The sequence below is a fragment of the Zootoca vivipara genome, chromosome 1, assembly GCF_965207765.1.
Source record: "Zootoca vivipara chromosome 1, rZooViv2.hap1.1, whole genome shotgun sequence".
Lineage (NCBI taxonomy): Eukaryota > Metazoa > Chordata > Lepidosauria > Squamata > Lacertidae > Zootoca > Zootoca vivipara.
The window spans coordinates 125837430-125903893 of record NC_142582.1 but is presented as its reverse complement, the minus strand read 5'-3'; the positions used below and the strand labels follow the sequence as shown (position 1 = coordinate 125903893).

At 45.5% G+C, this 66464-nt stretch overlaps 1 protein-coding gene across 1 annotated transcript; it reads left to right on the top strand.

The window, feature by feature from the left end:
• The first annotated feature begins 5747 nt into the window (after nucleotides 1–5747).
• RHOJ (ras homolog family member J) lies at nucleotides 5748–57193 on the top strand. Its single transcript, XM_035104390.3, has 5 exons — nucleotides 5748–6436; nucleotides 51196–51254; nucleotides 53553–53717; nucleotides 55000–55095; nucleotides 56278–57193. Exons 1-5 carry the CDS (start codon nucleotides 6265–6267, stop codon nucleotides 56422–56424), a joined length of 639 nt encoding a protein of 212 aa, XP_034960281.1. The 5' UTR covers nucleotides 5748–6264; the 3' UTR covers nucleotides 56425–57193.
• Nucleotides 57194–66464: the final 9271 nt, after the last annotated feature.

Genomic DNA, 66464 nt, shown 5'->3' with positions numbered 1-66464 from the left:
AGCTGCAGGTATTAAACATTCTGAATTAGTGATACCAGCCCCAGTTGCTGTTATCATCAACATCAAGTTATCCTTTTAAATTTATTTATTTAGTTTTTCAAACTAAAATTTTACAGAGATATATCAAACATAAATCATAAAAACAAGAATCCAAGGAATCTGGACTTTCATCCTCCCCTATTATTAACCATTTCCTCCTGCATCTTTTATGATGATCCAAATCTTTTACCTCTCCATTGTGTCCAAAATTCACCATTAAACTACACGTGTTATTCCAATCCTACTAACGATTTTAACTGTTTACAGTGGTCGTTAAGATAAGTTATACATTTTCCCCATTCCTTATTAAAATTTTAGTCTTCCTGATTTCTGATTCTTCCGGTCATTTTAGCCATTTCGGCATAGTCCATCAACTTCATCTGCCATTCTTCTCTGGTAGGGTCTTAATCTTCTTTCCATCTCTGGGCCAATAACATCTGTGCAGCCGTGGTCACATACATAAATAGTCTTTTCTGCTCCCTTGGGATTTCGCCCCCTAGAATTTCTAAAAGGAAGGCTTCAGGTTTTTTAACAAAGGTTATTTTAACAACATCCATTTAACAAGCACAGGAATCTTTTGCCCAATGTGGTGCTCGAACCCACAACCCTGAAATTAAGGGTCTCCTGCACTGCTGACTGATGAAGGTGTTTTAGGATGCACACCGTCCTCCACCATGCTTCAACAGGGATCATAGAATCATAGAATCACAGAGTTGGAAGGGACCACAAGGGCCATCCAGTCCAACCCCCTGCCAAGCAGGAATCACCATCAAAGCATTCCTGACAGATGGCTGTCAAGCCTCTGCTTAAAGACCTCCAAAGAAGGAGATTCCACCACACTCCTTGGCAGCAAATTCCACTGCCGAACGGCTCTTACTGTCAGGAAGTTCTTCCTAATGTTTAGGTGGAATCTTCTTTCTTGTAGTTTGAATCCATTGCTCTGTATCCGCTTCTCTGGAGTAGCAGAAAATAACCTTTCTCCCTCCTCTATATGGCATCCTTTAATCTATTTGAACATGGCTATCATATCCATAGCTGCCAAGTTATCCCTTTTTTTAAGGGATTTTCCCTTATGCTGAATAGGCTTCCTCGTGAGAAAAGGGAAAACTTGGCAGCTATGATCATATCACCCCTTAACCTTCTCTTCTCCAGGTTAAACATGCCCAGCTCCCTAAGCCATTCCTCATAAGGCATCGTTTCCAGGCCTTTGACCATTTTGGTTGCCCTCCTCTGGACACGTTCCAGCTTGTCAGTATCCTTCTTGAACTGTGGTGCCCAGAACTGGACACAGTACTCCAGGTGAGGTCTGACCGGAGCAGAATATAGTGGTAATATTACTTCCCTTGATCTAGATGCTATACTCCTATTGATGCAGCCCAGAATTGCATTGGCTTTTTTAGCTGCTGCATCACACTGCTGACTCATGTCAAGTTTGTGGTCTACCAAGACTCCTAGATCCTTTTCACATGTACTGCTCTCAAGCCAGGTGTCACCCATCCTGTATTTGTGCCTTTCATTTTTTTTGCCCAAGTGTAGTACTTTACATTTCTCCCTGTTAAAATTCATCTTGTTTGCTTTGGCCCAGTTGTCTAATCTGTTAAGGTCATTTTGAAGTGTGGTCCTGTCCTCTGGGGTATTTGCCACCCGTCCCAATTTGGTGTTGTCTGCAAACTTGCTCAGGATGCCCTCAAGCCCATCATCCAAGTCGTTTATAAAGATGTTGAAGAAGACTGGGCCCAAGACAGAACCCTGTGGCACCCCACTAGTCACTACTCTCCAGGATGAAGAGGAGCCATTGATGAGCACCCTTTGGGTTCGGTCAGCCAGCCAGTTACAAATCCACTGAATGGTAGCATTGTCTAGCCCACATTTTACTAGCTTCTTTACAAGAATATCATGGGGCACCTTGTCAAAGGCCTTGCTGAAATCAAGATATGCTACATCCATATCAAGATATGCTGAAATCAAGATATGCTACATCCATATCAAGATATGCTGAAATCAAGATACGCTGAAGGTCTACTTGCATATATGTCCCATGTACCACCTTTGCCAACCTGGCATCCTCCAGGTGTTTGGAACGACAACTCCCATCAGCCCCTAAACCAGCGCAGATCTTATCACTGCTAAGAGATCAGCTGCACATCAGGGGTGGAGCCTAGACTGGAAAAGGATCACCTTCAGTGAAAAGTCTAAAAGTGTTCAAGATTGGGGCACAGCTCAACTGCAAACGGTTTAATTGCCATGTGGCTACTCCCACCCCCAAACAAAGAATCCTGGGAACTATAGTTTTGGTGTGTGTGCGATACTGCTAAGAGAGCTGCAATTCCCAGGGCTGTCTTAAGCACCTCTGGTGCCCTGGCGCCGTGGTGCGACGGATCCCGTTTCCCAGCACAGCGGGCGGGCGCAGCGGAGCGGCAGAGCGGCCGGTGGGCAGGTGCAACTGCGCAGCGCCCCCCCTGGTGGACCGGCACCATGGCGCCTTGCGCCACCCAGCCTGATCGTAGGGCCGGCCCTGGCAATTCCCCTGCAAAAGAAAGGCTTTGGTGTAGCTGTGCCCTTTAAAAAAAAACAATATTCAGGACCTGCTTTGAAGTGTGGAAGGAGAAAAAGAGACTGATATTGGGGGTGGAGGTCTCACACACCGGGGGGGGGGGCTGGTGCTACAGCACATTCCGGTCACTTTTGACTTTAAGACTTGATGTAGGTCTGATGGGGGGGGCGGAATTTCAGATTCCAGCAGAAGAGGAAAGCACAGAGATTTCTTTGTGGGTGGGTGGACAGATTAGCAGCAAAGCTCAAAGGCTCAAGCCTGGATATAGCCAAGATTAAATTGCAGGAGAAAGCAGCGTATTTTAAGAACGTTCGTTGAGGCTATTTTCTTTCTGCCTCGATAGCAATAAGAATAGCAACACTGTTAGCGCAGGTCAAACATTCACACACACACACACACACACACACACACACACACACATTTTTATTAATGGGGCTTGTGTCTTTGGCATCCATCCCTTTTGGGCCCATTTCACTATTTATAACGGGTGTGGAACGGGCGAGGGAGGGGGGTGGTCCTCTAGATAAAGTTGGACTCCAATTCCTAACAGCCCCAGCCAGCTTGGCAAGAGCCGAGGATGATGGGAGTTGGAGTCTAGCAGCACACAGATGCCCTGCCCAGGTTCCCTACACACCTGGATTATAACAAGTGGGAACTGCAAAAGCAATGTGGCGGTATGTCCTCATTCTCTAGCAAGAGTGCTCCATCTGCTTGGCAGGGGGTTGGACTGCATGGCCCTTGTGGTCTCTTCCAACTCTATGATTCTATGACAGGCATCCCCAAACTTCGGCCCTCCAGATGTTTTGGACTACAATTCCCATTGTAGCACACCTCCTTTTTGTTCCTCAGCACCCATGTGTTGGCTCCAGTGCTGTCGGCCAGGGGCGACAGATTTGGAGATTAGAAGGAGCGGTAAATAGGCAGAACTGATAAGGTGGGGTGGAAGATCTCATTCCCTGTCCACGTTCCCTACTTAATGCTACGCTAAATTCCACCCGATACGCAAACCGAAAAAACAGCCGTCTCCCGAAACTTGCACTCCTCCGAATGTTGCGATGCAGTTCTCCAACCAGATGCTGGGGGGGGGAGGCATATACTAGGGGAAAGTTTGCATTGAAATATATATATATCAGTGAAAGCAGCGTGTAAAAATGCATTTGGGAAGACAGCCTTGCAAAAAAACTTTTCAGTGTGGCTAAACTGCTTTTTGGAAGTTGTATGTTTTAGAAAGGGGAGAGTTCTATTACCGGTAGGAGAACTGCAGACTAAAATGCTGGTGAATTTTCATGAGGAATTTTTCTTTTTCAAAAAAATCTCAAACTGATACGGAGAAACGAACTTTAAGACTGGAAGAAAATGAGAAACTGAGTGAAACCGAAATTGACAGATTCACCCATCCCACAGACAGACTCCATGTGCATTTTAAGTTCTGACTTTCTCTCTTAACAAATGATCACCCGAAATCCTCGCTTTCTACCCATGGTGAAACTAGAGTCAGGTAACTGGGGCACCAGCCACAGGGAAGCACAAGCCAGACCGTTTGCAAAATTAGCAATGGTCCCTTAACATAAAGGACAGCCAATAAAACAGAACCGTAGAATCATAGAGCTTGAAGGGACCACGGGGGTCATCTAGTCCAACCCCCTGTAATGCAGAAATCTTTTTGCCCGACGTGGAACCCACAACCCTGAGATTAAGAGTCTCATGCTCTACCGACTGAGCTATCCCAGATATTATTGACAGTGTTTTGTTTCCCTGCCTATGGAATTATTATTATTATTATTATTATTATTATTATTATTATTAGTATTATTATTATTATTATTATTCTCCCCATTTTATCCTCACCACATCCCTATGAGGTAGGTTAGGCCGAGAGAGAGTGACCAGGCCTAAAGTTATCCAATGGGCTTCATGGATGAGTGGGGATTTGAACCCTAATTTCCCAGGGCTTCAGCCCCCCCTCCAATGGTTTCAAGATGGTCAGCAACAAGCAAATGCCAGTCTCCGCACTTGCAGCCTAGCACAGCAGAGCACATTCGGCCAATAATAATGTCTGTTAGGGAGAAGGATAAAACCCAGTTGGGTCCTATCCAGGGCCAGTGCGTCCATTAAGGCGAACTAGGCAGTTGCCTAGGGCGCCAAAATGGAGGAGGCGCTGGCACGATGGGGAGCGCTGCTGGCTTCACAGGACTCGCTCTGCTGCACTGCCGCTGTGCCCCGACGCCACCTACCTGCGTCCAGGGCGGGCAGCAGCAGCGGCGCCAGTGCAGCCCAGGTGTGCCCGGAGCGCCGAGGGCAGCAGCGTGTGGAGGACACGTGGGGCGAGAGCAGCCCCTTCCCGCGTGCACTAGAGCCGGGCCTTCGGCTCCAGGCGCCGTCACCGCGCTCTACTTCTCGGGCAGGCGGGAGCAGCTGCTGTTGCGCCCAGGGGTCCGTGGCTGAAGCCCGAGGGCAGCCAGAGCAACCCAGCCGCCGACGTCACAGGTAAGCGGGAGGGGCGCTGGGAAGGGAAGGGGGTGAAGGCTGAGCCAGGCCCACAGGGAGGAAGCAGACACCCGGGGGGGCACCAGAAGGTGATCTTGCCTAGGGCGCAAAAAACCCTAGCACCGGCCCTGGTCCTATCTAGCCAGCAGATTCTGGCTGGGCAACAGATAGTTGCACTCCTGCGTCTAAACAGAAGCAGTCTATCTGATTTGAAATGCCAGAGGTAGTGCCCTTAAAGGACCACGACCTTTCTTAACTTGTCCCAGATGCTATCGGATGTGCCTCGCAGGGAGGGGTCAGCCCAAGGCTAACTCCTCTGGCACCATCTGTAGATCTCTATCCCAGATGATCCTTTTATATTTGCCCGCTGCTGCTGGCGGCTCCTTGCGAGGGGGCACAGAGCTGAAACCCACCCACCCCCCCAAGTTACAGAACTGCCTTTTTACAATGCCGCTCCCCAATGCCTCTGGAGTCGTCGTGGCAGCATTCAGGCCAGTCCCCCCCAGAGCAGGAGGCCTCTGAACTTCATCCTGCGCTGAGACCTCTAGTGCTTTTCTTCCTCCACATCCTGGCAGAGTTCCTGCAAAGTACAAACACGCACAGAGCTCCTATTGTTCGCAGCCCTTCACGAGCCCCATTCATCCTAATATGGAATTCGGCAGGAAACCCATGATTTCCTGACATACAGCAAGCTGGGGGAAATAAAGGGGTTGCGTAAAAATGAAAACCGTCCATTAAACCCCTCCAGCTTCCCTTCTCCGGTTGGGAATGCGATGGCCAGTGGGGTGGGCTTAGCACAAATCCCAGATTTTTCAGGCCGGAGCAACGAAGAGAAGGAGGCACTCGGTTCCTCAGACGGCGTCTATTTTTAAGCTGTGCGAAATACCAAAGTCTCTCTGCATCCAAGATGAAGGTTTCCTGACTCGGGCTCACAACACGCTCGTGCCCCTATTATTGTCTTATTTATTCTCCCCGCGTGGTTTTCTTCTCGGCTTGAGAAAGTTCGGGCTGGGACAAGCTTGGGATTCAGCGTTATGATTTCGTGAAGGCCCGCTACTTCAAAAAAGGGGGTGGGGGCAAAACGACTACAGAAACTAACTCAGGAAAAAAAGGCTTTTTGCTGCTTCCATGTATGCCTGAAATTCTGGGGGAAGCGGGCAGGTAGATAAAAACAAACAGCCAGGATGAGCAGCAAAGTTGATGAGCAACACAGCCACCCTGAGGGCAGCGTGAAGAAGATGCTCAAATGTGTGGTGGTCGGGGATGGAGCTGTGGGCAAGACCTGCCTGCTGATGAGCTACGCCAACGATGCTTTTCCGGAAGAATACGTTCCTACGGTGTTTGACCACTATGCAGGTAAGAGCACGCTTGTTTCTCCTGCCCTGAGCAGAGACTTACATCACAGTGGGGGGTTTTCTGGGGGTACTCAAGTACCGGCACCTTTCTCTCCCCGCCCCAATGTTAAAAATGCGGCCCTTACTGTAACAACTTCGTGGTGAGTTACCGGCACTTTTATTATTTCCTAAAAAGAAAAGCACCGCTTCTACGTTACATGGGATGAGAAGGTAAAGTTGGGTGGCAGAATTCAGGACAGTACCAATTCAGATTTTGGGTGGCTTCAGATTTTTTTGGGGGGTGGTGGGTACTTCGGCTACTTCGTCTGTTCATGGCTACTTCGTCTGTTCGCCTTCTGTGTGCTCATTTTGCTACCTGCACAGAGATTGGTTTTTTGTGGGTGGAGGGGAGATAAGACTCCACACCTGAAGTGGAACAGTTCAGAGTCTACTGCCTCTTTTCAATGTCTCATTCTCTTGATTGGCTCAAATATTCTACTTTCCTTTTGTTCTAATGGCATGTTGTGGTTATTGCAAATGTGCTCATTCTCTAGTCCCATCATTCCCACCCACACCCACCCCATAATTCACCTCTGGAGTTTCCATCTCTTGCAAAAAAAAGAGGGGGGGTCTCTGTATTCAATGAGAACACCCCAGTAGAGTCTTGGTGTCTAAAGTGTGAGGTCACAGGGCTAAGCTGTGGAGGATGGTTGCCAGGGAGATAGAAGCTCCTCCTCTGCCTAGCCTGACAAGTGTTCTGATTGGGCTACAGGCCCATGCATCTGTTTACTGGATCAGAGGCAGAGTGACATACAAACAAGCCATTCCCCTCCCCATACCCTTTTGTATGAACACCAAGCCGTAAAAAACCCCTGATATGCTAGATTTCTACATGCAGGGTTGATTAATTAGTTAATTGCTAAGGAGGAGAATTTACAGCTCTCCAGCCAAAAAATTGAGGGAAGTGTACATAAAAAATGCACAGGGTTTTTTTGCAGGGGGTATTTTTGGAGGGGTGGAATTTTTAAAATACAGGTGACAGAAAGTTAGAATTGCATCGAAAAGTGCATTTATTTCAGTAATGCAAATTATTATTTTTAATTTTTCTTTTAATTTTTACAAATGCTTACTTTTGGAAATTCCACAGTAATAAAACAAATAGTTGCAATCATACAAAATAAACAAAAGTAAACATCGCTATTACATTTCATTAATTACATTCCATTTATAATTGACCCGCCTAACAACAAATAATTACAATTACAACAAATAAAGGCTTGACATATCTTGCTTTGCGTGTCATGCATCTATCTCATATATTGGTTTCACCTTATAAGTTGCGTTACTGAAATAAATGCACTTTTCGACGGTATTCTAATTTTCCGAGTTTCACCTGTAATTGAATTTTTTTGAAGATGAAACCTGTGGAGGGAGAAGTGTGAGACTACAACTCCCATCATCCGTGAGCACTGGCGATGGGAGTGATGGGAGAGGGAGTTCAACGAGCTCTGAGGCACCACAGTTTCCCCCACCCATGGGGAAAAGGGCAGAATAAATTTGTAAATAAATAAGTGCTGAGATCTGAAACGGCCTCCTCGATAGACAATTGGGCATGTGAGTCCTGCTCACCTTTCTTTAAAAGGAATAAAATAATTTAGAGGGGGAAATCAACATCGCACTATGGCAACCATCCCACCAGTACCAGTTTTTCATCTTGCTGGATGGAACAAGACCCATGTGCTGTTTGGGGGGTTCAGGGCCAATTTTGGGGGTTCGGGGGACGTGGGGCGGGTGAAGAGGGGGAGAAAGCCCCATTGCACTAGGAGGAGTTAGCGGGATCCCACCCTGGATTTGGAAAATTATACAGAGCCACGGTGGAGCAGTGGTGAGAGTGTTGGACCAGGACTGGGAGAGACCAGAGTTCAAATCCCGACTCAGTCCTGAAGCTCACCTCAGTCCCATCAATGCCTCCCAGTCTAACCTACCTCACAGGGTTGTTGTTAGGATTAAATGAGGAGGGAGAGAACCACTCACATGCCACCTTGAGCTCCTTGGAGGAAAAGGAGGGGTATTAGTGTAATAACAACAGCAACAATCCTCTATCTCCGCAGGCAGGTATCACTTCCTTCCACAAGAGATCAAAGCGGTTGAGTTTGAAATTCAGAGACCACCAACCTGCCCCAGAGGTCAGAAACAGCTCTAGGCTGGGTGGGAAGCGGTTGTTTTTTGTTGTTCCAGAATCAATTTCTGTTTGTACACTTTGAGCATTTGAAGATCTAAAACGCACTTGTGTTCTTTGTCAAACTCATCCTTTCCCTCTCCCTTGTGGCGAATGAATCATACATCACAATAGTCAGATTTAGCCTCCAAACAGAGTTTTAGGGGGCAGCTAGAGATCCTTCTTGGCCCAGTTTGAATAGGCTTTTATTACTATCTCTATCTATCTATCTATCTATCATCTATCTATCTATCTATCTATCATCTACAGTGGTGCCTCGCTTAACAAATGCCCTGTAAGATGAAATTTTCGCTTAAAGAAAGGATTTTTCTAGCGGAGGTTGCCTCGCTAGATGAATTCGTTTTATGAAAAATTTGTCTAGCGAATCGCGGTTTCCCATAGGAATGCATTGAAATTCAATTAATGCGTTCCTATGGGCAAAAAAAAAATTCAAAAAAAAAATTCAATGCATTCCTATGGGATTCGCTAGACCAGGCATCCCCAAACTTCGGCCCTCCAGATGTTTTGGACTACAGTTCCCATCTTCCCCGACCACTAGTCCTGTTTGCTAGGGATAATGGGAGTTGTAGGCCAAAACATCTGGAGGGCCGCAGTTTGGGGATGCCTGCGCTAGACGAATTTTTCGTTATAAGAATAGACCCGTGGAACGAATAAAATTCGTCTAGCGAGGCACCACTCTATCTATCTATCTATCTATCTATCATCTATCTATCTATCTATCATCTATCTATCTATCTATTGGTTTGTGTCTCCGCTCCTCCACATGCAGCTGCTGGGTGACCTTGGGCTAGTCACACTTCTCTGAAGTCTCTCAGCCCCACTTACCTCACAGAGGGTTTGTTGTGGGGGAGGAAGGGAAAGGAGAATGTTAGCCGCTTTGAGACTCCTTCGGGTAGTGATAAAGCGGGATATTAAATCCAAATTATTATTATTCTTCTACCTCGGAGTTAAGGCTCTGGAGCGTTCCAGAGTTTTACATTTTGAAGGAGCTAATGCTTCTGAGTTTGGCTAACATGTGGAAGCAATACAGAGTTAGCACGGAGGAGTTACTAAGAGTGCTAGGCTAGGGCTGGGGAGAGCTGAGTTTGAATCATGGTGGCCATTTATGTGTCATTTTTGTGATTGTTGTATTTAAATGGTGCAAGCCACCTTGAATCCTGAACTTGGCAGAAAGGCAGGATATAGATACTACTAATACTAATCATACTTGCTGGTTTCCAGACCCTTCATCATCTTGGTTGCTCCCTTCTGCCCACTTTTTCGTTTGTCAATATCCTTCTAAAACTGTGCTGCCCAGAACTGGAAATGAATTGGGCGGGAGGTGGGGGGGAGGGAGGTTTATTGCTGCAGTGCCTACTGACCTAAGGCAACTGATGTGGAGAGGCTATGGCTCCCCACTCTCCAATGTTCCATTTTGTAGGATCCCCTCCACTCCCTTCTCTCTGTCTATCAATGGGGAAACTTGTGTTCCATGTGGCTGCCCCTCATATCTAGTTTGGCCCTAAGATTGCAGGGGACCATTAAGCTGGATGGCAGTCATGATGGCGAGGGCAGAGTGGAAGGGGGAAAGTTGTGGGATAAAGTGGGGCGAGCCTTAATGCAGTGCAGAGTTCAAGCCCTGTATATTTCTAGACTGGAGGTGGAGAAACCTCTTGTCTGCCGGCCAAATCTGGACGAATGACCTAGGTGTCATTATCCTATTAGCACAGACTGAAAATGCTAAACATATGTGGGGTTTGTTTCCATAGCACCCGTTTACATAGGCATTCCCTTAATCTCTCTTGTTTGAAATGCTGTATTTGAATTATGGGTGTTTACATTTTAACATTTCAACGGGAACAATTTTATTGGGTGTTTTCATTATGGCTGTTTATATCTTAATCTTCGTGTAACAGGGTTTTATAAGTAAGTAAACCACTTAGAGCCTGTTTTGGCATTGAGTGGAAGATTAATTAATTACTTAATTAAGAATTAATTAACAGAGAGAGAGAGAGAGCTTTGTGGTTGTGAAAGCAGAAAGCCGTGACTTTGGTACAAAGTGACTTGAAGCTATTTCTTTCACATGTAGGGAGGAGCAGGGAGGAACAGCTGCGATATTGCGCCTGTATAAATCGCATTGAAATCAATAAAGGCATTCTCCCATGGCTATTTCAGAGCCATGAAAAGTCTTGGCTGTTTTGGTTCCCAGCTGTGAGCTGGTGCTGAACATCTGCATTTGGCACACAGCTGCAAAGTCCGGGCCAATTTGCATAGCATTCTGACATGTAGACTTTACACATTGTAGGCTATGGGAATAAGTGCCATGTGTAGAATGCGGCGCGTAACATGCTGAGGGCCTCTTTATCCATCTGCTGGATTAACCATCCATTATGCATCCTGCATTACAGTGGACGTTCTGCATGTCAGGATACTGTGCAAATCTGCCTTTTGCTTTACAAGCACTGTATATAGCTCCGGTTGCCCTCACATGAAAAAGGACATTGTAGAGCCTTGGTCAGACCACGCCAGGAATACTGTGTCCAGTTATGGGTGCCCCAATTTAAGAAGGATATTGACAAGCTGGAAGGTGTGCAGAGGAGGGCAACTGAGATAATCAAGGGTCTGGCCTGATGAGGAATGGTTGAAGGAGCTGGGTATGTTTAGCCTGGAAAAGAGGAGACTGAGAGGAGATAGGATAGCCCTCTTAAGGGTTGTCACATGGAAGAAGATGCAAGCTTGTTTTCTCCTGCTCTGGAAGGTAGGACTCGAACCCATGGCTTCAAGAAAGGTGATTCCGACTAAACATCAGGAAGAGCTTTCAGACAGAAAGAGCTGTTTGACAGTGGAACACTCTCCTTCCTTGGAGGTTTTTAAGCAGAGGTTGGATGGCCATCTGTTATGGATGCTTTAGCTGAGATTCCTGCATTGCAGGGGGTTGGACTGGATGACCCTTGGGTCCCTTGCAACTCTACAACTCTATGATTCTATGATTCTCCCTTTCTCCCTAATAGTAGAACGCTAGTGTGGTCATCCATTGAATCTGAATGTTGGAAGATTCAGGACAGACAACAAGAAGTAGCTTTGGCCTGATCCCCTTCATCCATAGATCTCAGTGCAGTTCACAACATAAAAATACAAGATTTAAAAAAACCACAAAATACATAATAAAAACAGCAATAATCCAATGACCCCGCCTCCTCTCCACCCCCTCCCACAACTCATTTAAAACGTATCAGGTATTAATCAGACAAACAACTGGTTGAAGAGGTTTGTTGTATTTTTTGCCTTGTGCAAAGTTGAAGGCACCAGGCGAGCCTCTTTGGAGAGAGCATTCCACAAGCAGGGAGCCACCACAAAAAGGCCTGTTCTCATGTTCCACCCTCTGGACCTTTTGTGGGGGAGACATACAAAACAGGGCATCAGATGGTGATTTTAGGGTCTGGGTCAGTTCATATTGGGGGGGCATCCTTGAGGTATTGTGGTCCTGAGCAGTTTAAGCCTTTACAGGTCAAAACCAGCACTTTACATGGAAACTAATTGGCAGCCAGTGCATTTAGTCCAGGATCATACCCTCCAACTCCCAGTAAGAAAAATCCGGGATCAGCAGCGGTGCGGCACCAGAAGTCGCTTCTACGCATGTCTGGACATGCGTAGAAGCGACTTCTGGTGCCGGCACTGCCCGATTTCCGGTGCCCAGACATGGACAGAGCGGCACCCGAAATCAGTTCTGTGCATGTCTAGACATGCACAGAAGGAGCCTCCCGGGCAGGTAGGAAATCCGGGGGATTTACGGGATTTTTCTCTATTCGGGATAACAGTGGGGAACGGGTTTAAATACGGGGGTTTCCCGCAAAAAACGGGAGACTTGGCAGCTATGTCCAGGATCAGTGCAATATGCTCAAACCATGTTGCCTATGCAACATATCCAATGCACATCTGTGCAAACAAAAAATGGTAGGAAATGTGTTTGAGAAGACTAAACAACGAGTTTCCTAATAATAACCCAAGCGTCACTCAGTGCAACTTTGGTTTGAAGGAAATCCAGGGTGTTCGAGAAACTGATCAGAGTCTTGGGTTGCCAACAAAGCCTTTCATTACACCAAACATTGTCAGGGGAAGGTAAATAGAAACACTTCCTGCTGTCTCCCTGGACAATGAAGAGTCTTGAAACTTCAAAAAGGAAAGACATAACATGATTAGGATTGTGGGAATGTTCAGGGTGGCAGGAGATGATATATTGTTTATTAATATCCTTCCTAACTTATGCTAGCAAGTTCCTTTATGTAGCAGAGTTACATTCCCCTTTATACATGCACAGCAGATAGCTGGTTGCAGGCTCGTGTGAGCCTCTCACGATTATACCATTCAATCTGTCTCAGATTGGAGTCTAGACACATATAAAAACCATTCTGAATATGCTTATCTTTAAAGTGTTTCGAAAAACACATTGAATCTTCCAAAAGGTTCACCATCGCCATCTCGTGTCACATTGTAATACTGCACTTAAAACACACTTAAAATGTTTTATTTGCAGCTGTATAGCTGAGTCCTATGTATGCACAATGCTGATTGGCTGTGCTCCTGTGACCTCACTAAAAAAAACCTCTCCCCTTCTGCCAATCTCCTGAGCAGTTTTAAGCATTTAAGAAAAATAAATAAATCTTGTTTTAATTTAAAAATTAGACAAGGCACCCGCTGATCTTAGAGCTGGCATCATCAAGTTCCCAGGCCTCAAGTTGTTCACGGATTCCCATTTTAACACCAACACCTTAAATTGGGGTTGGTAACATATAGGCAGCCCATGCAGGTCTCACAAAATAGGTGCTATATGACTGTTCATCGAGGTACCAGCCAATAGTCAGGTGCTGGCATCCTACACTAGCTGCAGTTCTGGAGCCATCTTCAAGGAGAACCTGATGTAGGGTCCAGGAACAGCCGTAGCTAGAGAACCAGCTCAAGATGGAACAGGGGCTTCTTGTTACCAAATGCACCTGACGTGGCTAGCAAAAGTATTTCTCCAAAGAGTGAAAGAGGACCGTGTTGATTTAATTAATTAATTTATCTATCTATCTATCTATCTATTTATCCCTTACTTGCCAAAGTGGGTTATACATACAGTGGTACCTTGGTTCTCAAATGCCTTGGTACTCAAACAACTTGGAACTCAAACACTGCAAACCTGGAAGTAAGTGTTCCGGTTTGCGAACCTTTTTCGGAAGCCAAACGTGCTCCGTTTTGAGTGGTACGCTTCTAATTTGAGTGCCACACTTACATTTTGAGTGCCATACTTCTGTTTTGAGTGTTACGCTGAGGTCTGTCTGTTTTTGCTATTTATTTTGCATTTTTTTGTATTTGTGGCTCTCTTTTTTTGTTTTTGTGGCTGTGTGGAACCTAGTTCAGCTACTGATTGATTGATTGATTGATTGATTGTGTGACTGCAGTACTGATTGATTGATTGATTGATTGATTGATTGTGTGACTGCAGTACATTGTTTATTGCTTTCATTTTATGGCTCAATTCATGTTAAATTGCTGTTTAAGGGGTTTATTTTTATTTTTTAAATATAAATTTTATTAATTTCTCTCTTTAAAAACATAAACACTCAACATACACATATACTATTACAGACAAAAAAAACAGCACATTCTAAAGTCTGGTCATGCAACCAAAAATGCAATCACACAAAAAACAAAAACAAGAAAAGAAAAAAGAAAAAATACAGAAATTAGAAAAAATAAAAATCATTCATTTATATCTTCTTTTAACTGACTTCCAATTATTCTCTCTGTAATCTATGTATGTTTACCTTATTATATCACACAATTCTTATCTTCCATTTACATATAATCTTCCCTTAAATTCAGTTTAGGTTCAACCTTAGTCTGCCGTTAGGATTTCGGATATACCATTACAGTATTCTTTAAATACTCATCAAATATCCTCCATTCCTTTTTTATTTTTTGTTTCGTTTGTCCTCTAATACTTCCAGTAAATTTTGCTAGCTGCGAATATTCTTTCATTTTTAGGGATTGTTTTTAAAAGTCTGGAACGGATTAATCCATTTTGCATTACTTTCTATGGGAAAGCGGGTCTTGGTTTTGGAACGCTTTGGTTTTGGAACAGACTTCTGGAACTGATTAAGTTTGAGAACCAAGGTACCACTGTGTCAAAAATGATTACAAATGTATAGGCACATAATTAAAATACACAATTTAGCGACTCCATCAGAACGTTAACATGGAAATGCACAATTAAAATGCTGGATGTAAGAAGAGCATTAAAACACAGCATATATAAGAGAGAGTTAAAGCAGCAATCAATACGATTGAAGGCGGAGGTTGGGGTCAGTTCCCTTTCCCTGATCTCCTGACCTGAACATCCTGTTCTTAGTTGAATTGAATTTGATTTTAAAATCAGTTTAAAATGATCATCAATGAGAAGAGTAGGGTGAGCCCTTAATATACACACCAAGTGTCAAAAGCCAGGGCGAAAAATGAGCAGAACTGGTAATTTGTTCAGAACTGTGATTTGTGCGGCAAACTGCTTGAAACAGGGCACAGCAAATATGGAGGAGGGGGCGTTGCTCGATGATTTAATTTCAGGAAACTTCCAAACTCCTGCTATTTAGAAGAAGAAGAAGGGGAGGCCATGTTTTCTATTAAAATCCCTGGCGGAAAAGGCTCTCAGAATGTTGGCTGTATTTCCCCCGTTTTGCTTGGACAGCAGCAGCTGTATTGCGAAGCAGGGGGGAATCTGTGGATATTAATAAAGCCGCAGAAAATGTTTGTCCTTTGGGGAATGTGACAAAAATAACACAATGAAAATTGGTCCATTGACTCTCGCTATTTACGGCCATGTATATATAAATGTGTGCATGTCTTTTGCAAGATCTCCCGGGGGCAGGAAATGGTGAGGAGCTTATAAAACTGCCTCTAGTTTTCTGAAAAGTCGTGGCAAGTCTGTTTTAAAAAAATAACAATTGTAAATCAATAAATTTGATGGGTAAATGATACTCTACCCAAAAAATACAGAAGTAGTCAGCTTCTACCGATAACTGCATACTTGAATCCCTGGGAGGGCTAGTTGAATTTCTGTACAGTGGTACCTCGGTTTATGAACACAATTGGTTCCAGAAGTCTGTTCATAAACTGAAGCGTTCATAAACTGAAGCAAACTTTCCCATTGAAAGTAATGGAAAGTGGATTAATCTGTTCCAGATGGTCCGCGGAGTACTTAAACTGAAGTGTTCATAAACTGAAGCGAACTTTCCCATTGAAAGTAATGGAAAGCGGATTAATCCGTTCCAGACGGGTCCGCGGAGTACTCAACCTGAAGCGTACTTAACCCGAAGCATGGGTGTAATTGGTTCCGGAAGTCTGTTCATAAACTGAAGCGTTCATAAACAGAAGCGAACTTTCCCATTGAAAGCAATGGAAAGTGAATTAATCCGTTCCAGATGGGTCTGCAGCGTTCGTAAACCGAAAATTCGTAAACCGAGGTGTTCATAAACCGAGGTTCCACTGTAGTTTGAATTTGCTAGTACGGTAGTTGTTATGGGCTCCATATGTTAGTTCCTTTCATTTGTAATATCTGCTTTAAAAGGATATCTTATCAAGTTGCTCTGTACTGCTTTAAAATGCAGATTTTTAAAAAAGCTTTTTTTTTTAAGGAGGGAGACTGCCTCCCGCTACAAACCAGGCAGGTACATAGCTCTTTTCATCTTTAAGTAGAGATCTTTATCCCACTCTGTATTGGATTTGAAATTGTTTTTACGTAGCAAAGTGTTTTTAATTGGTTTTACATTTTAAAAGTATTTTTAATGGTTATAACTTTTTTTAAAAAAATCTATTAAATTCAGCAATTGCTTTCATTAGTGATGTTTTCATTGCGAAATCCCTTTGAGGTATTTTATGGGAAGTGATTCACAAATGGAATGAAACAAAAGCACATTTCGTCTGTGGTTGAGGATTTTTTTAACCCATCTTTTGAACCGCACAGAGATTTATTTGAAATACAGAACAGTATATTTCTCCTTTAGTGCTGGGACACACCATCAGCCTTCTAAATCCACCCACCCAACTAACTCTAAGCTTGCCTGACATGTCCTGGTTTTCGGGTGCAAAAATGGCATGGGGGGGATTTTGCCAAATGTCAGGAAAAACCCGGATATAGGGGGGGAAAGCTTAACAACTTTCCTTTTTGAAATATGGCAGCAACGCTAGCTAACTCTCACTCTGCCCAGGAATTTCCATGTTTGGTTAAAAAAAAGGTAAAGGACCCCTGGACAGTTAAGTCCTGTCAAAGGTGACTAAGGGGTTGCAGCGCTCGTCTCGCTTCAGGCTGAGGGATCCGGCGTTTGTCCACAGACAGATTTCCAGGTCATGTGGCCAGCATGACTAAACCTCATCTGGTGCAACATGGGACACCGTGACGGAAACCAGAGTGCACGGAAATGCCATTTTACCTTCCCGCCACAGTGGTACCTATTTATCTACTTGCACTTTGACGTGCTTTTGAACTGCTAGGTTGGCAGGAGCTGGGACAGAGCAACGAGAGCTCACTCTGTCGCAGGGATTCAAACCGCCAACCTTCCAATTGGCAAGCCCAAGAGGCTCAGTGGCTTAGACCACAGCTCCACCCCCGTCCCTTGTTTAGTGCAGTTTAATCAAACCTTGATGAACTTTTACTAAGTCCAGGAATTCTGGGGAGGATCTGGCACCCAGGAGTTTACCGCATCCTTGTCCCGGTCCCCTCCAAATTTATAACAATCCCAAGAGGTTATTTTCTACCATTTCTGTTTAGGGCCATTGGAAAGCATGGCTCAAACTGCATCCCCAAACTGCGGCCCTCCAGATGTTTTGGCCTACAACTCCCATGATCCCTAGCTAACAGGACCTGTGGTCAGGGATGATGGGAATTGTAGTCCAAAACATCTGGAGGGCCGAAGTTTGGGGATGCCTGGCTTAAATGATGCTATATGTAGTTCATGGGTGTGTAAAAAAATATAACTGATGCTTTGTGGATAATGTTTTGGTTTCAAATCAGAGTGTTTACAGGTTTGTTGCTGATGATGATGAAAGTGGGGGGCTACGGCTACAATCCTAATCCCTTACCTGGGCATTAGCCCCCAGTGAATTCAGCGGGGCTTACTACTGCATAAACCTGGCTAGGAGTGCAGCCTTAGGAAGTTAGCAAATAAACGAGTCCCATTTGCCAGCCAAGATGCCTGTGAGGTAGACCTGAACCTAATGGGCTCTCTCCTCAAGCGGTTTCCAGCAACTGGCATTCAGAAGCATTGTTGCTTCCAGCCACAGAGTGCTACCCGGAACATCCCAGCCAAAGCAATGCACACGGCAGACAGTTAAGTATTTATTGTCAGAGGTAACACTTAACAGTCGCTGCTACAGCTCTGGATCTCTGCTCATCTAACGGCTAGGCAGCTATTCCCAAGTCTGCACTCCTTGGAGCAGTTGCAGCAACAGGGAACCATCCAGTCCGCCAGTTTATGTACCTTCCCCCAACAATCTGGGCGCACGTAGCCGGAGACTATGCCTGCGTTAGAACTTCCTCTGCTCCTCCCTTTTCAGTCCCCTCCTGGTTCTGGGGGACAGTGGTGCAGGAGAGGGTGGGGAAGCACCTGGCCTTTCACTTGCCTGGCCTGCCTCTTCCTCCTCTTCCCTTTGGCTCCCCACCCCATAAAATATCTGAGAGGGCAGGGCCCCCCGAAGCTTATGGGCATTGCCATTCAAATGATGTGCGTGTGCCACGTCTTGTGATCCATTATGCAGGGTGGAGCTTACTTGGAGCCCCCCAACCCATATTTTATTCAAGTTGGCGACCCTGTTCTGACTCATCCTGTACTCCACCCTCCATCTCTGAAGCTTCCCCTGCCTCTGATTCTTGCCTCCTTTTTGAAAATAGCGTTCATTAGATTTTACAAGCGTAGAGATATAACAATACCAAATAAATATCCACATTTAGAGATTTCTCTGAATCTCTAGACTCCCCACCCCCATCCCCTCAATGGGTCTTATTGTGAACCTTTTCAACTGCATATTATTTCATAATCCATATTTTGTATCTGTCCATATTATCCTTAGCAATTGTTACATTACAAGGGTTCTTAAAAATCCTGCTAATGTTCTCATCTGCTTACAGTGGTCTCCTAAATACGGTAAGTCATAATTCCGCAACCCAGCAACCCCCATTCATTCTTGAAGTTTTTGTCTTCTTTGTTGCTGAGCTTTCCAGTCAGTTTTGCCATTTCGGTGTAGTTCATCTGCTTGATTTGCCATTCCTCTCTGCTTGGGACTTTGTCTTCTTTCCATCTCTGGGCTGATTCTTGCCTCCTTGCTGGTACAGACCCCCCACAAACCCCCCCAGTAAGATTCCAGCCCCATCACCCCCAGGGGCACACTAATTTGTGTCCAGCCAGGCCCTGACATCTTTGCTCACGCTAGACTTTTTAAATTTACAAGGTGCCTCTTGGCCCCACTTTTTTCTGCTCGAGTTCCCCCGGCAACCTGGAGCATTTATTTCAAGGCCAAAGCCCACCCAATGAAGGCAGGTTGTTCACACATGACGTGAGTGTACAGCACTCTCTTACCGAAGCATCCCAGATGGAGTTTTCATGCGCGGCCCGAGCTCAACTCACACTGGGCCCTCTTAAATGGCCGTCACTCACACATTCAGCTGTGAGTCATTGAGTGAAAAGTCATGAGTTGATAAGATATCGAGTGATATATCTGCATGAGTGATTCGGAGCTTCCCAGTTGGGTTTGTGATGGGTAGAGAAGCAGGCTTCAGATGACTGTGCTCAAGCCAGCCGTGACCTCTGAAGCTTTTAACTTTGTTGAAAGTCTTCACTTCTCACCAGGGCAGGATTTCGGTTTGATGAGGCCCTAAGCTACTGAAGGTAATGGGGCCCTTTAAATGTCCAGCTGTCCTTTGTCAACAACAAATTGTCGCTGTTTTTTTTTTTGTTGAATATATGCTATATGGTAATTTCTGGACCTAATAGGTATCTAAAGCCATTTGCACATAACAAAATATGTATTTTATCAAAGTAATTGTTGAACTGAAATACAATTAAGAAGAAGTATATTAATACGGTAGTGAAATAATTGTTAAGCTCTAACTTAAAAATGATTTTTATTCATAACAAACTTAATATTATATTAATAATTAATTAATTAATAGTAATTAATAGTAATAATTAATTAATAATTAAGATTAAGATTGTTGTATTTTAATACTTCTGTTGGAAGCTGCCCAGAGTGACTGGGGAAACCCAGCCAGATGGGCGTGGTATAAATAATAAATTATTATTATTATTATTATTATTATTATGCAAACACATTGGCATTTGGCAATAACAAAATTTACAAAGACTCATATTCTAGACTCTAGAAACCTGCTATAACATGAAATAATAATAGGTGTAAATATATGATGCAAACTACTAATAATTATAAATAGCAGGATGTACAGGTGAAACTCGGAAAATTAGAATATCGTTGAAAAGTACATTTATTTCAGTAATGCAACTGATTATTTTTAATTTTTCTTTTAATTTTTACAAATGCTTTCTTTTGGAAATTCCACAGTGATAAAACAAATAGTTACAATAATACAAAAAATAAACATCGCTATTACATTTCATTAATTACATTCCATTTATCATTGACCTGCCTAACAACAAATAATTACAATTACAACAAATAAAGGCTTGACATATCTTGCTTTGTATGTCATGCATCTATCTCATATATTGGGTTCACCTTTTAAGTTGCAATACTGAAATAAATGCACTTTTCGACGATATTCTAATTTTCTGAGTTTCACCTGTAGGCACTCTATATATAGAAGTGAGCAAACCAGTGATATTTTAGGGAGCAGGTTAGCAGGCGGGGCCCATGACTTACATCATGGGGGCCTACACAATGCAGAACACTGTTGCTGTATGTAGGTTTTATTTTATTTGTTTTTTATCTTATATTTTGGAAATGTACATCCAGTTGTTGTTTTTCTTTAAAAAAAATTGGGTGGGGCCCTAAGCCAGGCATCTCCAAACTTCGGCCCTCCAGATGTTTTAGACTACAATTCCCATCATCCCTGACCACTGGTCCTGTTAGCTAGGGATCATGGGAGTGGTAGGCCAAAACATCTGGAGGGCCACAGTTTAGGGATGCCTGCCCTAAGGTATAGCTTGTTTAGCTTATATGTAAATCCAGCATTGCATTTCACTGCCACCACACAGAATCTGCCACGTGGAGCTACTCTGCCTAATAATTATTATAATTATAATTATTATTATTTGTTGAGTTTGTTAGTTGCTTCATCTTGCCCAGGCAATGCAACAGACAGACAGACAGACAGACAGACAGACAGACAGACAGACAGACAGACAGACAGACACAAAAGAAACCACAACATAAATACATTAAAACCAAGAAAGAAGAAATGCATTACATATCCTCCAAGAAATATCTGATGAAAATCGTGGTGTCCTATTAACAATAACCATAAAGAAGGCTAATCACCGAGGAATTGATGCTTTTGAATTATGGTGCTGGAGGAGACTCTTGAGCAGGCACCCCCAAACTGCAGACATCCAGATGTTTTGGCCTATAACTCCCATGATTCCTAGCTAACAGGACCAGTGGTCGGGGAGGATGGGAATTGTAGTCCAAAACACCTGGAGGGCCGAAGTTTGGGGATGCCTGCTCTTGAGAGTCCCATGGACTGCGAAAAGATCCAACCTATCTATTCTGAAGGAAATCAGTCCTGACTCGAGTGCTCACTGGAAGGATAGATCCTGAAGCTGAGGCTCCAATACTTTGGCCACCTCATGAGAAGAGAAGACTCCCTGGAAAAGACCCCGATGTTGGGAAAGATGGAGGGCACAAGGAGAGTCGGACACAACTGAACGACTAAACAACAACAACAACAACAAATGACAGCCGGGCGGATTTTCGGCAAATGTCTGAGGAAACCAGGACGTATGGCAAGGGGGTTAATGTGTTTTTTTATTTAAAAAAATGTATTGCCATGTTTACAATCTATGGACAATACAGAGGTGAGGATGCTGCCCAGAAATGATTTCATTTTCGTCCGGTCAGGCTGACTTCTGAGGTAAGTCTGACTCACGTGCCGAACGCCTCTTGCCAACCATAAGCAGCTCAGGAAACAAAGATATGAGACAGAGTGATGAGCTCAGTGCTGGCGACAGGAACGCCCAGTTTGTTGAAAAGGGTGGAGGGGTTCAGAGAGAGGAAAGAGAGAAAGAGAGGCACCTATGATGTTTGCAACATGATTTCTTAGAGATGCTTAGCTAAGGTTGGGCTCATGGGTACAAATAAGTATGACTGAGCCTCGGCCTACAAATTTATATTTATTTATTTATTTATTTATTTTTATTATTATTACTATTATTTATCAATTTTGTATACCACCTCTCATCCGTAGACCTCAGGGCAGTTCACAGCATCGAAACACAAGATAAAAACACAAAATACCTAATAAAAACAAGAATAAAAAACCCAATAACCCCCCCCCCCATCTCACAACGCACTCAGATTTCTGTTGTAGTCTGCCCCTTCTCTGATGTATTAAAGGGGTGGTCTTCGGCTACACCCCTTCTGTGATTTAGGTATGATGTATCTGGGGGGGGGGGTGGTCTTGAGCTATAGGGTGAGCAATTTCAAAGTCTATATAAGGGCTTGCACACCTTTGCCCAGGGTCCTCCTCTCTCCTGCGTGTGGGGGGAGCACCCTGTTGCAACAGCTTTATTAAAGATCAGGCTTATAACCGCTTTGGTCTGGTCTCTGCTCATTTCCTGACCAGTTTGAGCCTTAAAAGTTACGCTCTCTCCGAAGGTCCAGTCTTCCTTAAGAAGCCGAACTCTTTGAAGGGACCCCTCAATAACATAACAATTACATAACTTTCCTATACAGGGCAGCCTTCAGATGTCTTCTAAAGGTTGTAGAGTTACTTATCTCCTTGGCTTGGGGGGGGGGGTCGTATAACTTCATACCCTCCAACATTTCTCCGATGAAAATAGGGACACCCTAAGGAAAAGTAGGACATTCCAGGGTCAAATCAGAAACCTGGGTGGTTTCTGTAAATCTGGGACACTTGGAGGGCCTGCAGAACATAGCCATGCTCCCTGCACATTTCCCAGGGGCGTCTGGTTGGCCATTGTAGACTAGATGGCCATTGGCCAACAAAGCTCTTCTTATGTATCTTTAGCACGGACAAGATTAGTCCCCCGCCATTTGGCCCTGAGAATGGAAGGTGGAAGCTCCGAGGAATTCTAGAAAACACCCTCCTGGCTTCTGCTCCATTGTTTTCCATTGCCCAGGCCTTTATCAGAGTTGATTAAGCCCCGAATTGCTATGCTTCGTTAAGGCTCTCAGCGGGTGTTTCCTTCATAACCTGCTGAGCATATACTTGAGGTCACTGCCAGAGCCAAACTGTCGCCATGACTCACTCGGCCTGCGGAGGAGGTTTGTTGTGATAATTAGAGAGCCGCAGCGAGTTTTTAACACGGTTCTGAGAAAGTCAGGGAAGGAAGAAAAGAAGAGGGGGGTGCTATTCAGAAAGCAGGAGCCTAGCTATTAAAACCGTCTATGCGGGAAGAGCTAGTCTGGGTGGCAAAAAGGCAGGAGGGAATTAAGCCACCGGTCAAGTGTCCAGGAAGGATTGGCGCCGTGGTCAGAAAATGGACTGGCAGACAGTGAAGAAGAAGAAGAAGAAGAAGAAGAAGAAGAAGAAGAAGAAGAAGAAGAAGAAGAAGAAGAAGAAGAAGAAGAAGAAGAAGAAGAAGAGTTTGGATTTGATATCCCGCTTTATCACTACCCGAAGGAGTCTCAAAGCAGCTAACATTCTCCTTTCCCTTCCTCCGCCACAACAAACACTCTGTGAAGTAAGTGGGGCTGAGAGACTTCAGAGAATTGTGACTAGCCCAAGGTCACCCAGCAGCTGCATGTGGAGGAGCGGAGACGCGAACCCGGTTCCCCAGATTACGAGTCTACCGCTCTTAACCACTACACCCCACTGGCTCTCTTGATGATGATCTCATGATGATGATGACGACAACAACAACAACAACAACAACAAATAATAATAATAATACCCTGCACATCTGGCCAGGCCTTCCCAGCCACTCTGGGTGGCTTCCAACAGAATATTAAAAACACACTAAAATATCAAACAATAAAAGCTTCCTTAAACAGGGCTGCCTTCAAATGTCTTCTAAAAGTCAGATAGTTGTTTATTTCCTTGACATCTGATGGGAGGGCAGGCGCCACTACCGAGAAGGCCCTCTGCCTGGTTCCCTGTAACTTGGCTTCTCACAATGAGGGAACTGCCAGAAGGCCCTCGGAGCTGGACCTCAGTGTCCGGGCAGAACGATGGGGGTGGAGACGTTTTAGAAGAAGCAAGCTATGATCCAGTCCAGTCCCCAGCTGGCAATCAAGGTGCCCTATTGGAAGGAACTGGAACAGCCAGGAAGTCTTCAGAAGCAGGTTCAGAAATCTAACCTCGGAGGTTACCAGAGCAGGGATTGAAATGACCAGGTTATCACTGTCGAGGATGAGCTCAGGTTGGCAATAGACATCTTCCCTCCAGGCAGAGCCGTCTTTCCCATAGGGCTTAGTGGTGCATTGCGCCAGGCTGACAGCCTCTCAGGGGCGCCCCAGCGAGTAGGGGAGCTGCACGGCTTTGCCGGCGGCCTCCCCTTTCCCTCCACGCCTGCCAGCTACACCCCGTCAACTATATGGCTGGCGGGTGTGCAACCACCTTCCCAAAACCTCCACGGGGATTTCTCTCCCGCAGTGCGCAGCTCCCCCCCCCCACTATCCGTGGTAATTTTGGGGCGCTGGGCAGATATTTGCACCCCGGCACCACATCTGCTAAAGATGGTCCTGCCTCTCGGTAATCAAAAGATCTGATGCTTCGGGGTGACATATTCAGGCCTCAGGTTCCCCACCTGGGCATTTGATCTTCCAAGAGCCGTTGAGAAGGAGACCATTATTATCTCCATATTGCAGGTGGAAAACTGAGGACAAGGCAGTGCACATAATGGCAGAGGTGAAGGCTGAGGACTCAGCTACATTAGTAAAAGAACAACATTCTGAATGCGTTATAAACATGCAACACTAGATGGTGCCGGAGAGCAAAAAAAACTATCCAATTTTTAAATAGTGGTGGGTTGTTGTTTTTATAACAATTTAATTTCTAATTTAATTATAGTGTTGCCCCCCCCCCCGGTGTGTAGGTCCACCCTGAATTGGGGACAGCTCATCCTCTTGCATACATATGCTGTAATAGCTCTTTATGGTTCAGGAAGCAGAATGGCTTTATCTGTTTTCAGCTGTAGACCCACCTGGTTGCATAACTTGGAACCCTGGCAGCAGAGGTCCCAGGCGTGTTGAGTTCAGAACCATCAGAGACTGAACATCTTTACAGAACCTGACAGCCAAGGAGAAATCTATTAGCAGCAGCATCCGCAGCTTGGACGCAGAGGACAATTTCGCTCGTGCAGAGAAATTATCTGTCTTAGGTTGGGAATATGGTCCATTTTAACACAGTGTCAGACCGCATCACAATCTCAGATGTATTTATAGCCACCCAGTGCGAGCGGGATAAGGCAGAGTTGGCGTTTGCTCTCGGGGGACGGGGGGGGGATGCTGCCGGAGAATTGAGCATATGCTCGTTTATTGAAGCAGATGCGAATTTAAAATCTCCCCATTGTCCGAGGCCACTTGGGCTCATCTGTGCCCAGCAAAGTGTCATTTGAAAGACCTTGGCATAAAATATCTCCCAGCATTCTTTCATTTGCCCTCACCCGCAATAGCCCGCCCTCCAGAAAAGCTGACTGTATAGTTCAAGGGCTGCCGGATTATCTGTGGCATTGTGAACTGGTCCAATAGCAATGAAAGGGCCTCCTGGCTCTTGACCTTAAGATGTGTCTTGCAGGAGCAGACAAAATGGCAACCGAGCCCAGCGTTTTGTTGCCAGCAGTGGCCAGGCTGACGCCCCGCTTTGCGTGGAGCGGGGAGTTGCTGCAGTTGAGAAATTGTGGATTAAAACAACCCTGCAAAGTAGTCCAGTGTTGCTATCCTAAAAGGGGGGGGGGACATAGGTGCCAAGTTCCGGATTTAAAAATCCGGGATCAGCAGCGCCGCGGCACCGGAAGTCTCTTCTACGCACTTCCGGACATGTGTAGAAGAGACTTCCGATGCTGCTGTGCCCATTTCCAAGATGTCCGCAGCGCCAGAAGTCGCTTTTACGCACTTCCGGACATGCGTAGAAGTGACTTCTGGCGTTGTGGACATTTTGGAAATGGGCACAGCGGCATCGGAAGTCGCTTCTACGCATGTCCAGAAGTGCGTAGAAGTGACTTCTGGTGCCAGCGCCAGAAGAACATGGCCGCCGGCAGGAGCTCCGTATTCCGGGGGAATACGGGGTATTTTGCCATTCGGGACACCTGCGGGAAACGGTAAGAAAATATGGGGGTTTCCCAGGGAAAACGGGGTACTTGGCAGCTATGGGGGAGGAGCAAGGAGAAAGCAGCATGTGGCAACCCTGTGCCATGTTGTTATCCCATGCTGGGAAATTTGGCAGTAGGAACAGTGCCAGATTTACGTATAAACTAAACAAGCTATAGCTTAAGGCCCCACTCTCTTGGGGGCCCCCAAAAAATATACTCCTTCTTAATTGCATTTCACTATTAATATACTTCTTCTTAATTGTATTTCAGTTCAACAATTACTTTGATTAAATACATATTTTGTTATGTGCAAATGGCTTTAGATACCTATGAGGTCCATAAATTGCCATATAGCATATATTCGACACAAAAAACAGTGACAATTTGTTGTTGACAAAGGACAGCTGGACATATAAAGGGCCTCATTACCTTCAGTAGCTTAGAGCCTCATCGAACCTAAATCCGGCCCTGGGTGGGAGTGCAGTTCAGAGGGTTGTTAAGTTCGGGAAAGTGCAGATTTTGACGGAGAGTTGCATGCATTGTTTCAATAAGCGTGAATCCAGTGGGTCCTCATCGAAAACTGAACCAAGCCAAACTGCTTCCCTGTCCCTAACTGGTACATATATATTCACACATATCCAAGTCTTTAGTTACCTTGGACTGAATTTGTGTACATTTTTATCGATGATGCTATTATCACAAAATTGCTTTGGGGTGCCTTGCGGGAAATGATCAATAAATTAAATAAATGATACATAGGCATGGAAGAAAGCAAAGAAATGGTAAGCCATGGAAATGCAAGAGGTAAGGTCTGCAATCTTCCTACATAAAAGCTCAAATGGATGGAACAAAAGCACAGTGATACAGTGGTGCCTCGCTAAATGAATGCCCTGTAAAACGAATTTTTCGCTTAACGAATAGATTTTTTGAGCGGAGTTTGCCTCGCTAGACGAATTCGTTTTATGAAAAAATTGTCTAGTGAATCGCGGTTTCCCATAGGAATGCATTGAAATTCAATTAATATGCGTTCCTATGGGCAATATATATATATATATGGGATTCGCTAGACGAATTTTTCGTTATACGAATTGACCCGTGGAATGAATTAAATTCGTCTAGCGAGGCACCATTGTATTTAACAGCTGCAATATCTGGACCTAAAGAAAAAATATTAGCTTTGCTGTCTAAGTCTCTTGCTCCCACCCCCCTGAAACCTTGGTCTCAATTGAGTCCTGGGCTGCAGACACACCATGCCTTTAAAGCACACACATGCACCCCACAAGAAGTGTTGGAAACTCTAGTTTACACTGACAGAGCTACAATCCCCAGCACCCTTAACAAACCACAGTTCCCCTGAATCTCTGGTGGAGGGCGAGTTGTGCTTTAAATGTATGGACTGGACACCAGCCCTAATCATGTACAGTAAAACTTGCTGACGATTCCTAGTTCAGATAATGCCCTGCTTACGTTTTGTATCTAGCGGGATTGTTCTAAAATGAACAATTACTGGAATTAAGTATTGAAGTGGGTTTCAATTTGATAGTTCATTCCCCGAGAAATATTATTTAACAGTTTAGAGGGCAAACTGCTGGGAAATTAAAAGGTGGTCGTGCTGGTATTAAAAGGAGCTAAATGTGCTTGGGCTCATCCTTCAAAAAGTCAAATTGCGCTGACAATTCATGAAAGCCGTAGACCTGGAATGAATAAATTGACTGATACAATACACAGAAGAGTAGATCTGCAGATAAATGGAACCTGTTTGTTAACTCTCTGAACTTGCATTATGGACATGTATGAGCAGCGCTTTTTATCTTTAAAAAATGTTTAGCGGTACTCTCATTTTCCTACTCATATTGAAATACTGCCCCTCAATGAGGCCAAACTTAGATTCACGAAATGCTTAGGGGTATGCGTACCCCTGCATCCCCCCATAAAAAAACACTGTGTATGAGTATACAGACATTTATTAATAGGGAGGGGGAAAGGAAATATCATATGGCCGTCTTCCTTTGTTTTTTTGGGGGGGAGGTGGATTTAAGCATGGTCAATAAGAACATAAAAAGAGCCTGCTGGATCAGGCCAGCAATCAGAATTCGAACCCAAGAGCAGCCGCCTATCTTGGCTGGTGGACCAAAGTATTGCCCCATTGGCTTATGGATTTTGCCATTTCTAAAGGTCCCATTTGTGCATACGCAGCCCCACCTACCTGCTGAGCTCCAGAGGTTTTGGACTTACCGCCAGCCGACTGAGGCCGATGGGACTGTTAAGAAGCAGGGCCCCGACCATGCGGCAGGCTGGAGCAGCTGCCTCGGGCAGCCAAATCCCATGATTGGCAGCATCTCTGCACGCTGTGAAGTTTCTAATGTCATTGGCATGGACCCTCAGATGGTGCGATGGGTCAGTGCGTCTGGCTGTTAACCAGGAGGTTGGTGGTTCAAGCCTATCCAGAGATGGCTGTGGGCAGGATTCCTACGTCTCAGGGGGTTGGACTGGATAACCCTTGGGTTCCCTTCCAACTCGACAATTCTATGATTCTATGACATAGGCAGGGCAAAGCACAATGGCCAGAAAGTGTAAAAGCTGAGCTTTCTGCTAATGAAGGGGAATGAATAAAAGACATCCTTTGAGACGTTCATCTGGGTTTCCAGGAGACAAGACTGTGTGGTTTGTGGCCGCTTCCTTTCTGTTGCCACGCCGAATGCAAGCCATTGCAAAGGCCTGATGCGGTCGCTAATTGCAAAGTAGGCTACAGGAAAGTAGTTACGTAAAAGCATTAGCAGGGAAGGAAGTTGTCGGCTACGGTTGACCTCAGGGAAACAAATTGCACTGACCAGATTCATAAAAGCTAGCTCTTAAACTCTTGTCTCTTTGTCACAGCCCAGCGTAACCAGGAAGTAAAATCTGATGAGGGGCTGTGTTGATAGGAGCAGGCTCAATTCTCCTCCACAGAAATATGGGGGCAGAGTCAGTCCAAGTTGCAACACCACACTTTCATTTCATTCCGTTCAGGGGTGCCAACCTGAATAAAATGTAATCGATCACATGACACAGTGCACACACACACCATTTGAATGGGAATGCCAGCCCCCTCAAATATTTTATTGTGGGGACTGAAGCCCCCACAGCCCCTAGGAGTTGGCTCCTGTGATCCTCTTGATGATGATAATGATGGTGATGATGATGGTGGTGGTGGTGATAATTAATTACGTGCCCTTCACCAGCATGTCCCAGGGCAAGTTACAACAATTTAAAATTCAGTATTTTTCAGGTATCCTGACAAACAGGATTTCTGTTGGAGATCGCCTCCTTCAGTGACGTATTATGATGTTTTGGGGGGGTGGTCTTGAGCTACAGCAGGGGTCAGCAACCTTTTTCAGCCGTGGGCCGGTCCACCGTCCCTCAGACTACGGTATGTGGTGGGCCGGACTATGTTTTTTTTTGGGGGGTGAACAAATTCCTATGCCCCACAAATAACCCAGAGATGCATTTTAAATAAAAGCACACATTCTACCCATGTAAAAACACCAGGCAGGCCCCACAAATAACCCAGAGATGCATTTTAAATAAAAGGACACATTCTACTCATGTAAAAACACGCTGATTCCCGGACCATCTGCAAGCCGGATTGAGAAGGCGATTGGGCCGCATCCGGCCCATGGGCCTTAGGTTGCCTACCCCTGAGCTACAGGGTGGGCAATTTCAAAAGTCTATATAGTGGTACCTCGACTTCCAAATGCCTTGACTTCTGAAGGTTTCGACTTACAAAGTCAGCAAACCCGGAAGTATTTTCGCCGCATGCACAAAGCGCGCTTTGCGCATGCACAAGATGGATGCTTCGACATCTGAAGGTTTCAACTTACGAAGAGCGCCGCAGAACGGATCGCCTTCGTAAGTCGAGGTACCACTGTATAAGGGCTTGCACACCGTTGTTCTGGGTTCCTCCTTCGTCCTGCGTGTGGTGAGGGCCCGGTTGCAACAGTTTAATAAAGATCAGGCTTACTAACTGCTTTGTTTCTCAATATACTCTGGTTGGCCTCTGTTATTTTCTCCTTCCGATAGGGAACCTACTAAAGGACTCTATACAGGCTCTTGGGTACCCCATAAGGGAAAAGGAGCTGTTTTTTTCTCATAACACTAGTATGAACATATTCGAATTCACCTGGAAATGAACTGGCAATCAATGCCACTGTTTTAGAACAGGGCTTATATCAATTCCAAACACAACTCCAGCCAGTAACTTGGCTGCTGCATTTTGGACTGGGTGAGGTTTCCAAATCATTTTCAATGGGATAATAATAATAATAATAATAATAATAATAATAATAATAATAATAATAATAATTTATTATTTATACCCCGCCCATCTGGCTGGGTTTTCCCAGCCACTCTGGGCGGCTTCCAACAGAAAAATGAAATAAAATAATCTATTAAACATTAAAAGCCTTCCTAAACAGGGCTGCCTTCAGATGTCTTCTAAAAATCTGGTAGCTGTTTTTCTCTTTGACATCTGATGGGAGGGCGCCACCACCGAGAAGGCCCTCTGCCTGGTTCCCTGCAACTTGGCTTCTCGCAACGAGGGAACTGCCAGAAGGCCCTCGGTGCTGGACCTCAGTGTCCGGGCAGAACGATGTATGAGCCCCATGTAGAGCTTTTTGCAGTAATCCAATCTGGAAATTCCTAGAGCAGCGAGTGCTATGGCCAAGTCACATTGTTGGATCCAGGAGTTCGTGGATTTTAGCTGGCAAACAAAGTCATGCTGAGGACAAGCTTACATGTGGAGACATGAGGTTGACCAAAGAAAGCTACCACTAACTGGAGAGGAAGCAGGAAGGAAGGAACGCCTGAGGAAACGCACTCTGCGTGAGAACAAGTCAAGAAGGGATCACGGAGGACAGAACTGGTTGCCTTTCTGTCTATTGCCCCCAACTGGTTCAGGTAACTTATTGCAAGAGTTGTTGCTTTACTCGCAACAGGAAAGGTGCCTGTGTCCTTTCGCCTCTACACAACACTTCAGAGGCAATGCTTTTTGAAGGCAATACAGCTTCGAATTAAGGGGAGGGCAGCAAGAGAAGAGATGGCTCAAGGAAAGGAAATCATTTTGCCTCCAACCTAAGATTACCGCTTCTCCAGCAATATACCAACTGCTACAGCTCTCTGAGGAACGCAAAGTTAAATAAAAGACTCGACCCTTGTGAAAAATGCACATTTTCATATGGTTGTTTGCTGAGCTGGCTGTTTCACTAAAAGACTGGCTTGCAAACAGATTGCAAGAAGATTGGACAGTGAAGAAATCCCCCTTCAGCTGCAGAAGGCAGGACAGTTGGAGCAGTTTTGCTAACCTTTCAGATTAGCTAATTTTTTTATGAAGTTGCTCATCTGATCAATTGAATTTATGACAGAGTTGTCAGAATAAATTCACAGGGAGAAAACTTCCTTCTGCATAGCATTTTCTAAATATAGTGCATACAGTATAAATCATTCCCTCTAGTCCTGAGCTCGTATGGCCTCCTGCCGATAGGTTTGAGAACAAAAGAGTACCATGAACACCCAGGCGGGGGGGGGGGGGGATTGTTGAAGGAAGCTGAAGAAAGCAGGGCTACCTGTACTCAAGAGTTGGAGGTGCATAGAGCACATCGGTTCATTCCTTCCCCTTTTCTTCATGAACCATCTGGCCCAGCCTGATGAATTCAATATAGAATTTGAGCCACTTCTACCTCTGATCTGCGGGCTATTCTTGGCCCACCAGGTGGGTCTCGTTTGACCTGCAAATCCATTTTCTCCAAACCACACCCACCTGCCCATCAGCTGACACTGATGGGCGGGAGGACAAGGCTTAATCCTGCATTGGCTGTGTGATCCTGTTGCCAGAAGCAAGCAAGGTTGCGCAGCCAAGGCAGCAGGATTTAGTCCCCGCACATCAGCTGAACAGCATTGGCCTACTAATCTCAGTCTGCCGTCCTTGCTTACAACCAGTCTGGAGGGTTGCCCCACTTCCTCCTCCTAGCCCTTGTAAAAATCAGCAGGGAGGAGGTTGGCTCTGCCTGACATTGGTTCTAGTTCTGCCTACCATTGCCTCCCCCCCCCATCTTCTGCTCTATCAGTGCCAATGGGCAACAGTCATCCCTGTACATAGGTGAGCAAAGGAATTTACTACTGCAAGATGTAGTAATGGCCCCCCAACTTGGATAGATTTAAAAGGGAATTAGACAAATTTGTGGAGGCAGCTATGGAATCGTAGAATTGTAGAGTTGGAAGGGAACCCCCTGCAATGAAGGAATCTCAGCTAAAGAATTCATGACAGATGGCCATCCAATCTCTGCTTAAAAACCTCGAAGGAAGGAAGGAAGGGAGGAAGGAAGGAAGGGGAGGAGGAGGAGGAGGAGGAGGAGTTTGGATTTGATATCCCATCCAATCTCTGCTTAAAAACCAGGACGGAAGGAAGGGAGGGAGGGAGGGAGGAAGGGAGGAAGGAAGGAAGGAAGGAAGAGGAGGAGGAGGAGGAGGAGGAGGAGGAGTTTGGATTTGATATCCCGCTTTATTACTACCCGAAGGAGTTTCAAAGCGGCTAACATTCTCCTTTCCCTTCCTCCCCCACAAGAAACACCCTGTGTGGAGGAGCGGAGACGCGAACCCGGTTCACCAGATTACGAGTCTACCGCTCTTAACCACTACACCACACTGGCTCTCAGGAGAGGCCACCACCTTCCGAAGGAGTCCATTTCACTCTCAAACAGGCTCTTGCCACCAGAATTCTCTTCCTAATCTTTAGTGGAAAGCTCCTTTCTTGTCATTTGAATCCATCGATTTGGGTCCTACCCTCTGGATAGCAGCAGAAAACAAGCTTGCTCCATCTTCCATGTGACAGCTCTTCAGATATTTGAAGATGGCCGTCGTATCACTTCTCAGTCTCCTCTTCTCCAGGCTAAAAGTATCCAACTCCCTCAGTCGTTTCTTGTGAGGCTTGGTTTCCAGACCCTTGGTCATCTTGTTTGTCATCATATCAATTCCTCTGCCCACAGTCACCTCTGGCCCTGGCCGTTCATTGGCTTGTGCCCCACCTCAGAAAGTGGCCTGAAGGAGAATGTCTGGAAAAGGTTCCCTATCGCTGTTTTAGACCATTCCAGAAGCTTCTGGCTTTGCCAGAGTTCTGAATAAACAGGGACATTCAATTCTGCCCTTTGACCACCATTACAGAGTATACTTAGAAGTGAGGAGTGCTTGTTCTCCTCTTGCCATTAGAGATAACAAAGGAAACAGACTGTGGAGACAGATAGGCAAGGCTGTGGAAGGAGGGGATGGGAGGAGAGGATAAATTAATATTTTCCACCACACTGTCATAACTCTATTTCATTATGATTAAGGATAGGAGCATGTGGAAAACAGAACAATAGCAGGTTCCCATTAATGCCTCTTAGAGGTCATTTGTTTAACAGGTCACTTGTGAATGTGTAGAGCTACTTTGTAGTGAATCAAGCGACGGCAAACCAGTTATCTTCCTACTCACTAACTACTCTGATTGACCATATCCCCACCCCCAATAGTATGCAAATAGCCCTATAGGATCAGACCAAAGGCCATATCTATCCACCATGTTGTATCTGATCCTGGAGGTGGCATATAGCCATTGTGTCTGGTGGCTGGTGATAGAGGAGGGTGTCCTCTTATGAGGAACGGTTGACAGAGTTGGGTATGTTGAGCCTGGAGAAGAGGAGACCGAGAAAAGATATGATAGCCATCTTCAACTATCTCTAGGGCTGTCTCTAGGATGGAAGAGGGAGCAAGCTTGTTTTCTGCTGCTTCAGAGGGTAGAACACAAATCAATGGATTCAAGAATGACCGCTCCCCACATCAATTGGGGGGCGACCTTTGCGTGGTCGTGCGCAGCCCCCTAATCCCATAAGGCGACTCCCTGGTAGTTCGGGGCTGGCACCGCCTTCCCAGGTAGGATGCCAGGGGTCTCCGCCTACCGCAGCCTAGCGTCCAATCCTGCCTGGGGAGGTGTTGCCAGGGGATGGCTAGGTAAGGGGAGGGACTTGCCCGCTCACACAATAGAATTTGAATCTGACCTCCAAGCACCAGTTGGATCCAGATTCCCAATAAATTTTAGGAAGAGATTTCTGGTGGTCTTCTTTGGCGATCACTCGTAACTGAGTAAGATTGTCTTCCGTGAACACGGTCTTAACAGTGAGTCCATGAGTGCCTGCGGAAGCCAATTCTGGATCCGCACACATTACACTTTCCATTTTTAAGTTCGGAATAGAGTAGTTGCTTTGGAAGACGATCATCAGGCATCCGCACAACATGAACAGTCCAACGAAGTTGATGTTGAAGAATCATTGCTTTGACACTGGTGATCTTTGCTTCTTCTCGTACACTGATATTAGTTCGCCTGTCTTCCCAAGTGATGGTTTTTTTTAAACAGAGGTTTTGTAAACAGAGGTTGGGTGGTCATCTGCCAGGGATTCTTTAGTTGAGATTCCTGCCTTCTATGGGTTGGACTAGAAGACCCACAGGGTCCCTTCCAACTCTACAATTCTATGATTCTATGATAGGTAAAGGTAAAGAGACCCCTGACCATTAGGTCCAGTCGTGACCGACTCTGGGGTTGCGCGCTCATCTCGCATTATTGGCCGAGGGAGCCGGCATACAGCTTCCAGGTCATGTGGCCAGCATGACAAAGCTGCTTCTGGCAAACCAGAGCAGCACATGGAAACGCCATTTACCTTCCCGCTGTAGCGGTTCCTATTTATCTACTTGCACTTTTACGTGCTTTCGAACTGCTAGGTTGGCAGGAGCTGGGACCAAGCAACGGGAGCTCACCCCGTCACAGGGATTCGAACCACCGACCTTCTGATCAGCAAGCCCTAGGCTCAGTGGTTTAACCACAGCGCCACCTGGGTCCCATGATTCTATGATATAGACATTATATTTGTTGCAATGAGCTGGTTAGGACTGATGGGCATTGTAAACTGGAACAGCAGGAGAGCAGCAGCTTGGGTAAAGCTGTGCTATTTACTGGTGGTGATCTTGTGTGTTTCTTGGATCGGCACAGGCACTGCATTTTCAGACTCCTCTTGGACAAGGCTATGGACTCTCCTTCACCTTCACCACACCTTAAAATTCACCACTCTGCCATCCAACGTGGAAGAGTGCTCCCCCAAGTGCTTCACTTACCCAGTTATTGGGAAGTAAATCCTGCTCTAATCCTCCAGGACAAATGAGTCCGTGCATTGAATTAATGAGTTATTCTTGGCAAGCCAAGGCAACTCTACCCCTGAGCATGTCTAGAAACCTGCATGTGTTCTAGGAAACGTGAGCCAATTGCTGCCAGAGACTTCATCACAACCGCAAAAAAACCCTGAGCACATGACAATATAGATTTATGGTGTGTTTCCTGAAGCTGCGGAAGTATTGTGGTCCTTGGGGTTACAGTACAGTGGAATCTCGGCTAGTATTTTGGCCAGCCCAAGCAGATGACAATTCCTTACTTGCTTTCCAAATTTTCATTCCCCCTAATGGAAATAGGGGCTACCCAGAGCCTTTGACCCAAATCCACAATATCTGTGTATGAAAGGTAAATAATTTGTATGTTTGTTTGTTTGTTTGTTTGTTTGCATTTCTATCTCATCTTTTCCTCCAAGAAGCTTCCTGTTTAATCTTCACAACAACCCTGTGAGGCAGGTTAGGCTAAGAGGCATTGACTGGCCCAACCATTGGAACCAACTCCTAGGGACTGAGGTCCCTTTACCCCCCCCCCAATAAAATATTTGATGGGGCTGCCCCCCCCCACCAGTTATTCTACGCTGTATTAGCATAATTAGAGTGTCCAGATCTAGGGAAATCATAATCCTGCTCTATTCTGCAGTGGTCAGATCACACCTGGAATACTGTGTACAATTCTGGGCACCACAATTTAAGAAGGATGTGGACAAGTTGGAAAGTGTGCAGAGGAGGGGGACCAAGATGATCAAGAGTCTGGAAACCAAGCCTTATGAGGAGCGCTTGAAGGAGCTAGATAAGTTTAGCCTGGAAGAAGAGAAGAAGTGTATGGATTTGATATCCCGCTTTATCACTACCCGAAGGAGTCTCAAAGTGGCTAACATTCTCCTTTCCCTTCCTCCCCCACAACAAACACTCTGTGAGGTGGGTGGGGCTGAGAGATTTCAAAGAAGTGTGACTAGCCCAAGGTCACCCAGCGACTGCATGTGGAGGAGCGGAGACTCGAACCCGGTTCCCCAGATTACGAGACTACCACTCTTAACCACTACACCGCACTGGCTCTCCAAAAGAAGAGACTGAGAGGAGATATGATAGCCATCTTCAAATATCTCAAGGGCTGGAGGAGGGAACAAGTTTGTTTTCTCTTGCTCTGGAGGGCAGGACCTGAACCAATCGTCTCAAGCTAAAAGAAAGGAGATTTCGACTAAACATTAGGAAGTACTTTCTAACAGTAGGAGCTGTTCAGCAGTGGAACAGACTCCCAAAATAAGTGGTGGTCTCTCCTTCCTTGGAGGTTTTTATGCAGAGGTTGGACAGCCATCTGTCACGGATGCTTTACTTGAAATTCCTGCATTGCAGGGGGCTGGACTTGATGACCCTCGGGTTCCCTTCCAACTCTACGATTCTATGATCCAGTAGGCTATGCTCTGCAGAACCACTTCTCCACCCAGGCCCTAATGGCTATTGGAAACTGTGCTGATGCATTCTAGTTTTGTTTTATTTGTTTTGCTCTCCTTGGCCAAGAATATGCGATTGGGGTACATGCAGCCCCCAGCTACTGCTTCTTAATGTGGACTGATCCATCTCACTTTAAAGCTCTATCGATAGGCCTGGAAACAGGTGAACAGACTTAAGGCTCAGCAGGTTTCCCTGCTAACAAAGCCACCTGGACCTTTGCCAGCAGCAGCAGCAGGAAGGCAGGCAGACAGATCACCCCATACAGATCTGAACATGAAAAGCTAGACAGATTATCTGCCTGTCCATCTATTCCAGGCCTGTCAAGCCTACAGCCCCAGAGGTGTAGCACAGGGCTGCAGAAACAGGGGTTTCCAAACCCCTGCTGCACTGAGCTTGCAGAGATGAGGTAATACTGTGCGAATACACGACCGACCACGAGTCACGTGCAAGATCATGGACCCAGAAAGAGCGCGTTTTCAGGGTAAGATCTCAGCTCAAAATTGGGAGAGAATAAGGTGTCCCAAATGGGCCGTTGACGGGTACGTTAACCCCACTTACTTGGGCATAAGGATGGAGGGGGAATTTGATCCAATTCACATTTAAAGAATATATGGGATGGTGTCTTTGTCCCAGTAGTGATGTATGGAAGTGAGAGCTGGACCATAAAGAAGGCTGATCGCCGAAGAATTGATGCTTTTGAATTATGGTGCTGGAGGAGAGTCCCATGGACTGCAAGAAGATCAAACCTATCCATTCTGAAGGAAATCAGCCCTGAGTGCTCACAGGAAGGACAGATCGTGAAGCTGAGGCTCCAATACTTTGGCCACCTCATGAGAAGAGAAGAATCCTCGGAAAAGACCCTGATGTTGGGAAAGATTGAGGGCACTAGGAGAAGGGGACGACAGAGGACGAGATGGTTGGACAGTGTTCTCGAAGCTACGAACATGAGTTTGACCAAACTGCGGGAGGCAGTGCAAGACAGGAGTGCCTGGCGTGCTATGGTCCATGGGGTCACGAAGAGTCGGACACGACTAAACGACTAAACAAGAAACAATGGGGTGGTGTTCGGTTAAGTTTTGCTCAGAGCAGAACCACTGAAATCCCCCCTCCCCCTGGTTCCTATCCACATGGCAGGACTGCCCAGACTGGATGGGGCATTCCAACCAGATGGGCAGGGTAGAAGTAATAATTATCATCATCATTGTATCTATTCTGATCATGCTATGAAAAGAATATGTGCTGCCCCCAGTTCATAATTGTATTAAACTTCCTGCTTTCTTCTGTGATCATGCAATTGTCCATAATTTCCCAAAGTCAGGAATTCTCCATCCAGAGCAGACAACAACAACAACAACAACAACAATGCATTTGCCACAATTCTTATTTCAAACAACAGAGTATCAAGTACAAAACATATATTCATCGTGTATGTTGAGAAGGGAGGCCTGTAGTTGGCTCACATTTTCAACATGAGCAAAGATGCGTTTGTAACATCAGGCCGGAAAAAAACCCCATCTCCAGCCATTGATTTAAATCCCCAAAGCTCACGGTGACCGGATATTAAAAACCAAAGGCCAACACTTTCTTTTAACCCGAGCATGAGGGTATATTTACAGGAAATACTTTACTGTTATTGATTTCATTCACTATTTCCCATCCCAGTATTTCTGCCGTATAAAAAGCCTGGCTGAAAAATGGGGAAAGGAGGGGCTCCACTGAGGCTCAGATTCTTCGAACTGGTCTGTTAACAAAAGCAGATGCACCGTTGCTTTGCATACCCCTCTTTTGCATCCAGCTCATGGACTCAGAGGATGAACTTGGGTGCCGGGCACTCATGTTACCCCTACCAGATGATTGGTCCTTCCTCCTTCAGAGGTCTTCAGTAAGGTGTGCTCTGCAACTCCCTCAACCATTCCTCATAAGGCTTGGGATGTATCTACACTCATGGTTTTTAACGTTAAGGAAGGGTTAAGGAACTCTGCAGTTCAGTTTACCCCAATTTATGTTTCGAACTATGGGGGGGAAACCACTGCGGTTGTGTCACGGTCCGGTCGGCGGGCGTCAGGACCAGAGGCAAGATGGTGGTGTAGAAGCAGGAACAGGTGCAGGGCTGAGGGTCCAGCAGCAGGCAGTCACAGGGTCAAGGAGCAAGGCAGAGGCGAAGGCTCAAGGAACAAGAAGCAAGGCGAAGGTCCAAGGGTCAAGGAGCAAGGCGTAGGCTCAAGGAACAAGAAGCAAGGCGAAGGATCAAGACGTCGGCAAGGCAAGGGTCCACGGAGCAAGAGGCCAGATGCAACCAGGCAAGGATAGCATTGCTGTGGCCAAGAGCTGAAGGGAAAAGCTGAGCTTTTATCCCTCCCAGCTCCTGCCACCAGGTGCAGTGAGGTATCAAGTGGCCTCACCTGAGTGACCACTCCTTGCCTCTCCAGCACAAGCTGAGGTCTTCACCTGTGTGGCCACGCCTTGCTTCTCCAGCACAAGCTGAGGCAGGCCCCAGTCCTGCAAAGCACTACAGGCCCCAGAGCCTGACTCCTGCCCATACTCCTGACAGGTTGACTCATTTGAAAAACAGCAAGAGCCCTGGGGTACTTGAAAGACTTAACAGATTTATTATGGCCTGAGCTTTTGTGAACAATCCGTGCATCATGTTCTGATTACGTAGGACCCTGTCCTCAATGTTATTTTCTTACATTATTACAAGTATACAAAGTATGTATTTTTAAAAAATATATTGATTTATGAAATATACTCGGAGTCCTGCAGTGATTTCATGCTCTTTATTGCAGCTTGTAAAACAGTGATTAATTCCCCCCCCCCCAAACCTCAGGCTTTTATATACATTACTAGTGTCATTCAGCCCGTTTAGAAAACGGGCGCTAGAAGATAGGTGAGAGGAGCAGCGGGGTGCTAGAACCTACGTGGTTTCTAAGCCAGTGTATTCCCCAGCGTGGGCTTGAGTCACTTGCAACATGCTGTTCACTACTTCAACGCGAGAGAATTTCTAACAGAGCAATGCTGAAGCCCATCGAAAAGAGAATGGGGAGGGAAACTGCCCGCCCACCAACAGCTCAGCCCAACCTCCCACTGGGCTTGTCCACACAACCTCGGCTCTTCTGTAGCCGGGACCGGGAGAGGAGAGCGCCTAACCTGCGCAACTGGCTCACCAGCCGTCGCCGGGAGGAAGAGGCGCAGGACAGATAGGACTCTTTAGGGTTCAGTCCTGACTGCCATGCTGCCCAAGAAGTGAGTCCTATAGGGACAGCGGGGTTTACTCCTGTGTAAGCGGACAGAGAATTGCACTGCTGGCAAAAGACGTGTTTCTTCTCTCCCGCCCGCTCCTTCAAGGCGTCCCTTGGAAGGAACTTCCTCGCTTGCCAGTCCACTGCCTCCAACCCCACACATTGGCCCCCCACCCGGCTCTGCTCTTTGCCTGTCACTTGGCCTTCCGCGGCAGTCGGGGGTTTATTTGGATGGGGGGGCTTCGGTTAGGTCGCCTTTGTCTCCAGTAGCCCCTGTGTTGGGCTCGGAGATGGGCACCGGGGGTGGTCTCTGCCCGTTTCCGCTCCTCCCCCGCTCTGCCTCTCTCTCTTTCTCACTACAATAGTGCCAGCAGCGTGGCCTGCAGAGTGTAGCTGCTGCCGGGTTCACTTCCCTTGGCCTGCTGCGCTGGCTGGTCTTCGGGCGGCGGCGGCGGAGGAGGAGGCGGCAAAAGTAGCACCTCCACCTGGGCCTGCCCCGCCGCCACCACCACCAAGAGGCTGCCCCGGGCATATGTTCTAGCACCCGTTAAATGATTGTTGGGAGCAGCGGTTAGCGGCCGCAGGGAAACGGTAGGTGGGGGGGTGGAGAGAGAGCGTGTGTTTGTGCGTGCAGTCTCTGCCTCCAATCCCTGTGTCCCTGGGGCACATGCGCAGTAACCCAGGGACACACGGAATGTGGACGCAGAGACACTTGCACTTTATTATATAGGATTCACACAATGAGTCCCGTCTGATTGGCTGATTCTGCTTCCCTCCTGGAGCCTGATTGGTCTTCTCCTGCAGGCCAATCCGTTGTTGCATTCTGCGATCCTACCAGCCTAATAGGTTGATTAACTTTCTCCTGGAGCCTGATTGGTCTTCTCCTGCAAGCCAATCAGTTATTGCATTCTAGGCTACTACCTACCTACCGGTATTGTTCTAGGATCCAAGCTTAGTACATAACAATTTATGATGAACTTTACGGGTTTTATGGAAGCGACTATCATTTGTTATTATTTTTAACATAAACTCAGCCAAATATAATATGTTTAAGTTGAAGAATGACAATGGGAGAGTATGATAGATCACTGCCAGTTTTTTATATTGGATGGTAGATCTGAAGCTACTTCCGGCTGGACATGCCTGCTCTAGGCCATGCATAATTCTGTATACCTCTATGGTGTGTCCCCATTGCACACCTTTTCTCCAAACTAAAAATCCTTTTTGTCTGACGCTTCATCCACCCGATCTATCCGAGTTGCTGTGTCTGGTTGTGTTCCCGCCCTCTCCCATATTGCACATTTCCCTTCCATACATGCTGTGCATTGCATTTGTCATTGTCGAAACTCACTTCCCTGTTCCCGACCCAAGCTCTGTGTTCTGTCAAGGCCATTTTGAATCCTCGCATCTAATAGAGACATGGGTGGCAAGGCGCACTAACATTGATGCGGACAAATCTGAACTGTGAAATGAGGAGCTTCAGGGGTCATGGAACCTCATCCGAAATGGCCCTCGGTTTCGGAGGAGGCATAATTAAAAATGCTATCTTTCCATCTTTCGCATTGTGCAATGGCTGCAAACTTTAACCAGCCTAATTTGACAGACACCAGGTTAATGAGCAATGGCAATTTTTAATCGGCAGGGCTGAGCAGCAAGAGCACAACTTGTTTATTTTTTGCTCTAATTGGTTTGACTGTATTGCTACTTATTATTCTTTGGGGTAATATTTTGGTGACATTCATCCAAGTTAATTTGAAATACATATTTATTCTTTTAAAATTTAATGATTAATCTACATGAAACTCTAATTGGTAGTAGTATATTTATTTAAGTTAATGTCCAGTAGAGAAGGTAGGAAGAAAACAGAATACCGGTACATAAAACACAATGTAATGCATTACATTCAATATTGAAGATACAATGAAAAACCATGTAAAAATGATATACAGTGGTACCTCAACTTATTAAGGCGATCCGCTCCGTGGCGCTCTTCGTAAGTCAAAACCTTCGGATGTCGAAGTGTCCATTTTGCGCATGCGCGAAGCGTGATTTTGCGCTTTGCGCATGCGCAGACCGCACACGCCGCTTCTGTGCAGGCACAGAACACGCGTGTGGCAAAAATACTTCCGGGTTTGCCGACTTCGTAAGTCGAAACCTTTGGAAGTCGAGGCATTCGGATGTCGAGGTACCACTGTACTAAAATGATGAAGAGCTGCGTAAGGTATCTGAAGAAGTGTGCATGCACACGAAAGCTCATACCAAAATAAAAACTTAGTTGGTCTTTAAGGTGCTACTGAAGGAATTTTTTTATTTTACTTCGATCCAGACCAACACGGCTACCTACCTGTAACAATAATTTTAAAGTTAAAACAAGATCTGATTGGTAGATAGTCTGCATTGACATGTAGAAACCTGCCTTTTAGCGGGGTGGGGAATTGATTCAGCTCACATTTAAAGGCAAAAATATGTAATTTGCCCTTTCCGAAGCAAAATGAGAACCGAAATGCAGCTATCTTTCAAAATTCACACTTCTCTGAATTTTGCATTGCTCCAGCCACGTAATGTATGCAAAAAAAATGCATCAACTAAAGTGTTTGATGAAAGAAAGATTGAAAATTCACTATATTAGGCAAAACTGCATATTCAAATGTGTATGTTAAGAGAAATTCACACAGAAATGCTGATGAGTTTTCGTGAGCACAACCTATGAACTAGTGTGGAGAACTGAACTGAAGATCGGAAAAATTAGAAACCAAAACTGACATATCCTCCCATCCCTACAAGTCAGACCACTGGTCAATCTAGCTCAGTACTGTCCACACTGACTGGCAGCATTTCTGCAGGCTTTTAGGCAGGCGCCTTTCCCAGCAAAAGTGCCAGCAATTGAACCTGTGACTTTCTTTGTGCAAAGCAGATGCTCTAGCACAAAGCCACAACTCTCCTCACCTGTCAAGGGCCATGCTGAGGAGGGCTGCACTGAGGAGGAACGGTGGGAACCACCCCCTCCCCCTGATCCTGATCCTGAATCTTCCCAGGAGCAGGAGGACAGTATAGATTTGGAACAGTGGTTTGCAGAGGGGCATAGTTCAGAAGGCAGAAGCTGGGGAATACTGGATAGGGAACAGCTAGCAGAAGAAACACTGGAAGTGAGAGGGTTGACAGATTCACAGTCATTGGACAGCATTCCTCCTCCCCAAAGTCGAGAAGAGCTCAGAAAGTCTCAGAACAGAAAGCGCAAAGGGTGCAAGCTCATATTACAAGATGTAGGAGTGAAGTAGATTAATAGGGACGGAGGGGGTGTAAGCCTTTACTGGGAGCACCGCCATGTTCTTTTGTCTCTCACTGTGATTGTTATAGAATCTAACTGGTAAGACGTTCCTTTCATTTGATTTTCTTATTTACTGCCACGGGGGAGGAAACCGATTCCCAGAAGCCTGACATCACCTTACCTTTCTGTGTATTCATTTCTGAATTTAATCTATTGATGACTCTGCATTAGCGACACCATTAGGTACCTTTTCAGTGCCCAGGTACAAGGGGAAAGAAATTCGGGGAGGTTTGAGCTGGGGCTACACTGAAGGCACCCACTCAATTCCGAACCATGATCATGCCGTGTTCTAAATCCCTACATGCGTACTCTCCAACATTTCTCCGATGAAAACAGGGACATCAGGAAGTTTCTCCTACCATCCCTGACCATTGACCATCCTGCCTGAGACTGGTGGGAAATGTAGCACAACATATTGTGGGGCACCAAGCTGAGGGTAAGCTGTTCTACACAGCCTCTCCCTCTCCAAATACTAGTCCAGCCTCCTTTATGTGAAGGCAAAGTATGAAAGTGTTTGGTGCGAAAGAAGCTTTCAGAAGTCAAGGACACCCTGGAGAGGTGTCTGGAAAGAAGGGCAACTATTAGGCTCAGTGGAGCTGTCCTGCTCCGGAATAACGGAGAAAGCTTTAGCATGATGGATGCTTCTTAAAAGTAAGGAATAGTTTGGCAATCCTACTTACAAAGCAAGCCAAGAAATTAAGTTGCTCATTGTAGCCATTGCCATTCCACTCTCCCGTTCGAGGGAGTTGAAATTAGAGGTGGGCAAACGGCCCACGCTGTGATTTGCGATGAATTTGGGGAAGGAAAGAAAACTGGTTGATTTGAAAAAGGTACTAGGGACTCCAACATGGACTCGACTGCTGCATTAGGACCTTTTAAGAGAGGCCTGGAGTCCTAGCTCCAAGACAATGACCTCATTGCCAGATGGCAAGGACATTAGGCCTTGGACACCAATTTATTTTTATTGCTCGGTTTCAGGGGCGGCCCATCGATGCATATCCCCCCGGGCGGCTTGTGGGGCTAAGAAAAATAAATGAACACAATATGGGAAATATGAAGGAATAACTAAACGTATCAGAACCATAGCATGGAACTTTTGGGATTTTGGCAGGGAGAATTACTGCAATCAGCGAGTGACTCAATAAAATTCAGCAGCAGTGAAAGGTTATGAAGAAAACAGGAAAGACTTGTAGGAGGGTATCGCTGTGGCAGCTATGTTTGCCCTCCTGAGGGCTGTGTGGCTGCAGACCTGTGCCCAGCAGTCTGACCTCAGTGGTCCTGCCTCTGTCATTATCTATTCGGCTTACCCTGTTGCTGCCACCCTCCCATTGTGGGGTTAAAGGTAAAGGGACCCCTGAACATTAGGTCCAGTCACAGACGACTCTGGGGCTGTGGCGCTCATCTCGCTTTAGTGGCCGAGGGAGCCGGCGTTTGTCCACAGACAGCTTCCGGGTCATGTGGCCAGCATGACAAAGCCGCTTCTGGCGAACCAGAGCAGCGCACAGAAACACCATTTACCTTCCCGCCGGAGCGGTACCTATTTATTTACTTGCACTTTGACATGCTTTCGAACTGCTAGGTGGGCAGGAGCAGGGACCGAGCAACGGGAGCTCACCCCGTTGTGGGGATTTGAACCGCCGACCTTCTGATTGGCAAGCCCTAGGCTCTGTGGTTTAGACCACAGTGCCACCCGCGTCCCATTTGTGGGGTTAGAGGGTTGGATTAGCTCTGTGTTTGCAGCATACCCTCCAAGTGTCCCTATTTTCCAGGGACAGTGCCAGAATCACAGAAGCCACCCCAGTTTCTGATTTGATCCCGGTTTGCATATCCCTAAACACTTTGTACTTTTGTCCATTTATTTTTCCTGATTCGAATTATAAAATGGTGGTTTCCTTGAGTCCAAATCAGAGTACCCCTAAACATTTTTTAAAGAAAAAAAAGCACTGGTTATTATTACTCTTACCCACATTTTTCCCTGGCAGGGAAAAGCTAAAGTATTGTTTCATTCCAATTATCTGTGGAAGGTGTTATACACGGTCCCTTCCCTTGCATTTTTTATTTACAACAACCCTGTGAGGTAGGTTCAGCTGAGAGGTTGCAATTGGCTCAAGGTGTAGATGTGTATATGATGTCTAGTTGTGCGGAGAGATCAAACACAGGAGAAGCTTCCTGATACAGAATAGCAGGAATCCCCAAACTTCGGCCCTCCAGATGTTTTGGACTACAATTCCCATCTTCCCCGACCACTGGTCCTGTTAGCTAGGGATCGTGGGCGTTGTAGGCCAAAACATCTGGAGGGCCTTAGTTTGGGGGTGCCTGGAATAGAATGTCCCTGTTTTCAGGGTCCCTTCCAATTCTATGATTCTATGATGTTTTTTGTTCACAATCCATCGGTGCATCAATTTTATGGAATAAATAAATAGATCCTTTTTTACATGAGCTTTCCAAGTTCCAGGTCCTCTTTGGGTGCTTTCCCAGCAGTCCTGGCTCTTTTTAACTGGAGCTGCCAGGAATTGAACCTATGACCTTCTGCATGCGAAGCACATGTTCTAACACAGTCTGGAAGGGGAATTTTGTTTCAACTGGGAATTTTCATTCCTCGTTCCCTTCCTGCACTCATCATGACTCTCTTCCATGCTCACGCACAAGCAGAAAGGAACCGCTCTCCTTTCTGGGCTGTCAGGGGTTGCGGAAGCCAAGGCACATGGCTGCAGAAATCGAGGGATTGAAATAATAAACGCTTCCCACTTCAGAGAGGCCCACGTAAGCAACAGCTTGCCAGAGTGATGAAGCGGCTCTTCGAAATGCAGCTCAGGCTGCGTTCGGCAAAGATATGGGAATATAAATCTAACCCTGTCAATCAGCGCCGTCCTCCGTGTTTTCACCAGGCCATATTCGGCTCCCACCTTAGTACGAGAGAGGTTGTCAGAGCGCTCTTGTTCTATTTATCTTCCTGACTTCGCCTCCCCTCGCTGCTTAAAGGACAGATTTGTTGTACATTGAATTCCTATTACCAGCTTGTCAACCTCCGGCAGATAAGGGTTTGGAAGAATTGTCCCCCGAGGGAAAAGGCTGTTCATTAACTGTCTGCTGGGGACTTTTGTGCATCTTTATCAGGACCTGCTTGCGTTGGCCCTTGACTTAATGAATAGCCGCGGAGCCATCGATAGCAACTGGATTTCCTGACAGGCCAGAGGTAGTGGCAGATATGAAAATGATCAATTCCCTCCTCCCAGCTGCTCTGTTACGTTGCCTTCCCAGATGCTTCGGCGTCTCACCAAGAGCCTCCAAAACTGCATGGGTGGGATCCAGCAATACCATATCATTCTACAGTGGGGGCCCTCAGGAAACAAGTGAAATGGACTTTTAATAATAAACTAGTGGTTTTCAGCCCGTTCAATAACGGGCGCTAGAATCCTGGGGTTCGGAGAAGCGCTTGTGCAGCGCTTCTCCAAACCCTGGGACCTGTCCTTGCTGTCGGTGGCAGGGGGACAGGAACAGAGGAGGAGAAAGCGCTGCTTTCTCCTCCTCCGTTCCTCTCCCACAGCCGCCGACAGGAAGCAGACATCCCAGGGTTCGGAGAAGCGCTTGCGCAGCGCTTCTCCGAACCCTGGGACCTGTCCTTGCTGTCGGCGGCAGGGGGACAGGAACAGAGGAGGAGAAAGCGCTGCTTTCTCCTCCTTCCTTCCTCTCCCCCAGCCGCCGACAGGAAGGACGCGCGCACTCTCCCCCCCCCCGCCTCCTCCAACCGCCGCTCCTCTCACGGGCCAGGGAGGGTTGTGAGGAGGCCTTCGCCGGCCTCCACCCTCGCTTCCCTGACGTGCCCTGCAGTGAGGCGGTGTCCGGCAGGAGCGGCGTTGGAGGAGGCAGAGGGGGGGAGAGTGCGCGCGTGCAGTCTCTGCTGTCCAATCCCTGTATCCCTAGCGCACATGCGCAGTGACCCAGGGACACACGGGACAGCTTGGACGCAGGGACAACTTGGACATTATTATATAGGATTACACCCGGGAGGGGAGGAGTGGTGTTAAATGATAAATGAGATTAGTCAGACGAAAAGAAATCGGCACCTGGTAGCTCATGCCACAGGTTGATGAACAGAGAGATCAAGCCTAATCTATCACAGTGATTATTTTTGCTTGGAAGGAGAGTGGACTAGTTCTCTACCAACTCCAGGCAAACTCCCAGATAGCTTCATTAGACAGGGAACCTGCTGAGCTGTCAGTCTGCCTGCCTTCCTCCGGCTGTTATTGACGCAGCTTTTAAGTGAGATGGATGCGGCACAGAATTCGGACCTCGTTATGGTGCAACGGTTCAAAGTTCTCGGGGGGTTTTATTCATTCGCCAGCAAAACCCCCGACTTTATGATGGGCACCGTGTTTTGTTGGGAGAATGATCACTCTGCACGATGCTTTGAGCCCTGTCTGATTCTTGGGTTCCTGTATTGGCGGGGGATGGGGCAGGTTAGAAGATAGGAGAGCAAGCTTGCCCAACCAGTGTCTATGCAACTATTGTGGCTGACGCCGGGATTAGCATGACCGAAGAAGTGGTTCTGTGCAATAGAACAAATGGGTGGGCAGAAGGAAAATAGCGAGATAGGGGGTTGTTGTGTGAGAGCTGAGCTAGAAGCAGGCTGGTAGCTGCAGAGACAGAGGCATGCTTGCTTTGTGCCAGGGGTGGTGTCATGGACTGGGCAGAAGAGGAACGGTGGAGTCTGCCTTCCCAGCTTGACCCTTCCAGGGAGGAGGAAGAGTAAGACAGTTTAGCTTTACAACAGGGGTTTGAGGGAGGTCACAGCTCAGAGGCAGATGAGGGGGAAAGTTGGGAAATCATGGGAGAGGAGGAAGCACCGGGGGGGGGCAACAGCTGATTGACACAGTGTCTGTAGAAAGCATTTCAGACCCCCCTCCCAGTACCCAGCGAGCCTTGAAAGTAGGAGAGCAAAGAGCTCAAAAACAGAGGGCCTGTAGCAGCACCTGTAGGAGAAACAATGAGATTGATGAATGAGAAAGTGGGAGAGATTGGGGAGGGGGGTGGAGATTCACTCAGACAATGCCATTATCCAAAAGGCTGGGTTCTATAGCCTCTCTGTGTAAAGACTGAAATAAAAAAAGGACGGTAAGAAACTTTCCCTTGTCTTTATACTTTCCTGGGCAACCAGCCGGGAGCCGCTGACAATAAAATATTGTGGGGGCCCAGGTAAGCCCTGCCTCACACAATCGATCACATGATGCAGTGCGCACACACCATTTGAATGGGAATGCCCTTCAACTTTGTGGGGGCACAGCCCCCTCAAATACTTTCTTGCTGTGAGCCCCTTCATCTTAGGCTCAGGTTTTATAGATATGTGGAAATAAATCCATATATCCATCATCCACTGACCTTCATTCCAAGGAAACCAAACTCTCAGTAAGGGCCAGGAAGCCATGCAGTCTCTCACTGCTCAGAGATTGGGGTGGCGTTTAGCAGTGCATAATGTGCAGACTCGGCACCACCACCCAACAAATCGGGTGGGTGTCAGGGGTCTGCCACTACTACCGTGTTGCTTCTAACTCACATTTTCTCTAAAATAAAACATCCCTAGACAGCATCTTAAAAAGCAGAGACATCACCTTGCTTACAAAGGTCCATATAGTCAAAGCTATGGTTTTCCCAGTAGTGATGCATGGAAGTGAGAGCTGGACCATAAAGAAGGCTGATCGCCAAAGAATTGATGCTTTTGAATTATGGTGCTGGAGGAGACTCTTGAGAGTCCCATGGACTGCAAGAAGATCAAACCTATCCATTCTTAAGGAAATCAGCCCTGAGTGCTCCCTGGAAGGACAGATCGTGAAGCTGAGGCTCCAATACTTGGCCACCTCATGAGAAGAGAAGAATCCTTGGAAAAGACCCTGATGTTGGGAAAGATTGAGGGCACTAGGAGAAGGGGACGACAGAGGACGAGATGGTTGGACAGTGTTCTTGGAACCACGAATATGAGTTTGACCAAACTGCGGGAGGCAGTGGAAGACAGGAGTGCCTGGCGTGCTATGGTCCATGGGGTCACGAAGAGTCGGACACAACTAAACGACTAAACAACAACAGAACACCCCAAACACAGCAACCTTTCCTCTTAGAGGAAATAATCATCTTTGCTTTCCTCTCAGCCCAGCCTCTTCCCATGATGCACTGGACCACTTGGAGCCCCTTGGGGGGGGGGAGTGATGATTTAGCCAGATGAATCATGTAACGTAAAGCAAGAGCAATTATTTATCTCTGGATCAGAGCAGGCTTGCTCTTGGCCAGCACCTGAATGGGAGGCTGCTCAGAAAACTGTTTATACTTCCCCGGACTCCTGGGAGGAAGGGCATAACACAAACTAAACAAGATTTTCAATAGATGAGTGTTCGAAGACATAAACACATAAAAGAATAGCCATGCTTTGTCCAAAACGAACTCCCATCATTCTCACCGAGATGGTGGGTTCTGACGCAAGGACCAAGGCATTGCAAACCATCTTCCCTGGAAAGAAAGAAGAGGAAGGGGGAAATGGATGTAGAATGTACCAAAACCAGACATAACCTAAACACACCCTCAGTAGGGAAGAGTTGCAACCTAGATCTGAGTACCCACCAGTTGGGGGTCTCTTCCTGACCCTGCTTTAGCTTCCTTAGATCTCTTGCTACCCGGAAAGCACCAGTCTGTGAAGTTCATCTCCGCACTGGAGTTAGAATAACAAAAGATGAGCTAAGTGCAACAGATGTCTGGTTTTGTTTGGTGGGTCCTTTTCTTCCACCTTCAAAAGACCACAGGAGTCCATTGTCATGTGAGGATCCCAACCAAATTGAAGCCTAAATCCATGCAGCCCCTCTTCCTTTCATCCATCCATCATCTTCCCTTCTAATCCTGTCTTCCTCTCTAGTCTCTTCCAGTGTCAAAATTTAGGGCCCTGTCTAATGTTACTCTACGTCAAGCTCTTACTCCAACCTTTTCTCTAAACCAGTGTTTCCCAAAGTGGGCAATACTTTGGAGGGCACTGGAGGGCACTGGGACGATCCAGTGGGGCAGTAGTAGCCTCAGGTGCAATTGGGGGAGGACATTGAATAAAAGTAAGGGGGCGGTGGAGGGACACGGGTGGCGCTGTGGATTAAACCACAGAGCCTAGGTCTTGCCGATCAGAAGGTCGGCAGTTCGAATCCCCGCGACAGGGTGAGCTCCCGTTGCTCGGTCCCAGCTCCTGCCAACCTAGCAGTTCGAAAGCACGTCAAAGTGCAAGTAGATAAATAGGTACCGCTCTGGCGGGAAGGCAACGGTGTTTCCGTGTGCTGCTCTGGTTCGACAGAAGCGGCTTAGTCATGCTGGCCACATGACCCGGAAGCTGTACGCCGGCTTCCTCAACCAGTAAAGCAAGGTGAGCGCCGCAACCCCAGAGTCGTCCGCGACTGGACCTAATGGTCAGGTGTCCCTTTACCTTTACCTTTAAGGGGGCAGTGGAAGCATAAAGAAGGAAAAAAATTTTTTAAAAAAACATTCATACAACGCCTCTCCTGGATATGGCAGTCCTGCTGGAGGTGATGGGTTTTCCTGGGCTTGGCTGAACCCTTTTGGGTGAACCAATGGCAGGGGGACTGTGGCACCAACCTCGACCCTCGAACGGATTGGACTGAGCTGGCAGGATTTCCAGGGGGCATTGAGTTTTGTTTTGTTTTCCTGAAAAGGTGGTGATAGGCCAAATAAGTTTGAGAATCTCTGCTCCAAACTATTTAAAAAAGCCCAAATGTTGCAGGGGCCCTTATTCTTATCCAACCAGGCTTCTGTAATATATTTCTGTTTTCTCTTTTTTTATAGTGACTGTGACAGTCGGAGGCAGACAGCATTTGCTTGGACTTTATGACACTGCGGGACAGGTAATCTACTGTCAATTCTTCATGTTATGTCTATCTTCAATGCGGCTGTTCTTCTCACGAAGAAAATGTTAAGGTTCTCCTTTCCTCCTTAAGGCAGGCAAAAATGTAAGCTTTTCATTTTTGGAGAATTGCACAAGAGTCACTTCATACACGCAGACACACGGTACAAAAAGTCTTGCGGCACTTTGAAGACTAACAAATTTATTATAACATACGTGTGATGATAAAAGACATCATAGGATTATGTTGCATTATATGATGTTCTAACTGATTTAGAGTTTGTATTGTGCATGTAATATTCATTTAAGAAATTTAAATGATATTAGAAAAAGAAAGACTAACAAATTTATTACAGCATAAGGTAGGGCTGCCATATTTCAAAAAGTGATTTTTTTGGCAACGTTATTTAGTTTTGGGGGGGGGGGTTGGAGGGGGGCAAAGTTTTTGAGCAAACCTTTTAAGGGAAGATGGCAAAAATGACACTGCTGACACGGGTTGCCAGGGTTTGAACCTGGGACCTTCTGCATGCAAAGCAGATGCCCCAACACTGAGCTAGGGCCTCTGCCCCTTACTCTTACATATCTGAGAAAAAGCCTTGCTGAATTACTTTTCAGCACATAGGATTGCACAGTACAAAAGCCTATCTTGGTTTTGCTGCAAAAAAAGTAAGCATGGCCACACCTCTGGAAATGATTATGTAATACTGCCAGCAGCTTACCATGAAAACAGGATCATACCCTCTCCCCAACATTTCTCCAATGAAAATAGGGACATCCTATTCCTTATCTTCCAACTTTTCTCAGATGAAAATAGAGATGTCCCCCTCCAACATTTCTCCGATGAAAATAAGGAGAAACAGGGTATTCCAGGATCAAATCAGAAACCGAGACAGCTTCAGTAAATCTGGGGCTGTCCCTGGAAAATAGGGACACTTGGAGGGCTGGCAGGGGCCGCCGTCTCACCTCCCCATCTCCCCTGGGATTTTGCCCTCGGCACAAGAGTCCAAGTGAATTATCCGACCTTGTGTCATGACAGCCAATTATCTCAGAGTCAAGCGTTGATGCCGCATTCCATGTCTCCAGCTCTCTTTCTGACATTCTTAATGGTGCCCCAAGCTTCACCTCTCCAAAGCAAATATTGTTAGGAAACTCAAAAGGCTTTGTTGTGAACCTTCTTGCGAGAATCTAGTGCCATCTCGTGGTCACTCTAAGCTGTTTTGCAGTTCGTCACATCAAAAAGTGTACAGCAAAGAAACCCTGACAGATGGCCATCTAAGCTATGTTAATTAATTAATTAATATATTTTATAGTGGAACCTCGATTTGCGACCACCTCCGTTTACGACGAACTCGCAGAGCAACCGCCACGGACCCGGAAGTATTTACATCCGGGTTCCATGCACGCGGATGCGCAGAAGCCATCTACGCAGCTCGCACATGTGCAGAAGCGATCTGCGCAGCGCGTGCATGCACAGAAGCACTCTATTGGCGCTTTGCGCATGCGCAGAAGCGTGCCTTCGGCGAGCGACGAACTCGGGGAGCAACCGGCTCCCTGGAACAGATCGTCATCATAAACCGAAGTACTGTACCACTGTATCGGAAATTTTCCATAAGAAAATAAAGGAAATGGAAAAGAACAAAATGAAAAGAAAAATTAAAGAAAAATACTTATTGTGATACAATATGTAATACAGGTTTATAAGTAATACAGTTATTCCAACTAATGAAAAATTACTAGCAAGATAAAAGCAACCCATTTGTATACTGCAAGCATTGTCATATTTTCTATCCATCGCTCAAAGAGGGCCATGGTTTTATGTTTCCAATGAATCAACATCAGTCTTTTGGCAGACAGTCAAACCCCATGGTTGGTATATGGTTTAAAATAATCTCACCGCCTGAGAATTTTACATTTTCCCCAAAGCAGGGCTTTTTTTCAGCCAGAACTCACCAGAACTCAGTTCTGGTACCTCTCAGGTGGGCACCATTGCCATTCTACGAGAACAAGGGAGGCATTCATGGTGAGTTCTAGAAAAGTAGTATTTATTTCAAACAGCTCTTGCCGTCAGAAACTTCTTCCTAATGTTTAGTCAACTGCCTGCTCTTGGCCCTGAAAGCTAATAAGAAAACACCTAGGTAACTCAATAATTTTTGACTTTATCATGTGCAAAAACGGTTGTGTGGATGCTTAGAATCAAAGAATTGGGAGGAATCAGAAAGGTCATCTAAGTTTGCTGTTCCAAATAACCATTTCACTGCTGTTGCAATGCTGACATTTAAATTCTTTTTCTGTCTGGCAGGAGGACTACAACCAGCTCAGGCCCCTCTCTTACCCCAACACGGACGTGTTTTTGATCTGTTTCTCCGTGGTGAACCCTGCCTCGTACCACAACGTCCAGGAGGAATGGGTGCCGGAACTGAAAGTCTGCATGCCCCATGTGCCTTATGTTCTGATAGGAACACAGGTAAAGGACAGAGGAGCTCATGAATGGCTGAGCAGTCTGCAAAACACTGGTCTCGGCCGTGTTCACACTAACTCAGCCAACTGGGATAGCTCAGTCAGTAGAACATGAGACTCTTAATCCTAGGGTCGTGGGTTCGAATCCCATGTTGGGCGAAAGATTCCTACATTGCAGGGGGTTGGACTAGAGGAGCCTTAGAGTCCCCTCCAACTCTACAACTCTCTGATTCTAGAGTTGCAGCTGCCACATGATAGTCTCGCTTTGTGGCTGTTACAATGCTCAAATAGTGTGATGATGAATAGACAGACAGATAGGACCCAGGCAGAAGGTGAGGGATGCCATAGCTGTGAACAAGCCTTTAACTTTTCTTTTTTGGGGGGGGAGTAACAACTTTATTGAAAGTTCAATAATACATAACTATATGTGCGCCAAACATGGTGAGACGCAAACAAAAAGGAGAAAAGGGGGGAAAATAAACAGAACCCGTGCAGAAGGGAAAACCAAGGGGGGGGGAGCCCAAAACTGTATATTTTACAAGGTTGTTATTATTCTATACCAGATCTTAACCTATTACAGTACAGTAGTGCCTAGACTTACAAACTTAATCCATTCTGAAGGCACCTTCATAAATCGAAAAATTCGTAAGTCGAAAAACACCATTGGAAACCCAATTTCCCATAGGAATGCATTGAAAACGGAAAAATTCGTAAGTCGAAAAATCCCTATCTAAAACCGCCGCGGTTTTTTCCCGGATGTCAAGACATTCATAAGCGCGCGGCCATTTCCCCCCATTCGCAAGTCGAAAAATTCAGTTGTTGAGTCGTTCGTAAGTCGAGGTACCACTGAATTGGTAAGAATGGATTCCAAAAATCATTAAATTTGTCCATGGCAAGTCTGCGTTTATATGCAAGTTGTTCATATGTTGCAAGCTTGTATAAGTCTTCAATCTACTCGTAGAAGGGAGCTGCATTTTTATTTTTTCCAGTTCATCAATATCAGTCTTTTTGCTGCGTTCAGGGCATGGAGGAGAGTCCACTCGCTTTGTCCTTTTGTAAGGTTCCATGTGCTGGGTATATAATTCAAGAGGATATTTTGCTCTGTACAGTTCTGTTGATAGTTTCAGTTACCTTCTGCCCAAAATCTTTCAATATGAGACTATGAAAAAACATGTTTTAGAGAAGCATTATCTCTATTGCATCCCCAACAGTTAGAGACCTTAGATAGCCCTTTTTTCTTTTCTTTTTTTGAACAAGCCTTAAACTTTATGTCTGCTTTAAACTCCTAGATTGACCTGCGAGATGATCCAAAAACCTTGACTCGATTGCTCTACATGAAGGAGAAGCCCCTGTCTTATGAACACGGCATCAAATTGGCTAAAGAGGTACTGTTGCTCCCATTAAACCCAAGAGCAAAGACAAGGGCATGAAAATCACGCATATCTTGAATGATTGAGCCAGGATTCAATCAGGCAAACTAGACCTACACCTGATTTGGGCCCTGCACCTTCCTTGTAAACTAAGCCCAGCTTGTATATATGTCTGTATGTATGCAATCCTGCCTTTTCCCCAGTCCAGGACTCAAGGCAGCTCATGCAGATAAAACAGAGCAATCTAAAAACCTAGAAAAGGCTATCGTTACAAGTTCTTCATAAGTGCCTGTACATGCAGATTTTACTTGCACTCTGTCCGTATTTTTCTTCTGAGAGAATGAGAAGTCCACGGAAGAGAGAAAAGGATGTTTGATGGCTTTAGGTCAAATAGAACCTCCATGTCCATGGATAGTCTACCTGTGAATACCCATTTCTGGGGAGCAACGGTAGAATATAGATAGATAGATAGATAGATAGATAGATAGATAGATAGATAGATGATAGATAGATAGAGGCATCTAGTCTTCATGCTCTGCTCGGAGGCTACTCCTAGAGGCACCTAGTTTAGCTGCCATGGGATACAGGATGTTGGGCTAGGATGCAAGCTAAAGTATAGATCAGGGGTCACCAAACTAAGGCCCAGGGGCCGGATGCGGCCCAATCGCCTTCTAAATCCGGCCCGCGGGCGATCCCGGAATCAGCATGTTTTCACATGAGTAGAATGTGTCCTTTTATTTAAAATGCATCTCTGGATTATTTCTAGGGCATAGGAATTTGTTCATGGTTTCCCCCCCCAAAAAATATAGTCCAGCCCTCCACAAGGTCTGAGGGACAGTGGACCGGCCCCCTGCTGAAAAAGTTTGCTGACCCCTGGTATAGATAGATAGATAGATAGATAGATAGATAGATAGATAGATAGATAGATAGATAGATGATAGAATTATACGCTGCCCATCTAACAGGGTTGCCCCAGCCACTCTGGGAGGCTTCCAGCAAATAATAAAACAACACTAAAACATCTTAGATAGCTTTAGACAAATTCTTGGAGGAAGACAGAGGACTCTTCTTTTGGCCAAGATAGTCAAATGGAACCTCCTTGCCTGGGGGCACTCTACCTTTCAATACCCAGAGGTTATTTTCTTGCCACCGTCGCTCAGGCCTGTCTGTCTCTCTCTCTTTTTTTATCCGTTCTAGATCGGTGCCCAGTGCTACCTGGAGTGCTCAGCCTTGACTCAGAAAGGCCTGAAGGCCGTCTTTGACGAAGCAATACTCACCATATTCAATCCCAAGAAAAAAAAGAAACCCTGCGCTGAATGCGGCAGCTGCTGTCGAGTTGTATGACGACGGCCGGAATATTGGAACGGAGTTGGGCTGGTGTTTGGCCAGAGTCTTCCCATCCCATAATTTCACACCTGCACAAAGGATTGAAGGACATGACCGGAAAGGAGGCATCTTCAAAGGGAGATCTTCCCCGTCTGTGAACCCTCCTAAGCTTGCGCCTTCTCTTCGCCTTCTCACATCTTACCTGCTTTTTCCCTAACCGCTACAGAGCTGTAGATACAAGCAGCTGGTCCATATCGTGGTCACTTTTCCTCAGACAAAGCTAGCTGATAAAGTAAAGCAGCTGAGAGAACTCTTCCTGCCGTGTCAGGATCCGTGGTGGGCCGGGGGGGAAACCGGGAAAATATCTCCAAGGATCCTGCAGCAGAACTGAGAGAATCCCTAGATTCAGTAATTTGTAGCGTTCAGCAACAACGAATGAATTGATTTGTTCCAGTATGAATATTCAATCACGAGCGAGCATCAAAAGCTAAATCAGGCAGGCAAATAACTCTTCCAGAGTTGACCGTGTTAAGATATTGATGCAACATTAGAGATCCTGTTTTAATCTGCTTTTTTATTAATATTCCCCATTTCGAAAAGAGCCTCATTTCTTGGGGAGGAGGGAAATGATGTGGCATGAAACTGACATTTACTGTATTTTGTCTTCCTTTTTATAAATTGAGCATTATCCAACTAGAGAGCCATCAAAAAGTATTGCCATTTTACCCTTGGGCATCTGGGATTGTTTTGTTTTGTTTTGTACTAAATGGAGTACCACACAACCGAATTTTCTTGCTTATAAATGGCTAGAGCCAGGGTCTGGAAGTTGCTGCATGTATATCCTGAATGCAGATCTAGTTCCCTCTTCACCCAGTTGTTCTCGCTGTTGTTTTAAGATGTAGGATCCCAGAGCTGTCAAGTTGGAAGGCACTCCAGGGGTCATCTAGTCCAACCCCCTGCAATGCAGGAACGTGGTTTCTGGGAAATTCTGAACTGCTCATTGAACAACCTCAGACAGGATATCGTAGAGTTGAGGAAGGTTCAGAAAATGGTAATGGAAATGATAAATGGGATGACCAACTCCCCTATGAGGAAAGGTTATAGCATTTGCTGTTTTTTTGGATTTAGAGAAAAGGCGAGTTAGAAGCAACACAACAGAAATGTATAAAATCATAAAGTGGGTAAAGAAAGGGGTTTTCTCCCCCTTTCTCCTATCACAACAAAGGTGAATCTTGGAATATTCAGGACAGATAAAAGAAAGTGCTTCTTCACACAGCGCCTGATTAGAGTGTTGGGCTAGGACCTGGGAGGCCAGGGTTCAAATCCCCACTCAGCCGTGAAGCCTTGGGTCTTTCAACCTAACCTACCTCACAGGGCTGGTGTGAGGATAAGATGTGGGGAAGCCAAGCAGGTTTGCCAAGTTGAGCTCCTTGGAGGAAAGGTGGGATGGAGACGTAATAACAAATGATAACAATCAAATAGCTAAGCAATGGAATTCATGCCGACTGTGTGTCGTGATGGCAACCGATTCTGTTGGTTTTAAAAGGGGATTAGACTAAGGTTACCAGTTGTTTTTTTTCAGTGAATCCGGGACACTTTTCAACTTCCCTACTAAATAGATGGATTTTGACAGGGAACTGATTTGCAAATCTGGGGACTGCCCCAAGGAAACGGGGACGTCTGGTAACTTTGTTGTTGTTGTTGTTGTTGTTGTTGTTGTTGTTTAGTCGTGACTGACTCTTCATGACCCCATGAACCTGAGCATGCCAGGCACTCCTGTCTTCCACTGCCTCCCGCAGTTTGATCAAACTCATCTCGTCCTCTGCCGTCCCCTTCTCCTAGTGCCCTCCATCTTTCCCAACATCAGGGTCTTTTCCAGGGTGTCTTCTCTTCTCATGAGGTGGCCAAAGTATTGGAGCCTCAGCTTCAGGATCTGTCATTTCAGTGAGCACTCAGGGCTGATTTCCTTAAGAATGGATAGGTTTGATCTTCTTGCAGTCCATGGGACTCTCATGAGTCTCCTCCAGCACCATAATTCAAAAGCATCAATTCTTCGGCGATCAGCCTTCTTTATGATCCAGCTCTCACTTCCATACATCACTACGGTACTGGGGAAACCATAGCTTGAACTATACGGACCTTTGTCGGCAAGGTGATGTCTTTGCTTTTTAAGATGCTGTCTAGGTTTGTCATTGCTTTTCTCCCAAGAAACAGGTGTCTCTTAATTTTATGACTGCTCTCGCCATCTGCAGTGATCATGGAACCCAAGAAAGTAAAATCTCTCACTGCCTCCATTTCTTCCCCTTCTATTTGCCAGGAGGTGATGGGACCAGTGGCCATGATCTTAGTTTTTTTGATGTTGAGCTTCAGACCATATTTTGCACTCTCCTCTTTCACCCTCATGAAAAGGTTCTTTAATTCCTCCTCACTGGTAACCTTAGATTAAACAAATTCACGGAGGAGAGGGCTATCAATGGCTTCACTTTTCTCTGTCCACTCCCATGCCCTCCAACATTTCTCTGATGAAAATAGGGACGCCCTAAGGAAAAGCGGGGCATTCCAGGATCAGAAACCGGGGTGGGCTTCTGTAAATCCGGGGCTGTCCCTGGAAAATAAGGACACTTGGGGGGGGGGCTGCAGTCTCTCCAGGCCTTGCGTAATTTAAACATTTCTATCGTGCCACCCCTTACTTGCCCTTTCTCCAAACTAAAAGTCTCAAATATTTTTCATAGAATCATAGAATCATAGAGTTGGGAGAGACCACAAGGGCCATCCAGTCCAACCCCCTGCCAAGCAGGAAACACCATCAAAGCATTCCTGACAGATGGCTGTCAAGCCTCTGCTTAAAGACCTCCAAAGAAGGAGACTCCACCACACTCCTTGGTAGCAAATTCCACTGCCGAACAGCTCTTACTGTCAGGCAATTCTTTCTTATATTTAGGTGGAATCTTCTTTCTTGAAGTTTGAATCCATTGCTCCGTGTCCGCTTCTCTGGAGCAGCAGAAAACAATATTTCTCCCTCCTCCATATGACATCCTTTCATATATTTGAACATGGCTGTCATATCACCCCTTAACGTTCTCTTCTCCAGGCTAAACATTCTAGTTTCATTCTAGTTTCCACGCAGCTACAAAGCAACCGAGAACTGTCTCAGACATCCCAATGCCTTAAGTTGCTATAGGTGTCTTATTTACAAATGTTTTCCGCGAATCATTTAAATGCAATTGGAAAAAGCAGCCTTCGGAAGCTCATGGCAATTCTCCCTCTCTCTCTCTCTCTCTCTCTCTCTCTCTCTCTCTCTCTCTCTCTCTCTCTCTCTCCTGCCTTATTTTGCTAAATGAGCACAGATAGCTTACCTGTGGAAAACTTTGTGCATGGGTCATCGTTGCTGGAGTTTGGTATATATGGCAACGGAGAGCCAAAATAAATACAGTGGAACCTCGGTTTATGAACACCTCGGTTTATGAATTTTCAGTTTATGAACGCCGCGGACCCATCTGGAACGGATTAATTCACTTTCCATTACTTTTAATGGGAAAGTTCGCTTCAGTTTATGAACGCTTCAGTTTGTGAACAGACTTCCGGAACCAATTACACCCATGTTTCAGTTTATGAACGCTTCAGTTTAAGTACTTCACAGACCCGTCTGGAACGGATTAATCCACTTTCCATTACTTTCAATGGAAAAGTTCGCTTCAGTTTATGAACGGTTACTCCGCGGACCGTCTGGAACGGATTAATCCACTTTCCATTACTTTCAATGAGAAAGTTCGCTTCAGTTTATGAACGCTTCAGTTTATGAACAGACTTCCGGAACCAATTGTGTTCATAAACCGAGGTACCACTGTAGTCTGCTAAGTCTGCTGGCTGAAAGAACTAAGGGAAGATATGATTTCTTACTCCTGGCAAACAAAGCCATTATGGGTACCAAGCTATTACATGTGGCCATGATGGAGTTCAATGCTAACTTGAAGCAGGAAGGAAGTAAAGCCTATGAGAAAAACAATCTGCAGGTAAGTTACTCAAGAAGGTACCAGCAAGGAATGAAGAGTTGCCTTTTTGTCGGTCTCCCATCCCACTGGCTCAAGTGTCTTCCTGCAAGTTGCTTTACTCCCAGCAATCATGTGGGGCTTAATGGTGCCTTCAATAAAAATGTTTTTTTTTTTACCCTTTAAAAAAGGAGAGTGGAGGATTTGTAGATGGTGTGCAAGCACCAAGCACCCACTCATTCACAGTGACCAGTCACCGTTGGGTGCCAAAGTCGTGTCGTGAAAAAACAACAGAGTCTCGCTGCACCTTGAAGACTTTAACCACGTGTTTTGCAGTACTGCAAGGGATGAGGGTAGCGCTGTGGTCTAAACTACTGAGCCTTGGGCTTGCTGATCAGAAGGTTGGCAGTTCGAATCCCCGCGACGGGGTGAGCTCCCGTTGCTTGGTCCCAGCTCCTGCCCACCTAGCAGTTTGAAAGCACATCAAGTGCAAGTAGATAAATAGGTACCACTCTGGCTAGAAAGTAAATGGCATTTTCGTGCACTGCTCTTGTTTCGCCAGAAGCGGCTTAGTCATGCTGGCCACTTAGTCTGCGGACAAACTCCGGCTCCCTTGGCCTATAGAGCGAGATGAGCGTGCAACCCCAGAGTCGTCCGCCACTGGACTTAATGGTCAGGGGTACTGCAAGGATTAGCCTTGGAACAAGGGGATTTCCACCCTCTCCCCCTCCTCACATGCCCCACCCCCCAAATCTGCTGTGCCGGATTGAGAGAATGCCCACAGCATATTTAAAGGGCATGGTGGAGGGAGGAGATGTGGATATCATTGCGCCAGGAGAAATCCTTTCGCTGATGGAACGATCTTGCTCAGTGCTGCATTGAACATTCCCCTAGCAGATTCATTATGGTATAACCTTCTGTGGGCTCAAGCAAACTTTCCCAGATGCACAAAGAGAAATCTCAAAGAAGAAAACCTGTAAGGTGAGAGTTGGATGGCAATGAAATGCAAACATTACACTCAGTGATTATGAGAGCTGAGATGGATGTTAAATAGGCACGCCTTGTAGACACAGGAGTTCTGTAGCTGATGTGTAGCGGTTCCTCAGCAGACTTGTCAAGGTGGACAAAATTCCCTGGATGTTTGAGAACCACAAATTGAGATGGTAGCTAGATCTGCCCCAGCCTAACAAGTCACCAAGCCATCAGAGAGGGACATCCAAAGTCTCAGGTGATCCTTGGCCCGCCCTCCTGGGAACCATACGGTTGCAGATTAAATCTATTATATCCTTAATAATTGACCCCTTTGGCCTTGATGTCCCCCTCTGACAGTTTCTTAGCTTAGTACAGCTCCTGCAAGGTTTCAGGAAGAGGTTTGATCTGGCGTTTCTGCCTGAGATGGTTTGGCCTGAAGATTTCTGGAGGTGAACGTGGGACTTTCTGAGGGGTGGGGAACCTCAGGCCCAGGGTCTAAAAGCAGCCCATCAGGCATCTCTGCCTAACCCCCAGGGTTGTCACTGGGCTATGCCCCCTACCCAGGCTCCACCCCTCACTTGATCAACCTGTTTTTGTTGGGATGGATTTGGAAGGTAGGAGAGGATGTGTTATTTATTTATTATCCTCCTCTTGAGTAAGGTTAGTGTCCAGTTTAGCAGACTTAAAAATATACCATCCTTTGCAGCATTAACACGGAAACTTGGCACAATTAGCTTTCTCTAATTATCCAGAGTACCTCTGGCAGACTGGATCTTCCCTTTTATTTATCCCTCGAAATGATACAACAACGCAGAAGTCTGCAATGTAATAATATAGTTGCAGGCTTGATTCAAGCAGAAAACAGCAGTGGAATAAGTTGGGCAAGCATCTTTCTAGAGTGCAAAACACATTGTTTAGAATCATAGATGCTACTCGGGAGTACACATGCTCCACATCCTAATCCCCATAGCTGCCAAGTCTCCCGTATTCTCTGGGAAATCCCCGTTTTTCCACCTGTTCTTAGCTGAAAAAACGGAAAAAATTTTCCCGGTTTATTCTGACGCGGTGGCCATTTTGGAACTGGGCGGAGCATGCTCAGAAGCGACTTTTGATGCTGCTCTGCCCAGTTCCAAAATGGCTGCAGTGCGACTTCTGGCGCGGCGGCCATTTTGGAACTGGGCAAAGCAGCATCAAAAGTCACTTCTGAGCATGCTCCGCCCAGTTCCAAAATGGCGGCAGCGCTACCTCCAGTCTGCTACTTCTGGCCCGGTCTCTTATTTCTCGGACAGCAACTTGGCAGGTATGCCTAATCCCCATGGCTGCATGACAAGAGAGGTGGAAGAAAGTGATAAAAGATCTTCCTATTGTTACCATTCCTGCCTGGGCAATTAGAGGATGCGACTTCACAGAGTGCCCTCTAGGGATTTCCAGGCATCTGCATGTGTCTAAAACCTTTGCCCACCTAGCAAACATGGAATTTTATATTTTGACTGGGACATCACTTCCCCGCAGTTTTTGCCTGGCTGGACTGTGTCTTTGAACTTTGACCTCGCTGTGATGGAGGGCAGAGAGGGGTGTGTGAGCATGTGCAGAAACTCAGATTCGGAAAGAGGTAGACTCCACCGTGGGCGCAGGGCCGGGGCGGGAGAGTGCGGGAGTCCTGTCTTGTCAAGTTGCATGGGATCAGTTCCAATCTGTTACCTGCGAGGATGTGGACAGGCTGCTTCGACGAGTGAAATTGACCACCTGTCTCCCTGATCCTTGCCCATCCTGGCTCATAAAAGCGAGCCGAGAAGGGTTGGGCAATGGGTTCCGTGGGGTGGTGAATGCTTCCCTCTGTGAGGGAGCCTTCCTCACTGAAAGAGGCAGTCATTAAACCACTTATTTAAAAACCATCTTTGGACACGCCCAAAATGGCCAACTATCGTCCAGTCTCAAATCTTCCATTCTTGGACTAGAATGATGGTTGAGCAGGTGGTTGTGGAACTCCAGGCATGCCTGGAGGATGCAGACCATTTGGATCCCTGGGCTAAAATTACCTAAACTGCAGCATGCATTGCTTCTATGCAGGGCCGGTGCTAGGGTTTTTTGCTCCCTAGGCGAGATCACCTTCTGGCACACACACACACACACCCCGGCCAATCATATTTCAAACATGAGTATAAATTTGGTTCAAAATTGGGAAAGGAGTACGACAAGGTTGTATATTGTCTCCCTGCTTATTTAACTTATATGCAGAATTCATCATGCGAAAGGCTGGACTAGATGAATCCCAAGCCGGAATTAAGATTGCCGGAAGAAATATCAACAACCTCAGATATGCAGATGACACAACCTTGATGGCAGAAAGCGAGGAGGAATTAAAGAACCTTTTTTTTTTTTTTGATTTAAAAAAATAAGCTTTATTTCTTTTCTTAAAAACATAACAATTTCATAAACCATAAACAATTATAAACAATTATAAACAAACAAATACCAACCTATAAAGACAAAAACAAACTAAACAACAAACAAAATTATACAAATCAACAATACTCCACATCAATACATTTACATTTAAAAAAAAAAAAAACCATTCTTCCCAACCAATTATACATCGCTTTTCTTATAAACTCTCTCCTACTTGCAATATCTTATCTTATTTTCCTACTAAATCTATTTTACCCATTTTTATAAATCCTTTGCAAATTTAAATATAAATTTCCCCCATGTGAATCTAATCCCAACAGATCGCTAACTCAGTCTTAATGTTATTTTTCCTAAAATAAAATTCCACACACTCTGTAATTTCTGTTTAGATATGTTCCTAATCGCTGCCGTCATTCTTGCCAAATTAACAAATTCAATTAATTTCACCTGCCAATCCTGGACCGTGGGCACCTCCTCCTTTTTCCATCTTTGACCAATTAATAGTCTAGCCGCTGCGCAGGAGTAGAGGAAAATATTTTTCTTCCTTTCAGGTATATTTTCCGGTAAGATGCTTAACAGAAAATATTCTGATTTTTTCCTGAAGGTGATCCTTAACATTTTTTTCATCTCTTCGTATATTTCATTCCAAAACTTATTGATCTTTTTACATCCCCACCAGCAATGAAAATAATCTCCCACCTCATTTTTGCATTTCCAACAATTCTTTGATTCATTTTTATAAAATTTCGCTAATTTCTTTGGCGTTAAATGCCATCTATACATTAATTTCAACATATTCTCTTTAATGCCCACACTGGCTGTGAATTTCATTGTTTTTCCCCATAATATATCCCATTGCACTTTAAAAATCGGTCTACCCAAATCCTGGGCCCATCTAATCATTACACATTTTGTCTCTTCATCCTTTAATTCCCATTCCAATAAATATTTATACATTTTAGATAATGATTTTGTATTGTCGTCAATTATAATTTCCTGTAATTTCGATTTCTCTTTCCCAAATCCAATTTCTTTATGTTTCCTGAATAGACTTTTAAGTTGACAATATTGAAGCCAGCTGGTGCAGGATGTTTTAATTTCTTCATAAGATTTTAATATTAAATCATCACCTTCTTTAACTATTAATTCTTTATACGTCAACCAACTCTCCTTCTTGCCTTTTCCTCCCATCGCAGTCATCTCTAGTGGGGAGGCCCACCAAGGTGTCCTAGGTTCAATTAAATTTTTAAATTCATTCCAAATACCAAAAATCGATTTTTTTATTACGTGATCCGAGAAATGTTTAAATTTCCCTTCATTCTCTGCTAAGAGGTAAGCGTGCCACCCCATCGTGTTCCTAAACCCTTCTATTCCTAGAAGTTCTTTATCTTCTAAGGAGATCCACTCCCTGAGCCAACAAAGACAGGCTGCCGCATAGTAAATCCTTAAATCTGGGGCTCCCCATCCTCCCCTTTCCTTAGCGTCCGTTAATAATTTATATTGAATTCTCACCTTCTTTCCAAGCCAAATAAAATTGCTCATGTCTCTTTTCCACATATCAAAAACCTCCTTCTTCCCAATCACTGGCAGCATTTGGAAAAGAAATAAAATCTTAGGTAATATTGACATTTTAATTGCGGCTATCCTACCTGTAAAAGACAAATTTAGGCCTTTCCACCTTTCCATATCTCTTTTAGCTTCTTTCCATACCTTTGCGTAATTATTTTCAAACAACTCTATATTATTGGCAGTTATCACCACGCCCAAATATTTAACTTTTTTCACTATTTCCCACTTCACTAATTCTTCCAATCTTAACAATTCGTTTCCCCTTATATTTTTAATTATTATTTTTGTCTTATTTTCATTAATTTTGAGCCCCGATATCTCTTCAAAAAATTTTAATACTTCTTTTAATTTTATTATTGATTCTGCCGGTTCTTCTAACATTAATACCATGTCATCCGCAAAGGCTTTTATTTTGGAGACAATACCTTTCACCCTTATGCCTTGTATCTCTTTGTCTTCTTGGATATCCTCTATGAGTAATTCAATTGCCAATATAAATAATAACGGGGATAGGGGACATCCCTGTCGGGTCCCTTTCTTAATTTCAAACTTTTCTAATACCTCCCCATTAAAAATTAATCTAGCATATTGTTTCTTATATATTGCTTTGATTCCCTCCATAAACTTCCCATTGATACCCCTTGCTTTTAATGCTCTTTCCATGAAATCCCATGACAAATTGTCAAATGCTTTCTCTATATCTAAAAATATGAAAGCAGCTTTCTTCCCCGGGGCCCAATCTAAATATTCTATTAAATCCAAAATAATTCTTACATTTTTGACCATTTTTCTGCCTGGTAGGAAGCCTTGTTGGTTCTGTCCAATGATTCTATTTAAAATCCTCTTCAATCGATTAGCTAATATGTCTGTAAAAATTTTATAATCAACATTGAGCAAGGATATTGGCCTGAAATCCCCTACCTGTCTGATCCGATCTTCTCCCTTCGGGATTAGGGTTATATACGCTTCACGCCACGTTTCTGGGAGTGTTCCTTTTTCCATAATTTCATTTATTAATTTCTGATAGGCATCTCCCAATTCTTCCCTAAAGGTTTTGTAATGCTGGCTTGACAGCCCATCCGTTCCAGGTGCTTTCCCTAATTTTAATTTTAGGATGGA

Bases quoted from the DNA above. Each gene is read 5' to 3' on its own strand.
- RHOJ (XM_035104390.3), top strand. From the start codon at position 6,265: ATGAGCAGCAAAGTTGATGAGCAACACAGCCACCCTGAGGGCAGCGTG. The intron at 6,437-51,195 runs GTAAGAGCACGC...CTTTTTTTATAG, and splicing joins GGTGTTTGACCACTATGCAG to TGACTGTGACAGTCGGAGGC. The intron at 53,718-54,999 runs GTAAAGGACAGA...TTAAACTCCTAG, and splicing joins ATGTTCTGATAGGAACACAG to ATTGACCTGCGAGATGATCC.